This window comes from Mustela nivalis, assembly GCF_964662115.1.
Source record: "Mustela nivalis genome assembly, chromosome: 6".
Lineage (NCBI taxonomy): Eukaryota > Metazoa > Chordata > Mammalia > Carnivora > Mustelidae > Mustela > Mustela nivalis.
In genome coordinates, this window is record NC_139025.1 from 127,622,629 (window position 1) to 127,683,576 (window position 60,948).

Below are 60,948 nucleotides of genomic sequence, written 5' to 3' on the forward strand. Positions count from 1 at the left end.
TCTGCTTCTTCTCTTCTGCTCATCTTCTTTTTCTCCAGGTCAGAAGAATTGCCTGAAATGCCACCCAAGCTGTAAAAAGTGCGTTGATGAACCAGAAAAATGTACTGTGTGTAAAGAAGGATTCAGGTAAGCCCGTCCCTTCAGACCCGAGTGTCAGAAACTGAGTGTGTATGCTTTTTTGTTGTTTGTTTCTGTCACTGGCTTACCAAGTTTGGGCAACTTTTTCCTAAAAGATAAAAGCAGAGGCCCAAAACCCTTGAGGGTAAAGATTCTGAGTCTGTAGGAACCAGAGTTCCACTTGGAGACTGATGTTTAAGAACAGAAAGTTAGGGGGCGTCAGGGTGGCTCTGTCGGTTAAGCATCTGCCTTCCGGTTCAGGTCACCATCCCGGGGTCCTGGGAGGGAGCCCCGCATGGGACTCCCTGCTCAGCAGGAAGCCTGCTTCTCCCTCTGCCTCTGACCCTCTGGCTCCTTGTGCTCACTCTCTCTCTCTCCAAATAAATAAATAGAAATCTTTACAAAATAAATAAAATAAAATAATAAAATAAAAAGTTAGGGGAAAGGTAAAATCTCTACCTTTTATGCAGTACTTGGGGAGCTGGTGAGGGCACCCCTACCATATAAAGTGGGCCGGCTGCTGGAAAGGTGAGGAGCTCCCATCTTTAGATACCAGTAAGGGTATCCACTCCCATGCCTCTCTCCCAGTCTGGGCAAGGGCTTGGGGGGCATTGCAAAGCCCACCCTCCCTCCTCTCCATTCTCTGCCTTTTCTCTTTCTCTCTCTCTTCTCTTTTTTTTCCCAGCTCTGGTATCTGCTTCCTGCTCTGGGAGCTTGCCTCCAGAGGATGCTTTTTTAGATTCCTGGTTTTCCCTCTCCCACCGAGCTCAGCACACATCTGCTGTAAAAACATTTTGCTGAGTTAATGATTTTTATTGGAATCTATTGAAATGTTTGTTTAGCCCATTGAATGCAACCACATTGCATTGAATGCAACCAAATATACATTACCTGTTCCTCCCAGTTACTGTCTAGCTTAGGAAACATTCTGTTGGAAACTGTGCTGTAAAACACTCCCATAGTCCAGGGACTAGAAGAACCAGGGTCTCGTTATGGAAGAAAGGGAAGCATGGAGGGGGGATCGGTGCTTCCCCCCCCCCCCCTGCAGTATGGCCCAGGAATCACGGGAGCTCCCATTAAAATGCAGATTATGACCTCGCAGCTCCCAGGAGAGGAGGGTGTTGCCAGGACTGGGATTCCCCAGTAGAGCTGAATGTTTCTGGAGTAGGAACTGATAAGAGAAATTGTACAAGCCCTTGTTCCAGGTGCTGTCACCAATAATGCCTCATTTAAATCTTCACGGCAACCTAGGATGTGGGTAGTATATTTTTTAAGATTTTACTTATTTGTTTGAGAGAGAGAGAGATAGAGAGAGCATAGCAGTGGGAGGAGCAGAGGGAGAAGCAGGCTCCCCGCTCAGCGGGGGGCATGATGTGGGCTTCACCATCCCAAGACCCTGAGATCAGGACCTGAGCCCAAGGCAGATGCTTAACTGAGCCACCCAGACGCCCCTAGGATATTGATAATACTGCTCCCATTTTACTCACTGGGGAGTTCGCCCAGGAAGTGCTGCCTTCATGAGGTTTCCCTTAGCCTGCCCTTACTCTTCCAGATCAGGGAGAGGAAGATCGGGAGAGAAGAGGGTCCACGGCCTAAGCTCCCAGGACTCTGGGGAGAGGAAAAGGAAGCAGGACCCCCAGAGTCACACATCATATCTGTGGTCCTGTAAACGTGTTAGGCGGACGAGGCAGGATTAACAGTGGAAGGATGAAGTGGTCAAGGAAGGAGGTCCCCAAAGGGAGCGGTGGCGTTGAGCTGGTGGCCACAGCTGGGGGGCCTGGAACTGGGAGCTATGCTAATCATCTCCCTCCTGGGCTGGGCTGGGCTGACACCCAGGCAGGTGTCAGCAGTTGGGGACTGCGGGGGAGGCTCTGTGGATCCAATTCCTTTAGACCTTGCTTCCTGACTTGGGAGCACTGGAGGACTCCCAGGGAAAGAGGAGGTCAGCTGCTCAGGTGAGGAATAGGTTCATGGACAGAAAGTCCCTGCCAAGGAGGAACCACATGGATGGAAGCAGCGGTTCCTGGTGTGACAAGCATTCAGAGGGGCACGCAAACTCGGAAAACATCGTCAGCCATAATCCACAGAAAGCTTCCTTTTATTGCCCAATATCCTTTTAAGCTGTGGCTTCAAATCATCGCTGTCACGTTAAAGCAGTGAGAGCCGCCGAGCTGCTGATTCGCGGCCATCCATCTCTTTAAGGGATAAATGCAGGAAGCTTTCGAGGGGAGACATCAGTTACTAAGCACTTGATTTAACTGCCAGTCTCGGGCGCCCTGGAGTCCCGGAGTGGGCACCCGCCGTGGATGCAGGGAGGCTTCCGGACCCCTTGGCTTCTCCCCACGAAACATAGGATTCTCTGAATCTCGCCAACATGCCAGAGCCCTTGTCCCCTGTGCCTGGTGGCACACAGCTTATAGTGTGCACATCCAACACAGTGGAATCTTGCGAAGTGAGGAAATCCCCATAGCAGACACACTACCGTGTGCCAGACAGCCGTCTCGCGAGCCTTGGTTCATCTAATTTAAGCCAAGCTTGTCCCAGTGCATAGGAGAAGAGACAGGTGAGGGGACAGGCGATGCTGGCTTACCCCGGGTCGTGGTGGCAGAGCTAGGAAGTGGCCAGGGCAGGGTCCCAGAGTGGGCAGTCAAGCTCGAGAGACGATTCCAGAATCCACACACTTGGCTGCATGACGAGGTGAGACAGAGAGGCAGGAACCGTATCAGGTGGGGCCTGTCCAGTCCCAGGAGTGGATTTTATGTCCAGATCCTCACGAGGCACCGAAGGTTTCAAGCAAGGCAGAGGCAGGCGTAGGTCGGGCTCTCAAAACCCATCTGGCCACCACCACCCAAAGGTACACATCATCAGCACTCACACTTTGCCACGGTGGGCTGGGACCGGCCAGACTGAGTCAGCTCGCCACCAGGGGGGACCCACACAAGCTCATTTTCTCCTCTCCAGATTTGGCTTCCAGTTTGGTTCATGAGCCATCACAGACCAAGAGAGAGCCCAGGGACTCAGCCCCAGGGATTTGGGGAAGGAGCCCGGGGCTTCCGGCGGGGGGGGCGGGGCAGGTCTGGGGCATCCCTTCCTGGGGGACCTCCGGCTGGCTTCGGACCACTCTTTCCCTGCTTTCATTAGCTTGGAACCTCAAGCGGCACAAAGATCCATGCTTTAGCAACTTTCCTTTCCTCTCATGAAAGGTGATTGAGAGATTGTAATTTCATTAGAATTTTGGAAGGGGGGGGAGCCTGGGTGGCTCAGATGGTTAAGCAGCTGCCTTTGGCCCAGGTCATGATCTCAGGGTCCTGGACTCCAGCTCCGCATCACATTGGGCTCCCTGCTCAGCCGGAAGCCTGCTTCTCCCTTTCTCTCTGCCTGCCTGCCTCTGCCTACCTGTGATCTCTCTATCTGTCAAATAAAGAAATAAAATCTTAAAAAAATTTCGGGAGGGATATGAAAACACACCTTTTTTTTTTTTTTTTCTTTCAACAGCTTTGCACGGGGCAGCTGCATTCCAGACTGTGAACCGGGCACCTACTTTGATTCTGAGCTAATCAGATGTGGGGAATGCCATCACACCTGCCAGACCTGTGTGGGTGAGTTCACGGCCTGCAGGGGCCTCGATTTTGCTATGCCAGATGGTTGGAGCATGGGTCACTGACTCTGGGTGAACTGTCTTGAAGCTAGGAAAACCCTAAGACTCCCTGGGCTTCACTGGGTATTGCAACATTCAATCACAGGGGCCCTTGCAGAGGATGGGGTTGGGAGAAGAGGGGGAAATTAGTATTTAATGGGTACAGAGTTTCAGTTGGAGGAGTTGAAAGAGTTCTGGAGATGGATGGTGGGGACGGTATTTCATGCCACTGAACCATACCCTTAGAAATGGTTACTATGGGAAATTTGATGTTCTGTTCCTTTCCTTTGCTATTTTAAAAATTCAAAATAAAGAAAACCTGTTAGACCTCAGTTTGAGTGAGCCAGCCTGGATCTCCCGGCATGAGAAGCCCAGCCAGGCTGTGCATGCTCTGGGGACCGGGGAGGGATGCTAAGTCCTCAGGAACTGCTCTTTGCCTGGGGCCCGGGCCTCCCCTCAGAAAGGCAAGGCTATAAATTTAGCTTCAGAGAAGAGGGGGCAGAAAGTGAAGGAAGCCTTCTCAAAACACAGCCTGCCTTCCTGGTACCTAGCTTCTCTTATTTTGAACATTTTATTCAAAGAGGAAAAGGCTTCTATAAACAACTTTATGTGTATTATAATTCCCCACAAAGATGATAGCACAGATGTCTCCCAGGCACTGTTTTTATGCAGAAAAGCCGAGAATGGGTTCGTTTTATGGGGTTTTCTGTTGCAGAGTTATTTGCACTAGATGTTGAAGTGCATTATGAGTTTGTGGGCTCGGATACACTTCAGGTTAAGTCTTCTCCTCCCAACCCAGCCCTGAGCAGGAGCGGCACAGCCCCCACTTCCCATCCCGCACCGCACCCCCCAGCAGCCACGGGAGCTCTGTGTGGGCATCAGCTGTGCTCTCCAGGTGTGGACATGCCACAAGAAGCTGGGCTATGATCAAGGCCAGCACCCCAAAGCCTACAGGGGATGTGTCCTCCGGGGACAACCCCACAGCAGCGGGAGCTCGGCATGTGGAAGTATCCTCCACCCCCCACCTGACCCCCGCAGTTCAGCTTTTTTTCCTACCCATTTGCTCTCTTATTTTTTTGCTTTCATGTTTATTCTTTGTTTTCTTTGTCTCCTCGTTTAGTCCAGGTTGATTAAGGAGCATTGCCGATGTCACTTATTGAAATTTCATAGTCACCCGTAATCCATAAAATTCAGAAATGTGCCTTTACACCGCTTTTGATTTCAATAATTGGATTAACTTTTCTTTCTCCGCGTCCCCAGACTGCCTGTTGGCAAACAGCTTTGTAGAGATGCTCATAGTCTCTCTCATCTCATCAGGATGACTTCTCTGTCCCTTCAGGCATTGAATTCAATGGCGTGCAGGGCTAAGGCTGTCTGGTGGTGGGAGGGGGGTGTCTCTCTACCTGCATGTGCCTGCCTGCCTGGCTTCTTTCTAAGCTCCTAAGATGCATGCATCCAATCCCTGGCAGCTGCTCGGAAGAGGACCTGCTTCTCTACTCTGAGTGGTCTAGAGGTTTCTTTGCTCCCTGTCAAATGTGAGTCTGTGTCTGGAAGTTGCTGTTCTCAGCTGTCAGCTCCCCTCCTCCTGGAGGCCCCTGGCCCACCTAGCCTTCCCCTCCCTGCCCCAACTCAGTGATCGCTGCTGCCCATCCCTGATACAGAGGCCTAAGCATGATCATGGGGAGGGTTGTGGTCAGGGACAAGTGCAGGGTGGGACATGGTGGCATCTGTCTCCACCCGGGGCTGGCAGTGCCCCAGGGCATTTGAACAAGCCTCTTGCATATTCCTGGTGCAAATACTGAGAGTCCTGGTACAGAGGATGTGACTCCTTAGGGTTGCCTGCCAGCTGTGGGTTGCTGTAGAGGACCCAAGGGACAGGGAGGTGCCTGGCTCAGCTTGTTCCCAGTTGGGACATGGCCCATTGGTCAGGACTGCGCAGCTGGTAAAGCATATGCATGACAAGTTGAGCGGTGGTGCCTCAGGTCCGTGTGAGGGTCGGCCGCCACTCATGGGCATCCCTTCCTCAAGCCTAAGTGAGAAGGACATGAAATAGTAGATCCCAGCTCCATGACAGCTGGAGAGAGAGATCGCAGAAGCAAGGAAAGCATGTTATATGTTATACCCTTAATGGCACATTTTACCTGCGTTTGGAACAAGGACCCCACATGTTCACTTTGTAGTAGACCGAACAAATGATATATTGGGTCCCGAGTAAGCAAACCCCATCTTAGGGTGAGGATCTGGGGGTGCTTTTCAAGTGTCTGAAACCTGCAGAGACTTGTGACTGCATAGAATCCTTAAGAGACTTTGGGTTCTAAAGTTCATAGATTGTGGTAATTGTGAAAATGGTCAGTCCTGAAAATTGGTGTTTAATCAGCTTTTTTATCATTGCGGCAAACTATCCTTATCAAGTTTGCCATCTGAACTGTTTTTAAGTGTATGCTTCCATGATATTAAGTACATTCACGTCGTTCCTCTCCACCATCCATCGCCAGAACTACTTCCTCTTCCCCCTCTGAGTGTGCTTCATTCCCTTTGAAGTTTAGTAAATTGAACTTTTATCTAAATACAATTGACCTGTGGGGCACCTGGGTGGCTCAGTTGGTTGGGCGACTGCCTTCGGCTCAGGTCACGATCCCAGAGTCCCGGGATCGAGTCCCGTGTCAGGCTCCCAGCTCCATGGGGAGTCTCCTTCTCCTTCTGACCTTCTCCCCTTTCAGGCTCTCTCTCTCTCTCAAATAAATAAATCTTTAAAAATAAATAAATAAATACAATTGACCCTTGAACAATGTGGGTTTGACCTGCATGGGTCCACGTAGACACTGATTTTTTTTTTCAATACATACAGTAGAGTAAATATATTTTTTCTTCCTTTTTTTTAAAAGGATTTTATTTATTTATTTGACAGAGAGATATCACAACTAGGCAGAGAGGCAGACAGAGAGAGAGAGAGGGGGAAGCAGGCTCCCCGCTGAGCAGAGAGCCCGATGTGGGGCTTGATTCCAGGACCCTGAGATCACGACCTAAGCTGAAGAGCTGAAGGCAGAGGCTTAACCCACTGAGCCACCCAGGCGCCCCTCCTTATGATTTTCTTAGTAACATTTTCCTTGTGTAGCTAAATTTATTCTAAGAATGCGGTATATAATATGTATAATGTACACAATATGTGGTAATTGTTTATGTTATCAGAAAGGCTTCTGGCCAATAGTAGGCACTTAGTAGTTAAGTTTTGGGGGAATCCAAAGTTATATGCAGATTTCTGACATCACGGGGGGTTGGTGCCCCAAACCCTGTTGGTCAAGGACAACTACACAAACACAAACGAGTGTTCTCTCCCACCACAGAAGCTCCTTAGGCATCAAGGAGCCTAATGACTAAGATAAGAGAATGTGGGTAACAGTGTTCAGCGGGGGAGGCCCCAGCAGGGACAGCCATAGGGACCGCGCATCTCCTGAGGCGCTGGGCTTCCAAGGGCCAAATGGCCAATGCCAGATGCTCCCTAAAGATAAGTGATGGCGGGGGTGCGGAGGCAGAGTACAGTCTTCCATCTAGAATGACATAATGTAACTGGACAGAAACCCTACACGTCTGCAGGGCATTGTGGTGAAGGAAGGAGGATATCCCATGTGGACACTGTGGGTGGGTGGGTGGTGTTCATTATGGAACCCCCCCTCCCCCACCAAAGGCTCCTGCTTCTGCATCCCGCTCTCAATGCTGGATGAGCTCAGAATTCCCTTCCAGGCGGAAAGCTGTGGTTCTAAGCGATGAAACCAGCTGCCAGAGCACTGAAACTTGGGGCCAGTGGGACCATGCAGCAGACCCCTGTCTCTATGGGGGTCTTCTCTTGACACAGCCAAGAGGGCCCTTCTAAGTCCAGGAACAGCTCCAGGAAGAGAGCCAGAGGTCACTGCCTTAGCTGCCAGGCCTTGACCAAAGAACACAGTGGAATTAGAGGAGGAAGTTTAACAAGGGACTATGATCACCAGAAGCATCTAAGATTACTTCCTCCCCATGTTCAACCCCCTAAGCTATCAGCCAGGGACCACCTCACTGCCTCTGACACCCCATCAGGGGCTCCTCAGCGACATTTGGCACAGAGTAGACTCCAGAGCTTACTGGTTGTTAAATGAGTGACTGACGGATAGACAGATAGCAATTTCTTCATTCTGGACCAACATCTGCCACAGGCTGATGAGTCTGCTCGGGTTGAGCTGCAGGTTCTCCCTCTGGACTCTTGGTCCATCCTTCTGAGCTTTGGTCTCTTGGGGTTGCCACTCCCTACTCTGTAAGCCCTTAGTTGTTTGCTCTCTGTGGTCAAAAATGGCCTGGTTGTCCACACCGACTGCCTGTCTACACCATCCCACCAAAATCTCTTCCTTCACTTTTCCCACTTCCACACGGTCATCCATCCCAGAGAAATAGGCGAGCCACCAATGTGAGCCACTGATATGGTGTTACATTTTCTAGAAAAACAGGCAGAAGTAAGGCTAATAGCGTATCTTATTTAACCCAGTGTCCCTAAGATATTATCATTTCAACAAATAATGAACATAAAAAATCAGCACTTTTTCATGCCGTTGTTATGCGAAGCATTTGGAATCCAGCATATGGATTCCACGCTTGCAGTAGGTCTCTGTTTGGTACAGACACACTTTAAGTGCTCCAAATTATACAGGGCTGCCACCAGCAAAAAGAAGCAAGACCAAGGGCTCTTGGCAAGGAAACGTTTGGAGTCAGGGCCATCAGATATGGCCCAGACGGTGGGAATTATGCTGAGCTAGCTCATGCCTCCACGTCCCTCCCTGTGAAATGGGGATGTGGGCGAGGATGGCCTGGGGCAGGCAGAAAGTGAGCAGCTGGGAACCCTAGCTGCGGTGGTGGACGTGGGCCATCTGGACCATTCCCCAGGTCCCCAGGGCACCGTGCTAGGCCCGGAACATGGTCATGGGCAGGCCGTCCCTGACATCTGCTTCTGTCCCGTACCCCTACCAGGGCCCAGCAGAGAAGAATGTATTCACTGTGCGGCAAACTTCCACTTCCAAGACTGGAAATGTGTGCCAGCCTGTGGCGAAGGCTTCTACCCAGAGGAGATGCTGGGCTTGCCCCATAAAGTGTGCCGAAGGTACGCAGTCCTTTCAGATGGTCTTCCTGGCTCAGACCAGGATTGCTGGGGAATGAGTGGGGCTCCTGGGTGGCTCAGTTGCTTAAGCACCCCACTCTAGATTTTGACTCAGGTCATGATCTCAAGTTTGTGAGATCAAGCACCCCCATTGGGCTCCACACTCAGCAAAAAGTCTGCTTAAGAGTCTCTCTCTCCCTCTCCCTTTGCCCCTCCCCCTGCCCTTTCTCTTCTCTCAAATAAATAAATAAATGTAGGGGCTCCTGGGTGGCTCAGTCAGTTAGGCATCTGCCTTTGGCTCAGGTCATGATCCCAGAGTCCTGGGAACGAGTTCCACATCAGGCTCCTGCTCAGCAGGGACCTGCTTCTCTCTCTGCCTCTGCCTGCCTCTCCCCCTGCTTGTGTGCTCTCTCTTTCAGTCTCTGACAAAGAAATAAATAAATCTTTAAAAATAAATAAATAAATCTTTAAAAGAATAAACATAAAAAAAAAGATTGCCGGGGAATGGTGGTTCCCTGTGCCAGCAAAGGGAGCTTCCCTGGGGCTGGGGGAGGGTGCCACATCACATCACTGCAGAGGGAGCTGTAGGTACGGCGGGGGTACCGGAACCCATTTAGAGTGGAGGGACCCCTGTAGTTGGTGATTGCTAAGGTCACAAGTTTATTGGTGGCTTTCATTCCTTTGTTCATTTAATGAATTTTGAGTGCCTGGAGCTCTGTTGCTGGGTCAGGGCACGAGGCAGAGTAACAAGGTGCCTGTCTGCCGATACTCATGCCGCCTTGGCAACCCCCACGGGAGCTCCTCCTGTGCTACAGCCCCAGATGCATTCACACTGGTGGTAATTAAGGAAACCATGGGTTGGGCTTCATTTGTGGATTTTTTTTTTTCATTTTACATTAGATAGAGAAAATTTAGGTCTAGACCATGTCCTCATTCTAAAGCCATCCCCTACGCAGTCAGTGAATGTAGATTGTAACTCCCTCTCCTTTTCACGTGTGTCTGTGTAGTGCACCGTTCTTGTTTGATGGCTTCTAGCCCTGTAGTGTTCCTTACCTTTCTCAATGGACATGAGCAGTGGAAGAAGAAGCCATTTCTTGGGTGTCCTCTTGTCTTGCTGAATAGTTATTGCCTTTTCCTCAGGACTTTATAACCTAGATCCCCAGACAGTCAGGGCAGCCTGTCTTGTTCAGGGTGAGAGCAATAATGAGATGTTGCAAGGTGGCCTTGATGATAATGATGGTGGGGGTGGGGGAGGGGCTTTCCTTCTGAAATAAACTCAAAACTAGGGAGCCCTGGAGACACATAGTACAGCTTGTCTGAGGAGACCTTGCCCTGTCTTTCAGCTCACAGCTGGGAACCCACAATGGAATTGGCTCCCCGGGCTGTGTTTGAGAACTGCTCTGGGTTCTAATGTATTTTCTTAAAATAAAAACAAGCAGGGCACCTGGGTAGCTCAGTCAGTTAAGCACCTGCCTTTGGATCAGGTCAGGGTCCTGGGATCCTGGGATTGAGCCCTGAATTGTCTTCTCTGCTAGGCAGGAAGTCTGCTTCTCCTTCTGCCTCTGCATGCTGCTCCCCCTGCTTGTGCTTTCTCTCTCTCTGTCAAATAAGTAAATAAAATATTTTTAAAAAACCAAAAACAAAACAAAAAAAAAGCAAATAAACAAAAGAACCTACAGTCACCCAATGAGAGACTACAAAGTCCTTGTGCTTTTTGGACTCGCAGTAGTAGTTCCCGAGGGGTTATGTATCTAGATAGGGGTCAGCCCGCTCATTTGAGCTGGTTTGAAATAGGAATCTTGCCACCTTCACCCATCCTTGCTGAGTCCTGCGTAGCATCCTCAGCATGGGTGTCTGAAGTAAACCTTTCATTTTAACCAGCCCGCTGGTTCAACGATAATTACACTAAGTATGGCAGCCCAGGGAGAATGTGGAATTAAACAATGATAATCACTTCCATTTGTCAGACGCCCAGGATCCCACAGGATGCTGGGCATCCCCATGACCGTGGCCACCCACATCCCACGGGGCACCCAGAAACTATGGCCTCCCCAGCCCAGGAGGCAAGAATTAGGGAGCCCCCCCACCCTGAGCCCCTCCTTGACATCAGAAGACAGCAGCATCTGGGTGCTCACCTCCACAGGAGGGAAAGCTTTCAGCCCCAGAAGAGAGACCAGTGTTGGGGCTCATACAGCAGATCTTGGATATACACCCCCAGGGGAAGCCCCACACAAGGTGCTGAGGGGGTGAAATGCCGGCCTTTCAGGAATCGTCCGTCTTCAGAGTGCCATGGCTCCAAACACCCCTTCTGCTTGGATTCCTCCTGAAGGAAGAGCAGTCTTGGTCTGCTGGGTGATGCAGGGCATCTCCCCACTCAGGCGCCAGCAACTTTTAGGATTTGGCCTCCTGCAGGCCCCAGGGTGCTGCGAGGTACCGGGCCTACCCCCGGCTGGTGGGCCCTGGCTACTCTGTGGGAAAGCCAGGCCAGGACTCAGGCCTGCTGGCTTGGCAGCCAAGAGGCCAAGAAGACCCACGAAGCGAGGCACAAAGTGGAGAACAGTCCATGATGATCTCAGAGGAGGGGCTGGACACCCCCAAGGCGTAGTAAGAGGACCCAGAAGTGCAAGCAAGGACCTCTCCAAAGACAGCAATTCGCTGGGGTGCCTGCCTGAGGGGTAGCTGGCCTATCATGCCCCCAGGCCTCCCCACTGTCCTCTGCTCCCTCCACCCCTCCTGGGTGACCAGCGGGGCAGAGACCATGCCTGCCTTCTGCTTTGTTCTGTGCTCAGACTGAAGCGCGACAAGACTCGATGTCTGACGCTCACTGGGTACAGCCTAAAGGCGAAAGGAGAGAAGAGGACGTGGCCCCTGCATTGTTGCGGGGAGGAAGGGAAGAGGGCTACAGTGCGCAGGCCCACTTCCGGAGTCTCACAAGACAAAGTTGCCGTGGTGTCTATGGGGGAAGTAGGTACCATAGAAAGTGACAGAATCAGAGGCGCTTGGAAGTTACCCTGCCTAAGAGGACTGCCTGTGGGGCAGAAAGGAGGCCAAGAGGGTCTTTCAGAGAAGCAGGGGCCTCAAGGCCTTTGGTTTTGGTTTTGGTTTTGGTTTTTTAAGACCTTATTTATTTATTTATTTTGACAGAGAGAGAAATCACAAGTAGGCAGAGAGGCAGGCGTGGGGGCAGGGAGCAGGCTCCCCACTGAGCAGAGAGCCAAATGTGGGGCTCAATCCCAGGACCCTGAGATCATGACCTGAGCCAAAGGCAGAGGCTTAACCCACTGAGCCACCCAGGCGCCCCCAAGGCCGTTGGTTGAGGGGGACATTGAGGGGTCCCTGGAGGGACATCATCCTTCCCTGGGAACAGCATGATGCTGGATTCTTCCCCTGAGCTGGGGCAGGGGTGCGTGTGCTAATGTTGCTTGAGGAGCCAGCTGTGGGGCAGGTGCCACAGTGTCCAAGAAAGTGTCCAGGTGAGCCACAGGGAATCCGTGGCCTCTACAGCCAAGCCCAGTCTAGCCCACTCCTTGACCTGGGGGCCTTGTGAGACCCCAAGCAGGGAGCTGCTCAGAACCTGCCCAGGATTCTCTGCCCCCAGGACTGGGAGGTGCTGAATGGTGTTGTGTTAAGCTGCTGGGTTTGTCCGAGTCTGTTACACAGTCCTAGAAGAGGGATGTACCTGCATTCCCACTGGGGGCTGGCAGGTGGTTCTCTACCTTAGCCTGCCCCACTCACTGTTCCGTTGAAGCAGCCCTCAGCCACTGCCTCAGAGTGCTGACCCCAAGCCTTTGAGACCACTGACCTCTCGCTGAGCAGTGAGGAGAGGCCCTAGTTCTGGTCCTAAGGGGCTGGTTGGGGGCCCTTAGGACCAGAACTAAAAGAAGCAGGGATCCCCGGGGGAAGTCATCCCTTGGGCTGTGGTGTCGGGGTGTGTGGCTGAGCCACCCCCAAGGGCGCACGACCGGGGCCAGACCCTAGCGGCTTCCCCAAGTGCATAGAAACAGGGTCCCACGCAGCAGGCCCCGCCCTACACCCCTGGTTGTCCAGCGGAAGGCCGCTTCGGGGAGAGGCCATCAACCGCCCCCAGGTTGTTGATGGCGTCTAGCTGTTGACGGGGCAGGTGGCATGAGTCCTCAGCAAAGAACTGCCCACACTGGGCAGAGGCCAGAGTCCTCGGAGCTGGGCTCCCGCTCCACATGCCCCGCCCACTCCGCCTGAACGCCGCATGCCCCGCCCACCCTGCCTAAGCTCCGCCTCCGGAGCGGTTCCACTTGCGGTGGGAATCCGCTGAGGAGGGCGACTGGAGCCTGGTGAGACCCGGGCACCAGGAGCTGGACTCAGAAAAGGCAGTGGGTGTGGCCCTGGGGCGGGGATGGCGAGCTTTTTCTCCTTCTTTTAGAGGGCCTGGTGGTGGGTAGTTCGGGCTTGACAGGCCCTGTGGTCTCTCCTTCCCAGCTATTCAGTTCTAACCCCGCAGAAGCAGCCACAGTGATCTATAGATGAGCAAATGACTGTTCCAGTACAACTGCTGGATATGGCCTGCGAGCTACTGTGTGCCACCCCGCTCACGGGGTCACGGTACTCTGCAGTAGAAAGAACCCCGGGTCCCATCTCGGGCAAGAACTGCAAGACCCACACCCTGCCCACCCGCCGTGAAGACTGCTCAGCCTCCTGGTCTGCAGCAGTCCCCCAGGCCTGCTCTGGGATTGGGTTTGCCACATCCCCGTGCTGGAGTGCCAACACTATAGCTCAGAGCTGGGCAGCTCCCAGGGGTGCGTGTGCTAATGTTGCTTGAGGAGCCAGCTGTGGGGCAAGTGCCACAGTGTCCAAGAAAGTGTCCAGGTGAGCCACAGGGAATCCGTGAGCCACTGGGGCCTGGGCCCATCAGCCCCGGGCAGGCTTCTGCCCACTGGCCATGACCGTCTTCACCCGTCCTCAGGGCGATAGTGCAATCAGGTGGGTGGAGGAATGTGCAGACGCTTGTCTGGGGTTTCAGGCCGTCACAGTTGCAGGGCAGGCAAGAGGGTAGGGGGGCTCCGGGAGGGGTGCGTGCAGCGCCCGGGTCCCTTCCCGCGCAGCAGAATGAACCTGTTTCCTCCTGCAGGTGTGATGAGAGCTGCCTGAGCTGCGAAGGCTCCAGCAGGAACTGCAGCAGGTGTAAGACAGGCTTCACACTGCTGGGCAGCACGTGCATCACCAACCACACATGCAGCAACGGTGAGCACCCACGGGGCTGCCCTTGGGGGAGCCCAGCTCATGGCTTGTGGCCAAAAGAGAAAGGAAAAGGAGATGCAGGCACAGCAGCCCTTCTGAAGGGTGGGCGGGCCATCCCTTTGGGTGACCATCAGGGACCCCTCTCATTCTCCCATCCCTTTACGCCTCTGTCATTGATCAATGAGGCATCCTGGCCACAGGCTACTGCTGCTCTGTTTGTTGGGTGACTCTTAAAACTGATTTTGTGCTTGTACCGTTCCCACTCTCGTGTGGTGAGCCCCGGTGGCCTGAGTGTGGTGAGTTCTCTTAGGAGAGGCCTGATCTCGGGGCTCCAAGCCAGGGGGCCCAGAGGGTCTCAGCCTCAGAGCCCAGTGTCGAGGCTGCACATCCCACAGGGAAGCCCTGCGTCTGAGCTGTGGGAGATCCCTGGTTCTCGAGGTCCCCTGGAGACCAGGGAGGACCATGAAGACATAAACTCTGGGGGAGCCCGGAGTCCAGTTTGGGGATTCCAGGCAGAGGACTCTGGCCTGGAGACGTGGTGTGGCAGAGAAGATTCCATGCTCAGCTGGTCACCGGGAGAAACAGTGAGGGCCAGCTCTGGGCGCTATGAACTGGCTTACAAGAGAGGAACCTAGCGGTCCCATGGAGCCATCCCTGGCCCCGCCCTGGCTGAGCACAGACCCAGAATGTCCTGCAGATCTCAATGTGGCCTCCTTGCCTTGGTGTTTGGTCATTTCTTTGGTTTGCAGAATTGTAGGCTTTCAAAGGCTAGGAAGCTCCCTCTTTAGGATGATACCCATTCAGGTTATAGTTCCAACCCGAGAAAGTGAGGTGGTCACAGGAGGGTCTTCCAGGTCCTGTCAGTGACCAGGCAACTCCAAAAGTGAGCAGCCAGCTGGAATGGGCTGGCTTCCCTCCCTCTTCCCCTTCTCCTTTCCATTAGCCTTGACAGCTCTCTCCTTCCTATCTCATTTGGTTTGGAGTGCTCCCAGGACACGGGAGAGCTTCCCTGCCTGTCCCTTCCAGGCCTGTCCTCCTACCCCACCCCCATCCCACCCCCAGAGTCTTCCTACTAAATTTCCCACCACTGCACTTAATCTGGAAAGACAGAGGCACAGGAACCCTGAGGCCCAGCTGGTGCAGCCCTATCCACCTTCCTTGCAATCTCGAGCCCCCCATTTGTCTATACCCGCATGAACCCCTGTGAGCTAGGTGCCCCCTCTGCCATATTCAGGCTACACATGTCACGGGAGGACAGCGAGGACCACTCTGGCTGCTGCCTCCACTTCCTCTGTGACCCCCGTCCCCTCCCAGCCCATCATGGAGCCAGGGAAAGGGGATGGTTGGAACCATTTTAACAGGCCCCGAAGTCTGACATGTCCCCCCTTTCTCTTTCCTGGTGGGACCCCAGCCGATGAGACGTTCTGTGAGATGGTGAAGTCCAACCGGCTCTGCGAACGGAAGCTGTTCATTCAGTTCTGCTGCCGCACGTGCCTCTTGGCTGGGTAGGGGCACCCCAGCCGACCGCAGAGGGCGGGGCCTCTCTTGTCCATCCGTCCATCCGCCTTTTCTCCACACTGTCAGCCCAGGCCTGTTGCAGGGGTGCCCCGCGTCCAACAGCTTTATCTCCCTAGGAGCAAGGTCCTTCTGCAGCATCTCTGAGCACCCAGCCCCCATGGGCGGTGGGCCTCCAGGAGGTGTGCCTCTCCAACTCTGCTTGCTGGCTCCGTTCTTCTGGCAAACCCCAAGCGGGAACAGCAGGAATTCTGGAAACCCACAGCTCCAGCTTTGGAGCGGCTTCTGGGACCATAAGTTTACTGAAACTTCAAGACCAAAGCAGAAAGGCAAGATGCTTGGCTTCACCCATCACTCTTCTCCCCGTGCTCCCTGCAGCTTCAGTGAATCTCGCCTGCCAGGCCCTGGGCCCGTCTCCCTGTGCGGGGTGCCCAGCCGAGCACGTGCCTGCTCCCCCACCTGCCACAAAGCTGTCTGGGGACAGTCCGGTCAGACTGTAAATAGAATAGACACGGGCCGTGAAATACATGACCACTGGGGATGGAGCATCTGTTTCTCCATAGTCAGCTACTTCTGGAACTGCCGCGAATGTCCTATTCCAAATCTGGATGGGAAGACCCTTCCTCTCTCCACCCCACTGTCCTATAGGTGAGCCGAGTGCCCCTCGTCACCACGTCCTGTCATGTCTCCAGGAGCCTCGTACTCCGAGTGATCACCTCTCCCTGACGCAGAGCCTCCTGAGGACGGTTCCCGGGAGGCATCCTGGGGGCCAGCCACAAGGAGCCCCAGTGACTCACGCAATTCCTCTTACCAAAATGGAAACCCAGCCCATGAGTTGTTAATCTTATCACTGCCCATTTCGTGGAATTGCTTTTTTGAAATACACTTGGCCTCTGCTTGCCGGGAGACTTGTTCTGAAGGCGGTCGCTCCTGTGTCTGTGTGTACTATGAGCCTAATGACACGGTTGGATTTATTTCTGCCAAACCTGTGTAGGCATTTTATAAGCTACATGTTCTAATTTTTACCGAGTTAATTATTTTGACAAATATTTCATATATTTTCATTGAAATGCATATCTGCTTGATCAATTCCCTTTAATATGGGAGTGACATTTGCCTTAAATTTTTTCAAGCTCGTTCTCCATTTGGTCCTGCTCCCCTCTTGGACTGTAATGCATTTGCCTTGTCCCCTAGGAGCTGGGGGAACCCAGCTGTTGTTTATTGAATCCACAACTTCAAAAGAGAAATCCACAAAGCAAATACAGTGTTAACCTTAAATTAATAAAAGAGTTAACATCCCATGACCACGAAGTCCGTATTTCTTTCCAAGCACAAGAATGAAACGTGGGGGTTGACTGATTTGTGAAACTGCTTTATTTATGGTCTGGGACCTCTTTGATGTCACTAAGGAGAAAGTCTTCCAGCTTGAGCAAATTCCAGGCCCAGGGTGTCCTTTGGTAAATGACCTTCTTCCGGCCACAGAACCCTGGTTGGGTTCTAGGGGCTGAACTTAGCCATGCCCACCGCCTGTCAAGGGGGAGCCCTCCGCAGCCTGGACCATGTGCTTCTTCATCTATAGCTGTCAAGTGGGACTTAATTAGGTCACAGCTTGTCTTTTGCACAGTGACCGAAATCCCTGTACCTGCGGGTTTTGTGCTACATGGGATTTTTACCATGGCCTCCCTTTGAGCTCAGAAGCTTGTACTTACTGGGAATCCCACAAATTTTTGGTGTCTATTTGCAGCCTTTATGGCTACACATAAAGGGAATACACCAACTAGAACTGACTTATGGAAAAACAAAAGTGGGTGAGGGGCCCTGTTTTAGGGATCCAGGGTTGGGGACACCTGGACGGCTCAGTCGGTTAAGCATCTGCCTTCAGCTCAGGTCATGATCCCAATGTCCTGGGATTGAGTCCCACATCAGGCTCCCTGCTCAGCAGGGAGCTTGCTTCTCCCTCTCCCATTCCCCCTGCTTGTGCTCTCTCTCTATTAAATAATAATTTTAAAAAAAATCCAGGGTTGACTCAGAGTTTCAGGAATGGTGCTGCTAGGCCTTGGGACCCCTGGAACGCATTAACTGTGACCTGGACTCTCATTGCACTGTAGCCTATCCTCCTCGCCTCTCCAGATGATAGGACAAATGACAAGACCACCAACATTTCCCAAGCAAAACTGGTACAAATCAAGTTTTCTAGGCAAGCTTTCTGAATCTGCTTCTTGGCCCTGATTCTCCTGCTTCGCTTCAGTGTTCATCCAGGCCCATCTGCTGTGGCCACAGGAACAGCTGATCTAGCAGGACACGGCTGCAGGGAGCTTTCCAGCCAGAGGAGGGGAACACCGGGTAGCTCTCAGAAGGCGGGGGTAGCCACAGAACCCAACAGCTGCCCACGATGAGCATGAATCAACCAGAGTTGTCAGTGCGAGGCAACAAAGTAATGAGCGAGTGTGTTCAGGAGACAGTAACCAGGACTAGGGCAGAACATTGGTAAGGGTTCAACTTCCCCCATGTGACAGGCATTGAATCAAAACCAGCAATTGCTAAGTACTTCTGGTGCAAGGTACTATTTTAGCCCCCTGGAGCTTTTTCCCCCTGCTGAGAGCTAGGGTCGAACATGTTTGGGACCAAATCAGGAATAACTTCCTTTTATTCCCAAGGGACACTAAGTAGGAGAAGCCAACCAGGCAGCCTCAGAGCTCATGTCCCCTCCTAGTAGTGGCTGGGCCAGCCGGTCCTGGGGCTGCTGAGGATAGTGGCAGTCTGAGAAGCTGTTCACAGAGTCCTCAGGACAAAACACCACCTTGTTAAAAAGGACCGACCACAGAAAATGCCTGTTCACACATGGCCCAACTTTAAGGATACTTGGACTCAGTGGGGACGGGACATATTAGTGAATTTTGTTTTATGTGATAAAGTCATAGATCATCTCCCCTAAATCTGTTGTTTCGTGGACTGAGGCTCATAGAGGTAAAGTGACTTGCTTTGGGCCACACACTGGCGAGGTGCCTCCCTTCCTGTCTCTAGGGAGGGAGGCTGGCTTTTTGTAGGAGGGGGGGTTAATTTTACAGCTGGCCAAATCCAGCCATGATGCATTTGTTTTAACCTGGCTGTATTTCCAGGAGATGATAGTTTTCTGACCTTGTCCCCAAATTCTTTGGCACCTCACAGTGGTCCCCATGGGCTCATCTCCACTCCTCCCAGGCCACTGCAGACATGATACTTTGTAACTCTTGAAAGGGTTGGGGCAAGCTGCACTTTTTACAGAAGATATACCTATAATGGAAAGGGGAGGAATTGAACTTTAAAGAATCAGGCAATGTGGTGTAAATGGAGGCAGCCTAGAGTGCACTTGAATTTGGAGAGACTGCCTCCACTGCATTTGAATCACCATCACATGGCTAAAGAGGGCTGTATGCTTCAATGTTTAAGGTATAATGGGGACCCTCAGAGCAGGTGAGGGGTGGAGGTCCAGATCCAAGGATGGAAAGGGAAGGAGGTGGAGAAGTGAAGCAGAAAGGACATGTTAATGAAAACAAACAGGGATAATGGAAACCAAGGCCATTCTCCAGCATCTTAACGTTCTGCCCATTATGCTGGGAGGCATCTGGGTTCTGGCTACTCTGGGAAAGGAGTCTGTGGGGTAGGAGTCCTACCCCAGTCTTTTCTGCTGCTTTCTTTCCTTCAACCCTGGACTTATCCTTCCTGGTTGGTTGCCCAAGGCCAGGCTCTGTGGTTTGTCTGTGCACAGAAGAGGACTCCTAGGTAATACAGCACCAAGTACCTACCAGAACCCAGGGTCTTGGGGCTCAGTTCCCAGCACCCAAAGTTCCCCCTCCCCCCACCCGCACAATGTATCATCCACACTAGAAGTGATCAGATACCTTTTAGGCTCCCTTTTGAGCAAGAGGAACCAAAGTGCTCAGAGCAGAGACCATGCTGTTGCCAAAAACAGTGGTTCTCAACCTATTGGTGATTTCTGTCTCCTAGGGGGTATTTGTCAATGTCTGGAAACATTTGTGGTTGTCATAACGGGAGGTATGTACTGACATCTTGTGAGCAGAAGCCAAGGACACTGTTAAACAGCCTGCAGTGCACAGGACAGCCCCACAATAAAGAATTATCTAGCCCCAGAAATGTCAACAGTGCTGAGGTTGAGAAACCTTACCCAAAAGAAATTTTAAAAAGGTAATCTCACCTTCATAGGGATGTCGTACAATAAATAAAATCACCTATAGTTTATGTCTCTGTTCACGTCCTGAAGCAATGGAAATCCACGCAATTTTCCTTTTTCGAAGTAAAGAAACTCCTTTTAATCCAGAAAAGGAAGGGCCAAGTAAAATTAGCTCTCTGGCCTAAGGACTCCACCTGGCGGTCCTCTCTGGAATTAAGTGTTCTGGATTAATTTGATTTCACTTTTTTATTTTGAGACAATCTCAAAGTAAAATTATAGAAAAGTTGCAAATGGAGTACGGAGAAATGTTTTTCTGAACAATTTGAGAGTAAATTATTGATATGATACCCTATTACCTCCAAAATACTTTAGAGTCTTTTCCTATCAACAAGGACTTTCTACACAGCCATCAGGATCTGGAAGTTCATACTGATGTATTACCATCTAATCCTCTGACTGGATTCAAGTTTTGTGAATTGTCCCCATAAATGCCCTTAGCAAAAGGATCCTCTTTAGGTCACTCTTTGCATTTAGTCATTATGTCTTTTCAATCTCCTTCAATCTACAACAATTCATCAGTTCCCTGACTTTCATGCCCTTGAACCTTTTAAAGACTACAGGCCCGTTATTTGTAGGCTGTCCCTCAGTTTGTATTTATCTGAGGTTTTCTCCCATTTCCATTCAGGTCATGCATCTTGGACAGGAATCTCTCAGAAGTGATGCTGTGTCCTTCTAATCGCATTCTAGTAAGTGAATAATGATTTTGATTTATTCCATTATTGGTGTGGAATAAATCAACACTGATCACTTGATTAGGGTTTCCCCATCCCAACCCCCGCCCCCACCTACTAAAGGATGTCTGCTTTTAGCACTGTCCACGACATCATGCTGAAGATCCCAGCCAGTGAAACAAGGCAAAAAATAAAGAACTAGTATAAGAATTGGAAAGAAAGAGGGGTTCCTTGGTCGGCTCAGGTGGTTAAAGCCTGTCTTCAGCTGTCCTGGGATTGAGTCCCGCATCGGGCTCTCTGCTCAGCGGGAACCTGCTTCCCCATCTCTCTCTTTACTTGCCTCTCTGCCTCCTAGTGATCTCTCTGTCAAATAAATAAAATCTTAAAAAAAAAAAAAAGAATTGGAAAGAAAGAAATCTAATTGTCATTATTCTCAAATGGCACGGTTATGTACGTAGAAAACCCAAAAGAATGGTTATGAACTATTAGAATTAATAAGTGAATTTAGCAAGACTGCTGGATACAATGCTAGTATTAATTATATTTCAACTAGAAATTGTTGAAATTGTATTTCAACTATATCTCAGTGTAGCAGAAACTAATAATCAGGACATGGGATTTTTTTTTTTTTTTTTTTTTTTTTAGCTTTTGATGCTTCTTTAGATTTTTTTTTAAAGACTTTATTTATTTAGGGGCGCCTGGGTGGCTCAGTGGGTTAAGCCGCTGCCTTCGGCTCAGGTCATGATCTCGGGGTCCTGGGATCGAGTCCCGCATCGGGCTCTCTGCTCAGCAGGGAGCCTGCTTCCCTCTCTCTCTCTCTCTACCTGCCTCTCCATCTACTTGTGATTTCTCTCTGTCAAATAAATAAATAAAACCTTAAAAAAAAAAAGACTTTATTTATTTATTTGACAGACAGAGATCACAAGTAGGGAGAGAAGCAAGCAGAGAGAGAGGAAAGGAAGCAGGCTCCCTGCTGAGCAGAGAGCCCAATGCAGGGCTTGATCCCAGGACTCCGGGATCATGACCTGAGCTGAAGGCAGAGACTTAACCCCCTGAGCCACCCAGGCGCCCCTCAAACTGGAAATTACCCAAATGTTCATCGACAGCAGAATGAATAAACTGGAATATTCACATAATGAAATACTATATAACAAGGTTCATTGGTTAACTACATCTACACACAAATACAATGTTAAGCAAGAGACACATAAGGTATAATTTTATTTGCATAAATATAAAAGTAAGCAAAACTAACCTATATAAGAGGTTACCACTGGGGCAAGCATGTGACTGAAAAGACAAGAAGGGAGCTTCTAGATCCGGATGCCAGTTATTTGGGTGTGCCTGGGTTGCGTTCTGTTGTGAGTATATCATAATTCAATAAAAAGTTCAAAAAGAATCAATTCCAGGGGGACTGTAGAGCTACGTGTGAAAGGAAAAACAATTAAGCTGCCAGTAGACGACAACAACAAAGTATCTGGGGGCACAACCCTCTAACCAGAAAGGAAAAGATGAATTGAATTACATAAAAATTAGAAACTTCTAGTCATCAAACAATACCACTGACAGTGGAAAGGCTAATAAGCAGAAAAACTTTTCCTGTCCCAGACCTACATGACTACAGTGAAATCCACACCCCCACAAAAGACAGTCAATGGGTAGGGCTTCCTGAGCTTAATTCTTCCTCTGATGGCTCCTCTAGAATTAGACCATCTAAAAAGCTTGTTGCCATTGTAAAATGAGTGAGGAGGCCCCTCTCGTAGCCCTTTGATTTGAATTGCAGCCCAGATTATAACTTGGTGATTTGGGGAATAGGATGTTATCCTAAACAGAACAAAATGGATTACAATTTGTGTTTTGCAGCATTGGTGACTTCTATGAGTACAGTATTTCTGGTCTCTGTGAATTCTTTTGTATTTAAGCAGTTTAGACCAAAATAATAATAATAATAATAATAATAATAATGCAAAGGCAAGCCACAGTGTGCTCACATCCAGAATATATAAAGCAATCCCGTAAGTCAATAAGAAAAAGGGACACAATCCAGTAGGGAAAAAAAAGAAACAAATGGACCAGAGACTTAAATGAGCACTTTTCAAAAGATATCCAAATATACAACATACAAGAGAATGTCCTCAATCTCATTACTTATTAGAAAAAAGCTAATCAAAACATTAGTGAAATAACACTACACAGTTACCAGAATTCCCACAGTTTAAAAAAAATATTTTTTTCATGGGGCGCCTGGGTGGCTCAGTGGGTTAAGCCTCTGCCTTAAGGCTTAAGTTGAAAGCAGGGAAACCCTTACCCACAGCTGGAGTATGTATATTATTTCAGCCTCTTGATCTGTTAGGCATTACCTATTACCATACCCTATGTCCCAGAAGTTCTACTTCTGGAGAAGCTCAAGCATGTGTACATTGGATCCATGTACAAGGAAATGCATAGCAGCATTATTCAGAATAACCCAAAGGGAAACAACCCTAATGTCCACCAACAGCAGAATGGCTAAATTATGGTGGAAGATATACACTGGAATTCTACACAGCAGCGAAAGCAAACAAACCCTTGCTGCATGCGACCTGGATGGATTCCAGTCGTAATACAAAGCCAAAGAAATCAGGCAGGAAAGCACATTGCATGATTCTATTTGTATCAAAACCAGCAAAAGTTGGGGAGCCTGGGTGGCTCAGTTGGTTAAGGGTCTGCCTTCCACTGGGGTCATGATTCCAGGGTCCTGGGATTCAGCCCCTGTTGGTTGGGCTTCCTATTCTGTGGGAGTTGGCTTCTCCCTCTCTCTCTCTGCCTCTACCCCCCAAACCCACCGCCCCACCTCTGCTTTCTCTCTCTCAAATAAATAATTTTTTTTTTAAGACAACTAATCTATGGTGTTTGATTTCTGGTTGCCTTGGGAAGGGAGGCTTTCAGAAAACTGTTCATTTTCTGGACCGGGAGGCAGCAACGCAGGTGTTCTCACCCTGTAGCTATTCGTCACACGTTGCAAATTCCTGTTTGTGCGCTTTTCTGTATACGACGCTTCCATTAAATATTTAAATGTCTGGAAATCACAGGCCTAACAGAAAATAGCACGGCGCGCGAAGCTGGGTCCAAGGCGGTAGGACGATCGCAGCGAAGCAGCCCTGTGACTGACCTTGCCCTGCTTCTCGCGTAGTAGCCTGCGAGTCCACAGCACCTGGCTGGCAAGGGAACCTGAAGTCCTAGCCTTGCACTGGATCCCACAGATGCCCGCCCCTCCTGGGTGGGGCGAGGACAGACACAGCGTCTCCTCCCACCTCAAGGTTCATCCTGCGTGGAGAAAATTCCACTCGGGTGCCTTCACATTTTGCTTAACTTGCGGACACAAACACCTGGAATCAGGGTCTCTCCTCCACGAACGCCCCAAGGAAGAACCCAAGTTCGGCTACCACCTGAACCTCCGAGGGGAACGAGGTCGGGGGCGTGGCTCTTCGATTGCTTCGGCCTGGACGTCGAGCTGCGCGCGCAAACGCCGCGTGCGATTGGTGTTGCCTGTCGGCGGGGCGCGAGGGACGCCGGGAAGTCTGGCGGGCGGGAGGCGGCGGGAATTGCCGGCGGGCCGTGGTACCGGCAGCGGGAGGCGGCAGGATGGTGAAACTGACGGCAGAGTTGATCGAGCAGGCGGCTCAGTACACCAACGCCGTGCGGGACCGCGAGCTGGACCTCCGGGGTGAGTCTAGGGGACTGGGCGGGCCTCCGCGCGCAGCCGGGTGGGAGCGCCCCGCCGCGTGCGCGGAGGGCCGGCACTCGGCCAGCAGGCCTGCATTGTGGGCGCCAAGCCGGGCGGGAGGCTGAGTCTTGCGGTTGCTGCCCCAAACCCATCCCTAGGCCCTTCTGAGGTTTCATTTACCCCGCTCCTACTCACATGCCCCTCCGACTGATTAATCGCTTTCTGTGCGCACCCGTGGGCCTCAACTAGGCCTTGCTTGGGGCGTTCTGCAGTCTGAACTGTTTGAGAGCTGGAACAGTGTTAATAGTCGTGGTCCTAGTGCTCAGCGGCTCGTTGATTGTCAGGAAATACGTTGGACTGTTATTGTGGGAGTATAGATAGGATGCATGTTCATTACTTCTAATTTGCGAGGGAGGATATGAAGTCTGAGAACAAAAGCGCGTGTTTCCGCAAGATTTCTTTCTTACTAGCTTCAGTTGCCTTGTATGCCCCTTTTATCGAAACATCTTAGGAGCACCTGAGTGTTTCAGTAGGTTAAGCGCCTGCTTTCGGCTTAGGTCGTGATGCCGGGGTCCAGAGGTTGAGCTCCAAATCGGTCTCCCTTCGCCGCGGGTAGTCTGCTGCTTCCTCTCTGCGTGCCGCTCTCCCTTGCTTGCGCCCGCTCTCTCTCAAATAAATAAAATCTTTCAGAGAGGCTTACACTACGAATGCCCCGTGTAAGGTGGTGGAAGCTCTGAACTGTTCAAATTCATGTCATTTGAACCTTAGAAAGGCTTGTTAAGAAATGGGGAGTGCCGCTGTCTAATTAGTATTTAAAGAAAGTGACTCTTGACGAAGGGTGTGCAGAGCAGTTTCTCTGGGGGCAAGACAATACAATTTGGGCCTGAGATTTGGCTCCACAGGGACAACACTGGCTGAGGTGCGGCACTACTTCGGGCTCTGATTTCAGTTTGGATTTCTTGCTGACAAAGCCCAGTACTTTTATTTGGTTCAAATTAAGTTTAGAGAAAAGTTCCATTCAGACGTAACTAACCACTTTTGCTTGTGGCACAGACTGATCTCTAAGTTTCGTATCTCTAAGTTTGAAGTGTCCCAGGTGCATCAAGTGTTGAGGATACTTGTTTTGGTGTAGTACTTACTTTGATGAAACCTTTGCAGCTCTGAATTACGAATTTTTTTTTTTTTTTTATTGCGTACTCTAACCATGGCTTGTGTTCATTTCTTTCTTATGCCAGCGCCTAGCACAGTAGTTAGGCCCATTTTAACAAATCCATGAGTATCGAATTGTTCATAGGATGGTTTATTATTTTGTATAAACCGTTGACCTTGAACTCTGCATTGGAGCTGGGGGAGGTGTGGTAAGGGGAACTGTCATAGTATCAGGAGGATATCCTGGTACTGTTACTATGAATGTGGTCTGTAGGAATGCAAAAGAGGTTAAGAAGTGTTGTCCACAATGTATAAACAAGAATTGGACACTGGCAGTAAGCAGCTTACAGTGTAAATTCTTATGCCATTTAACTATTTCTGGGGCTTCGGTTAGAACAGTGTGAGGCACCTTGTAAGTACTCTTAGGAACGTTAGCTACCTATATTACTATTAATAAGTGTTCTCATTACAATAGCTCTTATCCTTGTTGTCATGACTCTCTTCATGTCCGCTCCCGAGACTGTAGGCTTCATGGCAGCTAGGCCATGTGACTCTTGTTTCTCATTTTATGTACCCATTATTTGCATAATGTCTGGCACAGTGTAGGTGCTTCCTAAACACTTTGTGAATAAATGGAAGCTTTGAGTCAAATTACCATGAAGTAGTACATTACGGCTTTAATGTACCTTTTAACCATATTAATACTTGTGTATTTCTTTTCTTTCCATTTTACAGGGTATAAAATTCCTGTCATTGAAAATCTAGGTGCTACCTTAGACCAGTTTGATGCTATTGACTTTTCTGACAATGAAATCAGGAAACTGGATGGTTTTCCTTTGTTAAGAAGACTGAAAACATTATTAGTAAACAACAATAGAATATGGTAAGTGACTGTTAGTGGAAAGTGATTTTTTTCCACTAGAGTGAATGTCACAGTGTTCCCTGAAGAAGCCATAGAACTTAACTGCCAGTTGAGCCTACATAGATCTTAAAATGAGAGACAAGCTGCACTTTTCCCATATAGGTCCAGAGATTAACCTGGTACTGGTCTCGTCTTCTTTGCATCTGTTTAGAAATACTTATATATTCATGATAATAGATATTTAAATTATAAGCATGCTGTTTTGTACAATTTTGGCTTCTGAAACAATAATTGTAATTATCAGAGGGACCATATTAAAAATCTAATTCAACAATTTATGTATACACATATGTATGTATATTTGAAGATTTACTTATTTATTTTAGAGAGAGTGAGCGCGTGCCTGCACATGAGAGGAGGGGAGGGACAAAGAGAGATGGATAAAACTCCTCAAGCAGACTCCCCACTGAGTATGAAGCCCCACACAGGGCTCTGTCCCAGGACCCTGAGACCATAACCTGAGCCAAACTCAGGAGTCAGATGTGTAACTGACCAAGCCCACCCAGGCATCCCCAACATTTATATATATATATATATATATATATTTTTTTTTTTTTTATTTTATTCATCTATTTGACAGAGAGAGATCACAAGTAGGCAGAGAGGCAGTCAGAGAGAGAGAGGAGAAAGCAGGCTCCCCAAGGAGCGGAAAGCCCGACGTGGGGCTCGATCCCAGGACTCTGGGATCATGACCCGAGTGGAAGGCAGAGGCTTTAACCCACTGAGCCACCCAGGTGCCCCCAACATTTATATTTTTGACTAAGTGTCTCTACCTCACATTCTCTGCCATTTGTTTTTCTTTACAACTGATTTTTAGAATATTACTTACTGAAATTTAGGGTTTTCTTTAACCCTCTTCCATCACCTCTGAGTAAATTTTATCAAAAAAAGTTACTGAAGGTCTATAGACAATGTCTTTAAGAAGTACTAGGTGGTGGCTTGCTTTTTAATTCTTTTTATTTTAAATATACTTACTTATTTTAGAAAGCACATGTGCACTCAGATGCAAGTGTGGGGAGGGCAGAGGAAGAGAGAATCGTAAGCAAACTCCTCCCTGTGCTTGGAACCTGGCTCAGGGCTCTACCCCAGGACACTGAGATCGCAGCTTGACCCAAAATCAGAAGTCAGATGCTCAACTGACTGAGCACCCCAGTGATTTGCTTTTTTAAAATAAGCATATTTATCATGAGTTAACCATTCCCTTATGGTGTAGTTAACCATTCCCTTATAATTAACACCTGAGCTGTGAATGCAGAATCACTTGTATTTCTGCGCTACCTGCACGAAAGTCATGAAGTTAGCTAAGTAATTTGTTCTACGCAGGAGTTTCTTCTCTCAGTTTTCACTAGACAAAATGGTAATGGAAAAAAGCTCAGGCAGCCCTCTGGAAGCATGGGTTCGAAAATCATCCGACTTCTGCCACTAACTAACCCTGTGACCCTCTGCCAGTTAGGTTTCCCTTTCCCAGTTAGGGTGTTGGAAGAAAGATCTCTAAAGTTCTTCCACTTTTGGAGTCTCAGATCTTCTGTACAAGGACTTAGATAAAATTGTTCACTTACCGGGCGCCTGGGTAGCTCAGTGGGTTAAGCCGCTGCCTTCGGCTCAGGTCTTGATCTCAGAGTCCTGGGATCGAGTCCCACATCGGGCTCCCTGCTCAGCAGAGAGCCTGCTTCCTTCTCTCTCTCTCTGCCTGCCTCTCCATCTACTTGTGATTTCTCTCTGTCAAATAAATAAATAAAAAATCTTTAAAAAAAAAAAAATTGTTCACTTACCTACTTTTTCACTTTTACAAAGAGTCTTTTTTTTTCTTTCTTCACTTTAGCCGTATAGGTGAGGGACTTGATCAGGCTCTACCCTGTCTGACAGAACTCATTCTCACCAACAACAGTCTTGTGGAACTGGTAAGTCAGATGGGGCCGGGCGGAATGTATTTGAGGGGAGGAGTTAAAGGTGCTGCATGCCTCTCATGGATAATTTAGAAAATCCAGAGAACTATCTCTTCATCCTTTGTGTTTTTTCGTAATTCAAGATCTGGGCCTCTTGGGGCAGCTAGGTGGCTCAGCGGTTTAAACCTCTGCCTTTGGCTCAGGTCATGATCCCAGGGTCCTGGGATCGAGACCCACATCAGGCTCTCTGCTCAGCAGGGAGCCTGCTTCTCCCTCTCTATCTTCCTGCCTCTCTGCCTTCTTCTGCCTACTTGTGATTTCTTTCTCTGTCAAATAAATAAATAAATAAATCTTAAAAAAAAAAAAAAAAAGATCTGGGCCTCTTTTGGTTAAATAGCCTTTTCCACTCTGTAGCTCATCTTTTGACAGTCTTAGGGTGTCTTGATAGAAAAGTTCCTAATTTAAGCATAATCCAATTTATCAGTCTTTTGTTGTTGTTGCTAGTACTTTTGATGGTCTGTCAGGCTTCCATTACAGAAAGAGTTGTTTTCAGTAAACATAAGTTATTTTCTAGAATTGCGGTGTCCAATATGGTAGCCACTAGGCACAAGCAGCTACTCTGAACTTCAGTGTCCTAAGAACTGTAAAATACGTAACAGGTTTCGAAGACTTAGTACCCCAAAGAATGTAAGCTGTCAGTTTTTGTTGTTGTTGTTTTTTTTTTTTTAAGATTTTATTTATTTATTTGACAGACAAAGATCACAAATAGGCAGAGAGGCGGGCAGAGAGAAGGGGAAGCAGGCTCCCCACTGAGCAGAGAGCTCGATGCAGGGCTCAGTCTCAGGACCCCGAGATCATGACCTGAGCTGAAGACAGAGGCTTAACCCACTGAGCCACCAGGCACCTCAGCTATCAGTTTTTCTATATTGATAATGAAATGATAATATTTTGGATAATTGGTTAAATAATATACTACTAAAATAAGTTATATTTGTTTTTTTCTTTTAATTGGCTACTAGAAAGCATTCAGTTACATATGAAGCATGTTAAATTTTGTTAGTTACATTCTAGGAACTGTTTTACTCTTAACATTGAGACCAGTGATCTACTTGGAATTGGTCTTCCTGTGAGCTAAGCGGCATGTTTTATTTTCTCTGTTTGGGTGTAATTATGGTAACCTATTTCTTCTAATGTTACTGCTCTGTATGTGTAATTTTTAACAAAATTAAAACCTAAATTTTAATTTTGAAACCGAAATTTTTCACTTAAACATTGGATGTCTAAGTGTGTATTATATGACTTGATTTTATGTTTACTATGACCTTGCCTCCCTTCCCTGTTTCCATGAATCTTTCCTGGTGGACTGGGTCCAGAGCTTCCTTCAGGTTTTCAAAGAAAGAAGTACTTGACTCTAGAAGTAAGAAAACAGTGGTCTGAGGCCATGTCTTTTCTAAAATATATGAGGTATTCTACCCAAAATGCACATTCATAGGAAATTAGACTGTTTTTTTTGTTTTGTTTTGTTTTTTTAAGATTTTATTTATTTGAGAGAGAGAGAGCAAGAAGAGAGCACTTACAGTGTGGAGAAGGAGAAGCAGTCTCCCCGATGAGCAGGGAGCTGGACATGGGATTCAAACCCAGGACCCTGGGATCATGGCCTGAGCCACCCAGGTGCCCAGAGCTGTTTGTATTTTTGTGTATGTTGTAATTATATTTAAAATTATTTGTAAAGATGAAGGGTGAGTTTGTGCTATCAGTTACTGAAGTAAGTGTGTTAAAAATCTCAAATAAGGGGCACCTGGGTGGCTCAGTCATTAAGCGGCTCCCTTCAGCTCAGGTCATGATCCTGGGGTCTTGGGATCAAGTCCTGTGTCATGGCCGCCGCTGCCGTCATCGTTGTGGTCATCATCGGGCTTCCTGCTCAGTGAGGAGCCTGCTTCTCCCTTTCCTACTACTCCTGCCTGTGTTCCTTCTCTCACTGTGTCTCTGTCAAATAAATAAGTAAAAATCTTAAGAAAATAAACTCACATGATAGTGGATTAGATAGTCTCCCTGGACTTCTGTCCATTTTAGTTTTATATATTTTGAAATCCCTTTAGTTGATACATACAAATTTTAAATTGTTAATACCTTCCTGGTGAACTAACCTTTTTATTACTGCGTCGTGACCCTCTTTATCTCCTAGTGCTGTTTTATACCTTGTTTATTTTATCTGCTCTAATATGCCAGAACAAGCTTTCTTTTAGTTAGTATTTGTATGATAATTTTTTCCATCCAAAATTTATTCCAGCTCTCCTATACCATACATTTTAGATTAAAACAGCATATGATAAGATTGTTTTGTTAAATATATTGTGAAGTCTTTCTTTTAAACGAAGTATTTGGTCTGTTTACATTTAACTTAATTACTGGTCTATTTGAATTTTTCTTTTCTCTTTTCTGGGGCTTGTTACTGATCGACCCATTCTGCATTTCTTTTGCTCTCGTTTACTGTGTTCATTCTCTCTCTCCCTCTCTCTCTGTCATTCTTCTTTTCCTATTAACAGTGTAGGAATTACTTATTCCTATTCTTAGTATTCTGGGAATTAAAAATACATATTAAAACTTCCAGTTAACCAAGTACCTTTAGTTTCTTAAACAATAGTGGCCTTAAATATTTCATACCTCCCAACATACTATTTATTCTCTTTAAGAAACCAGTCAAGACATCATCATTGTTCTACACAGTTTGTGTGTGTCTATGTGTGAGTGTAACGAAAGTTGCCATTCGTTGTTCCTTTTTTTTTTTTTGCAGCTTTATTTAAGTATGAGTGATAAAAATAGTATAGTATTTAAGGTATATAATGTGATTTTTTTTTTAAAGATTTTATTTATTTATTTGACAGACAGAGATCACAAGTAGGCAGAGAGGCAGGCAGAGAGAGAGAGGGAAGCAGGCTCCCCGCTGAGCAGAGAGCCCAACGTGGGGCTCGATCCCAGGACCCTGAGATCATGACCTGAGCCAAAGGCAGCGGCTCAACCCACTGAGCCACCCAGGCGCCCTACAATGTGATTTTTGATAGACGTATACATCGTGAAGTGATCACTGTTACCAAACTAACATATCTATCACATCACATCCTTACATCTTTGTATGGTGAGAATACTTGAGATCTGTTCTCAGCAGATTTAAGATATGCGGTAGTACATTACTATTAACTGTAGTCACCATGTTGTACGTTAAATCTCCAGAACTTAACTCATAATAACTGGAAGTTTGTACTCTTTGATCAGCAGCTCATTTCCCTCCCCCCTCCCCCATCCCAACCTCTGGTAACCACCATTGAACTCTGTATTGCTGTGAGTTGGTCTTTTTATTTTTTTCTTTAGATTCCACATACAAATGAGATCATGTGATGTTTGTCCTTGTCCCTTTTTAGGTCATCCTGTGTATTTCTTTGAGTGGTGATATGCCACTAGGTGCTTTAGAGCTTCCTCCGATGGTTGGTTGTGAAGCATTTAAAAATGGCTGCTGCTGGGTGCCTGGGTGGCTCAGTGGGTTAAGCCGCTGCCTTCTGCTCAGGTCATATTCTCAGGGTCCTGGGATTGAGTCCCGCATCGGGCTCTCTGCTCAGCAGGGAGCCTGCTTCCCTTCCTCTCTCTCTGCCTGCCTCTCTGCCTATTTGTGATCTCTCTCTCTCTCTCTCTCTCTCTCTGTCAAATAAATAAATAAATAAATCTAAAAAAATAAAAATAAAAAGTAGGGAAAAAGTTTTTAAAAAATAATGGCTGCTGCTTTTCTGAACCTCCTGGCTCTTTCCCTTCTTGCTTTTATCTGTATTCTTTTCTCCTTGTCCCTCATGCCCCTGTCCTGCTCAGTTGCAGTCTGGTCCTAGCAGTTTCTCCTGATTGTAGGGCTTTGTCCTGGATACCCTTGATATCCTTTGGTATATATAACCATTGATATACTGGTGGTTAGTATTAAGAATGAGGGCCCAAGTTGCCTAGCGCCTTCGGGATTTATCCCAGGCTTGCTTCCCTCCTTATTGGCTGGCATGTGTAGATCTGCTGGCGGCTGCCATCGGACTGACTGACCACTGGTCGTGTCGGAGTACCCTGGTTTGTCACATGCCTCCCTGCTTTCCTTCTGCTGCTTCCTGTGCAAATGCTGGCCCCGTGCAAGAGGTCTTGACAGCTCTCGGTGTTTTGTCCCTACCTGCTCCTATTTTAGGGTTCTTGCCAGAATGCCTTTTCATCTCCGTTAGTAATAACTATTGACTGTAGGCTTTTGCTTTTGCTCTCCTTGCTGTACTATATTTTATGGGGTAATGTGGGAAGATTAAAAAACTAACCTGCCCTTGTCCCATAATTGAATCTTTTTTTTTTTTTTAAACTATACTCCTTGTCCTTGAATAATTATCCAAAGCAATATGAGGGAGGTTTGAATAAAGGTGCCTTCCCCCAATGACACGATGCCCATGTCACCAGGTACATACAGGTACTGGGGGAAAAACCCCCTCACCGCAGGTTCCAGTTTGAGTTTCCCTGTATGAATAACTTCCTCTGAAGTTACATAAACTTTGACATGTATTTCTTTTCTAAATCACTGGTTTAAATTCTAGCCCTTTGGAGGTTGCTACAGGAAATAAAATAATTTTTTTTTTGTCTCTTCTGCTTTTGAGACAAACTGTTATGCCTTCAGATCGTAAGTATAAGAAGTTCAAATCTACTTTCCAATTTGGTCAGTAGTAATTTCTTACATATTGGTGCTGTGCTAGTGCTGTGCTAGGCACTAGGGCAGTAAAAAAATAAAAAGATAAGAGGAGCTCTTGCTAGCAAAGTGATCTGCCATTTCAAAGCCTCAAAATAGCCTTTGGTTTTCATGTTCTTACATGTGGCTATTTCTTTTACAGGGTGATCTGGACCCTTTGGCATCTCTCAAATCACTGACTTACCTAAGGTATGGAAATGATTTGATGGTCACAGTGAAGTCCTTTATATTAAACATTACTGGCCTTGATCTTAAAGCAGTTAGTAAGAAGGACCTTTTAAAAACAAGAAGTGAGGCTGTCTGGGTGGCTCAGAGGGTTAAGCCCCTGCCTCCTGCTAAGGTTGTGATCTCAGGGTTCTGGGATTGAGCCCTCCATCGGGCTTTCTGCTCCACAGGGAGCCTGTTTCCCCGCCTCCTCTCTGTTTGCCTGTCTGCCAACTTATGATCTCTCTGTCAAATAAATAAATCTTAAAAAAGAAAAAAAAAGTGAAAATACTTTCTTTAGGTCCAATGCTCTATTAAAATGTCCCTAATGTTAACTTAATTACACTGAAATGTGGAAAAAATGCGAACTTTTCCTTAGTTTATGTACTGATTTGAGTCTATTAAAATGGATCTCTTGAGTGCTGGGCTACGAACAAGATTGGCATTATGCTATTCCTTTTCTCGTAGTATTCTAAGAAATCCTGTAACAAATAAGAAGCATTACAGACTGTATGTAATTTATAAAGTTCCACAAGTCAGAGTACTGGATTTCCAGAAGGTGAAACTAAAAGTAAGTATTGTTCTGTTGTAAATCATTGTAGATTCATGTGTTTTCTTTTATACTTTTTTTATGGATATTTGCAGTTGCCTAATGAGTTTTACTGTTGGTTTGTGATAAAAACGTGGGAAAGAAAATGTTAATCATTCACTTTTCATAGCAGAGTTTATAGCAGGACTTGGGTTAGCACAGTCTCGTGTGGACGCATTCAGGGGCAGCACGGTCTCAGACCCGCTGTGAGCACTGTGGACGGCAGACTCTGTTTAGATACATTCCCTGCTGGAGGGCTTAATATAAGCCATTTTTCAGCTGCTTTAATTGTTAGAGTGATTCTCCCCTTACTGGGAATGTTTTTTAGTTTTTGGGCGCTTTTTTTTTTTTTTTTAACCATCTTAGTTCCTCCAGGGTTTCTCCTTGAAACTAGGATGGGGAACTTCCTTCAGGGAGCCTCAGCAGAGAAGGCAATGCCATTTGTCTCCTTTTAATTTGAAGTTGGCTTTTTGGTATTTTTACCAGCCCAGAGTGTTTCAGGAGAGTTTTCTTCCGTGTTTTCTGAGGAATGCATCTAAATGCATGTGGTATTCCTATTTCCATTAACTCTGTGTGTGGTGTTGCTGTAGGAGCGTCAGGAAGCAGAGAAAATGTTCAAGGGCAAACGGGGTGCACAACTTGCAAAGGATATTGCCAGGAGAAGCAAAACGTAAGATACGGATATCCAACTTCACTCTACTTCACCTTCAGAAACACTATCTGTCTGGCTTTTTGCCTCCTACAGAATTAAACAAAATACCTGTGCCTAATACAGTATTGAATTTGTGTGGTGATAGCTCGTGACCGTCAGTGGTCCACACATCATATGAGATTTCTACCAGGTTAGCAAATCCTTCCGCTTCAGTCTTAATGCAACATTGTATACTTTTGTATGCTTTTTCGCTAGAGGAAGATGAGAACTGGGTGGTGTTTCTGAAGGAGAGAGTTTCTTGTATCAGTTTGTTAACAAAGATAAGATACTACACTGGTTGAATTACTTTCAAAAGCTTTTTTGAAAGTAAAAGAGAAGCAACTTCCATTGGTCAGGATTTAACAGTTGCATTCTTCCCTCCTCCTCCCAAGTTTCAACCCAGGTGCTGGTTTGCCAACTGACAAGAAGAAAGGTGGGCCATCTCCAGGAGATGTAGAAGCAATCAAGGTAATAAGTTATTAGGACTCTTGGACTGGAGAGAGTTGCCATGGGTTTAGGACATGAAATTTGTAATAGACCAAGTTCTAAACATTGTAGAGTAGTCTCTCCTCTGCTTAGATTCCTGCTGGATTTTACGTATGGAAGGAGCTAGCGTAAAGTTACTTGACTTTGACTTGAATTACTTACATGATCAAGTCAAAGCAGAGGCAGCTCTAGTTCTCATTTTCCCAGGATTTTTTTTTTTTCTTTGAGCAGTTACTTAGTATGCTGTCTCAGTATTTATCTTAGTTTTTATTTTCAAAGATTTGCTGCCTGAAAGATCTGTGTGATGATCAGTGGGAAAGCCCAGTTTCATAATACTGCTTCCTAAATTATCCAGTAACATAGTTTCAATTAAGTGCTTTAATTCACTAAAATTTCAGGAATGTGCAGTGATTATTTGCTGTCTTGAAAGTGGGTCCACATCTGTTTACCAGTTTGGGCAGTTTATGATTGGGTTTTGGGTTGATTTCAACATGACAGTAAAATTCTTGCCTCAACACAACTATTTAATATTCCAACTCACAAGAGTTCCCATGTCTGTAGAGTTTTCTGTGTGTTTGATCCTCAGATGCAATTAATGGTCTGTCTCCATTGTTTTCTGTCCTCCAGAACGCTATAGCGAATGCGTCTACCCTGGCTGAAGTGGAGCGGCTGAAGGGCTTGCTGCAGTCCGGGCAGATACCTGGCAGGGAACGCAGATCAGGTCAGGACATAGTGGTCTGTCTGCAGACTTCCCAGTTAATATTATGTTTGAAGTGATTCCAGAATGGTTCAGATGCCATGACCCAAGAACATTAGCATCTAATATTTGCAAAATCCCTTTATATGCTTTTTGAAGATAAGTTACTTGATGTAGCATATTCTGGCATAGGACTCTGAGGATTTTTGATGTAAAAGCGTATGTTATTTCCTAGCCATGCAGTGAAACCAAACACTAGAGGGCACCATTGGACTTTCACCCATGTGTGGGGTGGGGGGTAGGAGGGGTGGGTGTGTGTTAGTTAGATACCTTAGTTGGTTGGAAACACAAGCCTCAGAGCCAATCGGCATGAAGCTCAGATCTTATGCTCACCAGCTCTGATTTTAGGTGAATTTCTTCATCCTCACTTAATCTCAAGTGTGTTTCCTCATCTTTAAATTTGAGATAATACAGAGTACCAACTTCAAAAGGTTTTTGGGAGGATAAGTAAGAGAGTTCGTAGGTAGCACTTAGCGTAAGGTCTGACATGAGCATATATTTTGCTAAGTGTTGGCTGTTCTAATATTTGAATGCCAACTGTATGTTAGGCACTGGAGGTGTTAAGTAAAAACTATTCAAAACAATTCGTATTACAAGTTTTGATATGATACCTAGACTGGCAGCTCAGGGAAAGTTCCCTAGGGCAAATCATGTTTGAACAGAAGCTAAAAATGAGTAAGACTTTGATTAGACCGGCGGTTCTCACTCTGTAGCCCTTGAGCCCGTGTGCATCTGTGGGGTCCAAACTTTGTATAATAACACTAAGGTGTTACTTGCTTTTTCCACCATTATTAACATTTGCACTGATGGTGCAGGAGTAATGGCAGTTAAGACTGCTGGGACCTCGGCACAGGTCAAGGCCATGGCCTAAAGTCCTCATTCTATACTGCTCTGCACTCTCTTAGTAGAATATACCAGTTTCACTTCAGAATGTCATTCACGAAGCAAAGAGATGAATATTATTAAATATCACCTTTTTTAGTGCACATCTTCTGATATCTTGGGTGGCGGGATGGGGTCTGCACGAACCCGTGCCTAAGTTGGATGGTTGTCTCCATGCACTGGAGCAGTTGTTTTCATTGAGAGGCAAGCATCTTCTCGAATATGAAGTGAACTTGTCACTTCAAGAGAGACGAGGTAGATCTGTGGATTTTCAAGTAAGAGAGTATGAAAAGTTCACTGACGAGGTTTTAGACTCCACATTGCAAACTAACCCTTAAGAAACTATCGCTTTTGTCAAGTTCTAGAATAGCACCAAACAGGAAAACCCACAACTGTCTAAATACACAGTTAGACTATTAGAATACACCTTCCTTTCCTGGCTGCATGTCTGTGTGAGGCTGATTTTTCTTCATCTTCTTCAGTGAAAACGATGTGTGGCAGCAGGTGGACTGATGAAGCCAGTACCGGGGTCCAGCTGATAATTCTTCATCAGACATGACAGAGAGAGGCAAAAGTAGAAAATAATGCCAAGCTTCTCACTAAATGTTTTTATTTTGGGAAATAAATATATATTATATATTATATTATATATATATTATAATCTATATTTAAATATATATATTTAAACAAAATAAACATTAACATGTAATGAAGACTTTTTTTTTTTCTTTTAAAGATTTATTTATTCATCAGAGACAGAGGCAGAAGGAGAAGCGTCTCCCTGCTGAGCAAGGGAGCCCTATATGGGACTTGATCCCAGGACTCTGGGATCGTGACCTGACCTAAAGGCAGATGCTCTAATGAAGATATTTTTTAATGAATTACAATTTTTAAAATACTTGATCTTAAATTCTAATACAGTGTTGATGAATCTAATATGGTATTTATAAAGGTACATAAACAAAAGCTCTTTGGGTCTTAAACCAAGTGCGAATTGCTGAAGTAAACAAAGGGAGAGTGACATTCTAGGGGCGGGAGAGGCAAAGCACCTGTGGCAAACGGGAGCCTTGCCCAGTTGAAATGAAAGAGGCCAATGGGAGTGAAGTTCAAGGCACAAGGAGAATGTGGTGAAGTGAAGCCAGCAGAGGAAGCATGCCATAGGCCATACAGCCCTGCAGACAGTGTTGGGTGCGGTCTTAAGTCTGAGAGCATTAGAAGTCTGTTAAAGGTTTTCAAAGCTCAGTGGTGACGGGTGGGGAAGAGGCAGTTCACAGTGACTTATTGTTACTGTGCTATGACAGAATTACTGAGCTGATTTGTTTCCCCCCAGAATGTTTTATTTGGGTCTTAAAATCTCGGGATTTTCAGTATGATCTGGAGGTTCCCTGGGAGGAGGAAGGGAGATATAGGGTACTCCGTAGATTTCAGTGGGCCTAGACTTCTGAATACACTAAAACTTGACTGACATTCTTGTCTTGGTAGTTTTGTATCTACCAATCTGAAGTTGGGGCTAACTGTAGAAGCAGTAACCTTAAACAAGAGTCATTTTCCCAAACACTGATAGAGTTAAAACATTTCCTTTTTCCGAATACATTGACCCAAATATCTGCTGTAAATTGATGAAGAGACGAAGGACTTTGGGTTGTGGCCATACTTTGTCTGACTTAGAGATGGCAGAGTCACTGAGTATTCCCGTTAATGGGCATGTAGTAGTATCCAGCTGTTTTTTGAGGGTTCCCATTTTCTTTGCCTATGGTCGTGGTTAAGAACAAAACACAAAGTATAAGCTTTTTATTGTCACAAAAAATGAATTATCCGCTCAACCAAAATGGGTTATTAGAATGTCAGACAATGAGTTTGACTTTTATAAAATACCTTTGTGACCCTTTCCCTAGGAATTGACGATCCCGTCCCATACCTCCAAAGACAGGTAGTCTCTGGACGCTAAGCTCCTTGAGGGCAGGTGCTGTGATTGAGGTTTTTGTACCTAATCCCGGAACTAGCACGGAGTAGCATCACAGAATGTCCACTCGCACTGGGAGCGAGCACATGTTCTGAAATCAATACAACCCATGGTTTTGTGTTCTCTTCAGGCCCCACTGATGATGGAGAAGAGGAGATGGAAGAAGACACAGTCACAAATGGGTCCTGAGCAATGTGGCCTGAGTATCTGCAGGATGTATACTACACCTCCTTGGGACAAGTCCTGCTTGTTGAACTTGGAATAATAGCTTTGTTTGGGTCAGCAAAGTGGAGTTCATAAGCATTGTTGAAATGCTTAAGACTGCTGCTGGTAATTTTGTAATATTAATTTTGAAATCTAAATGCCAGTTTTCTACAAATAGTAAAAACACAGCAACGTTCACTGTGCTGCCAAGTTGCCTGTCTTGGTGGGGAGGTGCAGTGCAGTGAGGTATATGGACGTGTGGATGTTGGAAATGCCGGAGGGCGGTGTTTCTGAGTACGCTTCCCAGGCCTCTATAAAATGTTTAGATTTTTAAATTCTTAATAAAACTCAGGATTATCTGTGTGCTGCTAGTTGTTATTAATAAGACTGATCTCTTGTGCATTTCTTCCCCACCCAAAGGATAACAACAGCTTCATTAAATGCAGCTGGGCTTTAATTACTGATCTGAAAAATTATAGGGGAATGCAACTTCTGCTTGTTGGAATCCAGGCAGAGAGGCAGCACATTCCAGTGTTTGGGACATGGTTGGGGGACAGGGGGAGTCTTGGCCCAGTGAACAGGCTACGGCAATTTATTCACAGCTTCTAGATGCTTTGTTCCATTTTCACACCCTGATGTGGCCAGTTTAGGTTAATCGTAAAAACAAGGTGGTGGAGGTGAGTGCCTTCACCATCTGTCTTTCCATCTGTGCAGTATTTCCATCTGCGGGTGTTCGATTGGGTGAGAAATGTGAAAAACACTCTTGTTAGTAGACCCCTGAACAGTCATGGGTGATTGCTGCCGGCCGGATTCACTTTTGTAAAGTGCTCACAAGATGCATAAGCCATGAAGGAACTCAGGCTTCATGGAGCTGACAGCCTAGCTGGGAAGACAGAACTGAGGGCAACAGTGGGGCTAAACCTGCGTGCAGTAGAAAAGAAGAGGGCAGAGCATTCAGAAAGGAAATGGAGCTTGGGCATCAGGAGAACTTGGCCTGCAGATTTCCTCAGTATGGCCCTAAACCAGTGCTTACCAGCTCCAATGTGCTATGAACGTCAGGGCACCGTGTTCAAAAGCAAGATCATGGGAACTGGGGCTGCAGTTCCAGTAGGTTCTCAGGTGCTATCTCTTAGAGGATGACACTCCCCAGACGATTTCCAGCCTCCCCTCTCACTACTTCCTTAACATCTACCTGATGCCATTCAACTCCTTCTAGAACAGTCCTATATGACCCATTTATTGTTGGCCAGAACCAGAGTGCATTGCTCTGCTCTTCTTGTACCCTCACCTTGACAGACCGGAAGGCTGATGTTTTTTAATGATCTCCTGGGGCACTCAGGTACCCAGGAACTAACCCAAATAGACGTAGATGGATTTATCCACCAGAAGTTAATTTAATTTAATTTGAAAGCAAGATAATCCTGCAATTGATGCTCTGCTGTTCCCCTCACCAAGGTGCCCTCTGGGAGTAGAGTGTTACTAAGTATACATGCGATCAGACCAGAAGACCTCCAGGGTGGGAAGGTGGTCTTAAGAGATCTTCCTGAGCTGGCTTAGAATTAGCTTCTACAATGTCTTTCATGACAGAAGCCACGAAGCTGCCTTTTCTGCTTCCACAGAGCCTGTCCGTGCACATTGACCTGACAGGGCTGCTTCTGACAGGACAGCTAAAATGAGTCCAGTTTTTTCCTCCATGCTTAAGATTCAGGAAAGCTGTTGCCATCCTAGTCAGGAGGCTCCCTGCTCCCACCATTTATGAGCTACCTATCAAGGGGATTCTGAATGGGCCTCTGGTCACTACCCTCCGTAATAACGAACTGGTTGCGGATCATTTCCCTCCAGTCACGTTCCTTACCTCTAGCTCACTTCCGGTTCCGGCTTTCAGTGTGAGCAGTCCTTAAATAATAAGAGACTCTGGTGCCGTTGCCTGAGTGGATCTATACTAAACAGGATTGTTTTGGCACCAGTTTAGTGGCCTGTGGTTAATGATTTGCAGGGTGCTAAGACAAAAGGAGGTCTTGTTACAGTACTTACATGGTTGTCCCAAGTGAGGATTTTGCAGAAATTGACAAGATGAATGTGAGGGCTCCTTTGCTTAGAGCTCCACTAATCTCAGGACCAGAAAAATGGTATAGTCATGGCAACACACAAAATAATTATTTCTGTGCAACTACATTGAGATGCTGATTTGAATATTACTAATTTTGTAGTATTGGTGAAGGATAGTTAGAAGAAAGGCACTCTGGGACATGGTGTCCTCCCTCAAGAGGAAACCACCCTTAGAAGGATTTTACACCACCCTGGAAGGGGCCCTCCAACCTTTCCCACCTGATAGATGACAAGAATCTGATTGGATAACAGGTGCAGGGAGGGTAAATCAGATTAAAACAGCACTCCAACAAAGCCCATAAAAACCCCTAGACTTAGAAACCTGGATGGCACCCGTCTGGGAGCCCTTTCCTCTTTGGGAGCTTTGTACTGTCACTTTACTGTCTTTGTGGTCCAGCACTCTTCATCTGGTCTACGTCTTCATTCTTCGGAGTGGCGTAACCAAGAACCAGGGCACTGAAGAAGAAGGAAATCCTGTAACAGCATTTGTAATTAGGTTTTGAGGTTCTAAGAACTATACATTTAGGAAATGTATGTAGTTATATATATACATACATAGTTTTACATGTGTAGATATTTAACATAATTTAAGTGCCACAGTAGGGGGCTCCTGGGTGGCTCAGTAGGTTAAACGTCTGCTTTCAGCTCAGGTCATGATTCCAGGGTCTTGGGATCAAGCAGAATGTCCCCCACCAGTTTTCCTACACAGGTCGCGCTCTCTCTGTCTCTCTCAAAATCTTTAAATACTACAGTAGGAATCAATTAAGAATGTCATTGAAAGGGTCATGCAAGTTTGAGAAACATTATTGTTTGATTGCCATCTCTGTAATCCCCCTTAGCTACCAACACCTTTAATCCTGTCTTGTTCCCTATACTTTTGTGAAGAGGTGAGGTTAGGCAGTTTATCGGTTAGCTATTGGCGCAATAATGCTGCCTAACAAACCACTCCAAAACTCAGGTTTTTAAGTGACAACCACCATTTATTCTCTTAGCTGGCTTTGCTTTTCCTTGCAGGTCTGTGGGTTAACTAGAGGATGGCTCAGCTTTGCATATCTCATTGTCCTTGGGCAAGTAAGCTAACTGGGCCATGGCACAAGGAGGAAACAATAGAGACTTCTTAAGACCTGCTCTGAAAACTGACTCACTGCTGAGTCTGCCTACTTGTCATTAACCTCGGCAAGCCACCTGGTCAAGTCCAAAGTCAAAGGGTGGGCAAATAATACTCCTTCCACCCTGAGGCTATTGCAAGGATATGTTGCAAGAAACAATGATGAATTGCCAGTCATTTAGTCTACCATGGTCTGTGACTAGTTGGGATATCTTTGTCCTGTTTTTGCAAATAACCCCTGAGCAGTTATACTGAACAAAGTGTATGTTAAAATAACTCTAAGGTTCTAGATAAGCTAGGGAGATGCTACACCTAAAGTGACAAAGGTAATGCATAAGCCAGGGTAGGAAGAATAACTTCTATTAATGGGAATTTAAGAACAGCATTGTGCTAGGAACTGAGGCAGAACCCCTTTATCCTTGCAACCTCATAATTCAAAATCTATTAGATTTTAGTTGAATATACTATTCATAATACTGTGAATACATATGTAAACAGAGACTTGTTTATAATAGTATGCAAAGGTACTTTATTCTTCGTGTTTAAAAATGTGCATTATTTTCATTACTGTTGTGCTGGTTTCTATTTTATATCACAATGTCCTGAGTAAGAGGAATTATTCAGTATTTTTGTTTAAATGACAGAGATTAAATGTTAAATTTATTCCATTTTCATGCCTGCAGACGCTGCAGGGCAGGGTCGGTAAACAAGGCAAAAAAGGCAAACTCTTCTCCCCCATTTAACCATATACAATATTTCGGCATTTTTATGATATGCAAGTTGACTTTGGTTTGAAAGCTGGCAACAGTAAGGTAGGATCTCTACAAGGTAGGATCTTCCTCCATAGCTACTCCAAATATTGTAATTCCTGAGCTACACTGTGAGCTATGAAATGATGTTCACTACAACATTCTTGAAGCTTCCACATCTTAATGTGACACCTCTGTCAAAATAGGGAAGTATCTGTTAAAAACCTTCGCCAAGGCACCTGGGTGGCTCAGTGGGTTAAGCCTCAGCCTTTGGATCTTGTGATCTCTCAATCTCTGCCAAAACAAAAAACAAAAAACAAAACCTTCTTAGCCAACCCACACCAGCAGCAATTTTAATCACTAAGTTACTGTAAGAAAAAAATCAACTTACCAAACATTAATAGAAAATTGTGCCCAATCCCTTTGCAAGATATTAATGCTCTGAGAGACAGGAGAGGTCCTCATCAACTGCTTCCATGAACAGTGACTCCTATTGTATTGGGTACCTTATGTCCAGAGCATAACCAAACAAGCTGGGCAACTCCCATCTCCTGACTAGTTTATCACTATTTATACCCAAGGTATATTTATTTCTTTTTTTTTTCTTAAGATTTTACTTATTTATTTGACAGACAGAGATCACAAGTAGGCAAAGAGAGAGAGGAGGAAGCAGGCTTCCCGCAGAGCAGAGAGCCAGATGCGGGGCTCGATCCCAGGACCTGAGCAGAAGGCAGAGGCTTTAACCCACTGAGCCCCCAGGCACCCCCACAAGTTATGTTTAAAACTGATCCCAAATCAAGTATTGCAGTCATAATTCTAAGAAATAGTTCAGTTCTAGCATATTAGGTTCCTGCAAGATACCAGATGGAGGGAGAAACCACTTCAAAACGAAGAGTGATGGTTCATCACCGTTTACAAGTGAGAGGAAAATATCAAGGAGAGAATAAAATGTCGCCCTCCTAAACTCATCAAATCAATGGCTGTCTTCACAGCCTTAACTGACAAAATCCAGAGTCCTCCATTTCCCCATTTCAAGAGCCCGTTTTCAAGGCGAAGAAGAGCTTTGACGTCGCCCCCTCTTTGCTGTCTTTTCACGACTATATTCCGGATTCTCCACCCTCCTTTCGAGACACAGATAGGCGTGTTCACCTCAAAAGCTTCTCCAAAAACACTCAAGCCCAAATTTCAGATAGGGTGGTCAAAGTAGGCCTGGGAGCGGTAGTGACGGGAGAGGAGTGGAAAGCGGTGGAGGAAGGCTTTGCAGGCCAGGAAAAAGGGCGAGGAAACTATTCTGAACACCTCCTCCCGCCCTGCGGCACCTAGTAGTGTTGGACTGGATCCGTGCTGGAGCTACTGCTTTAATTAAACTTTCCCGGGAGGTTTTGGCTCTGGAGGGGAGAAGAACCGTGAGGGTCCACGGGACTTCCTTAGCCCGAAATGGAACCGGGGCAGCTGAAGGAGGAGGCTGCCAGGGTTCACCTGCACGCCTTGGGGGTGGATCTCGGCGGCAACCCTCATCAGCCGGGTTTCTGCCGGTCTAGTTGTGTTGCCCAGTGGGCCCGGGGCAAGGACGTGGGCGCAAATTCTGCTTCCAGGCGGCCCCTAACCCCATGACCTCGGTGTGCAATCAGTACAAACGTAAACATGCCAGCCGGTGTCGGCCCGGAGACCCGTCACGCGGCTTCACTCGGGCGAGAAACGACGCAACCCTGCCACACCGCGCGGGTGCAGGCCCGAGGCCTTCTGCCACCGCCCCGCCTACTCTTCCGGCCCCGCCTGGTTGGCCACGCCCTCACTGTGATTGGCTGAGCCTCAGGGCGGGGTGGCGCCCCCATTGGCCGGAACTCTGGGACGCTAGGCTCGAGAGCGCGCCACGTGTATGTAGGGGCGGGCCGGAAGGCGCAGGCTCCAGCTGACGCAGCTCGGCCGCGCTGCTGAGTGGCGGCCATGGAGCGGGACGGGCAGCAGCTGTCCGCGCGGCCGGCCCTGGAGACGGAGGGGTTGCGCTACCTGCACGTCACCGGTGAGTCGCCGCCGGCCACGGGCTCGTACCGCCGGCTCCCCCGGGCGCCGCCATGTTCGGTGGGTCGTCCTCTGCTGCGCGCCGAGCCGGGCCTGGGGAGGCCGGGGGAAGCCTGGCCGGCAGCCGGGAGACACCGCACGCAGGTCCGGGAGGAGGGCCTGGAGCGCGCGCGGAGGCCGTCCCGGAGCCACAGTGCTCTGGGCGGGGCCGTCGGACTCCTTTTTACGCGAATCCTTTACTTAATGCGACAAGCCCTTCCGGGTTGCGGTGACTGGAGCCGCTCGGCCCTGGGCATTTTTCTATAAGTTCCTGAGGTCTGAAAGGCCTCTGCCCTCCCGAGCCGGATAAACTTCCTTTTCCCCATCAAAACCCGCTCTGCAGTGCCCTCCAGCCTCCGGACTTGCCCCTCAACTCCCCACTTGGTTGAGGAGTCCCTTCTCGGTGACCCCTGAATTGTGCTCGCTTCTATTCCGACTGCCTGCTTAGGAGGCCATTTCCTCCGCTAGACCCGGAGGGTTTTGAGGGCAGGAGCTACACTTAACGTCGTCTTCGTTGAATTTTATGGAAAAAAGTCTAGTAGTGTGGTAATGACCTTCCGTTTCTTGAAAACTGTTTACTTCTTTTCAGTGGGCTCCCTGCTAGCCACCTATGGCTGGTACATCGTCTTCAGCTGCATCCTTCTCTACGTGGTGTTTCAGAAGCTTTCCACCCGGCTGAGGGCCTTGAGACAGAGGCAGCTGGACCGAGCCGCGGCCGCAGTGGGTTAGTGTTTAGAAGTTAGTCTGTTAGGAAGAGCAAGAAGTTCACGATTCTAATCTGTGTGAAAGGAAAGCCATTTTATGCTTCTGGAATTGATTTTGGGGAATGTGCGGTAGCTTTTCTTTCCTATTTTTTTTTTTTTTCTAATTTCAGGGATTTTAATGAGATGGAAAACCTGCTTGATGGTGGGTAGAGCACTCACTGCGTATCCTGTTAAATGGTTTTTCTTTTATAGCGTGGATTGAAATGAAAACGTCACAGCTTCTCCAGACTTGGGGGTCTGCCTGTTGAATCTCTAGAACCATTGGGAGTGCAGGAAACGCAGCCGTGGTTCTTTATATCCACCACATTTTGATTTTCACAACTTCCTCATCAGATCCGATTTCAGATTAACCGTTGGTTGTTTCGAATACATATTCCCTTGGAAAACAGTAGCCTTTTTCGCTAGGCAGAAGCTAGTTTCTGAGGACATATCTAAAAGAAACGTCAAGCACTTTTGAGAATGGCAGCTCACTGAAATACAAATCATTCTTCTGACTCAGCACGGTTAGAGTTTGGGGAGAAAAGCAAATGTCGTAATACAAAAGGAGTCACTAGCAGGAAGACTTAGGAGTGTCCTTCTCTCAAACATATCTCTCCTCTCCTCCCATGAAATTCTGTGGTCCTGCCATTCTCTCAGTCTTTTTGATTGTTGGCTGTACTTCTGACAACAAACTACATATTGCAGGTGTACACCTTGCATAAATGCGGGATTTCAAGAGGGTTGCAGGGATGTTAGGAAACAGCGTCGGTCGCCTGGTGAAGCCATCTCTACGAGTGTCGTGCTCGCCGGGTGAGACCCGCTCTTACAACTGAAAAGCAGGTTTATAAGATGACAATACGCTGGGCATTTTTAGAGAAGCTTATTTGTTTCTGTGAGGCACTGCAGAAAGTAGGCGTGCAGTCAAAAGTGTTATGTTGTGCTCTTGTACAATTTTGTAGGGAACATGGTTAAAAAAAAATCCACACTCGATTTTCTTCTAAGAATGACCTGAAAGTTAGAAATGTTACCAAAATTTACATTTCTGTGAAGTGGAAGTATGATTTTGTTTTGTTTTTAAAGATAAAGTTCTAGTCATATCTCCCACCACGCAAGCACAGACCCACACATCCGTTGCTACCTGGACCACAACACTTTGGCCCATTTTATGTGGATTCAATTAAGTGCTCTTTTTTCCACCACTGTGTAGGTACTGATGGTTGCTTATACTTTTGGAGAGTGCTGATGTGAACACATAGTTCTACTTATTTTTCTTTAAAAATGGCCACACCGCTGTGTGTGTGCCCTGAGGTGGTTCTGGACAGGGTTGTTTGAATACATGAACAGGTAGAGAGCTTGACAGTGTATTTATATAAAACAAAGCAGAGAAAACATTGATAAAACTGGGGAGCTCATTTCCATTAATACTAACTGGAAGGATTCTTCTTTTCTGTAGAAACAAGCGTAAAATGCCTAAAGATCTTTACCTCTTTGTGCTATGGATCTGGGCTAAATAAGCGATGGCTAGTGGTCAGAAAATTCTATCTTCCCTTGTTACCTTTTCCAATTCTGGTCAGGTTGGAGACTGCATGATAGAAGCCCAGGTTGTGGAATGGAATCTCGGGGTGCCCCTCAGACCACTTACATTTCAGTCATGGGCCATGCCAGACTCTCTGAGTGGGAATTGCTGAGGGAGCCTGGAAGACATGTTTCTCATAGGGATATCTGGAGCCCTGGACCTTTAACGGGGGGCTAACATCCAAGGCAGTAGGACAGTCTTCTGCCCCCATAAGCAGCAAAATTTATGCACAGCAGGAGAATTTTCATGTAAAGTACATGTTTTTACACTGCTTGACATCAGTACTTCTGTATGCTTCTAATAATACGGACCTCAAGAGTTTCTTTTTTTCTCAAAATTTTTCCTGACATTTTAGAACCTGATGTTGTTGTTAAACGACAGGAGGCTTTAGCAGCTGCTCGTTTGAAAATGCAAGAAGAATTAAATGCACAAGTTGAAAAGCATAAGGAAAAACTAAGACAGGTACGAGCTGGTTTTAATTCAGTACGTGCTATTAAGAAATATTTTGCTGCTTCGTGGGTGAGAGAGAGAGAGAGAGTGCGCGTGCGCGCGCGCGTGTGTGTGTGTGTGTGTATATGCACACTTGCCTGCATGTCCTCCCCACCCCTGCCCCTTAGGGGAGGTACTGGAAACAACTAATTATGGCAAAATCAATTCCACTTAGCTCAGTATTGGTCAGCATCCTTTCTTTGTGCAATACCTTAACCGTTTATGGAGTAAATACTCTTTAAAAAAGGTGTTCCTTTATTTACCTTTTTACTTTTCAGTGGTCTCTTCACAGTATTCTCACCCAAAATTGTGTGTCCCTTTGCCATGCCACTGGACACACAAAGTACACATTCCACTTCTTACTCCATTGTCTGTCTCAGGCCTCATCTCTCACACGATCTAACTTGGTGGGGCTATTCAGTGGACTGAGGGAGAGCCGGGGGGAGGTCAGCAGTGGGCCCAACCCAGGAGTGAGATGGGGAGCAGGAAGGTGGAGTTTTGAAAGATGTTTTTAAAGGCATGTGGTTCGGTTGGGGATCAGTAGGAGGGGATTCTTCCTACTGATCCCCTGCAAACAGTGGAAGCATGAGGTCAGGTATTGGGGGTTAGCTGTCTTGGAAGAGCCAAGGACAGCGTTGGAAGTGATCTGAGCAGTCCGGTGGGTTGTGCCACCTTTCACAGAAGCAAGGCCACCCACCAGATTTGTCCCAGTCTGTGTAACTAAAACAACCAGGTTGTAGATCCTGCTTTCTAAGAAGTTTCAATCCAGATGTTTGTGGCTTTTCTTCATCTCAGAAGAAAGTGTCTGCATGCTCTAAGGCAACAGAGAAATTGGCCTTCCTGTTGTTTTGCCTGTGTCTCTGGTGTTTCCAGGGTCCTGTGCCTTTCTGCCACCGCTAATGGCTCTTGTGGTTTCTGCATAGTCATCTAGTACATGGCTGGTCTTCCCAGCGTGGCCGGAACCCAGGAGGAAAGGGCAGAACAAGACCACACCTCCTCCACAGGTTCTTCCTCCTTTGTCACCCAGTCTTGGCAGCCTTCTTCACTGTTCAGTTGCGTCCTTTCAACTTAAACGCAATCACTAACCTAAAGTGAACTAGCACATTACTGTTACTTACTTAATTTTTAAATCATACAAAGTAAAAAAAAAAGTCATTGTTTTAAAAATCTGTACCATGGAAATTAAGTCTCTGATCTCCTTGTTGCTCTACCTGCTGCTGCCCAAGCATTCCATGTTTGATTTTTAGGTTTTTTTCTAGAAATATTTATCTATAATATAAACACCTGTGGAAATTTTTCATTGAAATGGCAGCATGGTATACATAGATGTCATTTTTGAGCCATTCTAGTTTAGTTTTTCTCTTTGTTGATCTCCAGCCATTATTACTGTTTTGTTCCGAGAGCTGTAGACTAGGTTGAGTTCCTGCTTCGTGTCAGAACTGATGACTTCAGCATCTGAGTTTTTTGTGTGTGTTAGTAAAATAGCTTGATCAGTTATGCAGTTTGCTGATGTAGCTGAAAATAATCTTTTTAAAAGATTATTAAGACTTTTTAAAATTAGGAAAGGGACAAAAGCCTGTGTTTGGTTTTAAGATTGTTATAGCACATGGGGTTCTGTCTCCTGTACTTACAGGCAGAGTAGTAATAACAAACTGAATGAGTCCGTCTGACCCACAGCTGAATCAGCTCTCCTGCCTGCTGTCTCAGGACCCATCTGCTGTGTTCCATGCTGGGGTTCTGCATATCAGCTAGGAGTGTAGACTAGCCTTCAGGCCAAGAGATGATTTCTTCCTTGGCCTCTTGTCCCTGCAAACAGTGGAAGCATGAGGTCAGGTATTGGGGGTTAGCAGCAGCAGCCCCTGAAAGCCGTGGAGAAATTTTCTGGAAATGTGCTTCCTAAGGCATCACATATCCCCATGACGTCACAGTTAACTGGAACAGAGTGAACAGGAGTTCGGGTCTGGCTTCCCTGGGAAGTGAGGAGTATAGGGCACAGAGGTTTGTGCACAGGCAGGTTGCGGTCCTGTGCCTGGCTATTGGGCAGGCATGCTGCTTTACAAGGAGGAGGAAGCAGAGGCGAAGGTCCAGGGCACTGGGTTTCCCTCCCGCCTGAGGAGTCTGCTTCCTGTGTGCTGACAAGCCTTCTCAAGTGCTCATTGTACACAGTTTTCTGCTGAAACTAATTTTCCTTTGTTTACAGTAGTACTTGACTTTTCAGAGTGCTTTCCTATCTGTTCACACTGGAGCCTCACAGTCTGCAAAAGCAGAGGGAGTGAGCGGCTTTCCTTAGGTACCTCCACCAGGCGGCACCAGAGTAGGCCTGCCAGCCACCCTCACCCATTCCAAGTGCGAGTTCTTCCGTGTTATAAAAATGTCCTACTGTGGGCAAGTTTCAGAACTGAAACAGTATTCTTTTTCCATGACACTTCTTGCTTTCTTTAATAGTTTATAAAAACACGAGTGCCTGGGTGGCTTAGTCGTTAATGTGTGCCCTCCGCCTCTGCCTTCGGCTTGGGTCATGATCCTAGGGTCCTGGGATCAAGCCCCAGGTCTGGCTCCCTGCTTAGTGGTGAGTCTGCTTCTCCCTCTCCCCACTCCTGACTCACGTTCTCTCCATCTCTCTCTCTCTCAAATAAATAAAATCTTAAAAAAAAGTTTCTGTGAGTTAAACTCCTACCATTAGATGACAGCAGTGTTATTAACTAAAGAAAACGCAGGTTAAGGTTTGGTTTAAAGGACTTTAAAATGAAAAAGTCACCAAAATCAGGGTTTTCTATGGGGAAAGATAGCAGCTTATGAATTCATACTGTTAGCTGTGCAATTCTTTCTCAGCTTGAAGAACAAAAAAGGAGACAGAAGATTGAAATGTGGGACAGCATGCAAGAAGGGAAAAGTTACAAAGGAAATGCAAGAAAGCCTCCAGAAGAAGATGGTCCTGGGCCTTCTACTTCGTCAGTCCTGCCAAAACGGAAAGCTGACAGGAAGCCGCTGCGGGGAAGTGGTGAGTACCAGACACTAAAAGATTCTGAGCAATTACAGGGTAGGTTTACCTCGTAAGAACAAGATTCTGTTTCTTCCTTTTATTATCTATAAATTGAAGCTAATTCCTAAGCTTGGGATTATGAAGATAAATAAAAGAAACCCATGCAAAGCATTCCTTAATGACTGGCGGTCACCAGCTTGGTGAGCTCAGTGCCCTTGTTGCCCAGTGTCCCAGGACAAGGATGTGAGTGTAGGTCCTGCTTCCAGGAGGCCTGTACCCTCCTGGGCCTCAGTGTCCAATCAGCAAAGAAAAAGAAAAAACAGTAAACACTGAATAAGAAATTGAAAAGGGAGGTCAGTCACGGCTCCTGGGTTGTATGCCTCTCACCCTTGTCCCACATGGCCCTGGCAGGGGAGAGGTAAGCAGAGGGGCGAGGGATAACTTGCCCCCCGCCCCCCACAGAGGAGCATCACAGGGCTAGAACACTGTGGTATTCGTCCTCCCAGCCATGGCCAGCTTGTTTCTTGCAAATAACTTTCTCAAGGAGACACGGACAGATGCTCATTCAGAGCTTTCTTCTGTGCGCAACTCCCACCCCCCGCGCTCTAGGTGATGCGGTCGCTCCCTGTCTCCATCCCATTCTTGAGGTCTTTCACATCCTTTTTGGAAGATGTGACTCACACACAAATGAAAATAAGTCATGTTTGTGATCTGCTAGCAGTTCCGCATGGAGCCTGAGGGAGGAGGGGCAAAGGCGCTGGAACACTTTGTGGAGGAACCAGTTGTAGGCTGAATGCTTCTATTCCCCGTGGGAGGAGGGGCTGTCTGTAGAGGTGCTGCAGAGGCTGGCATCATGGGATCCTGGGGAGACTGGTACGTGGGCTCTGAGGCAGCGTGGACACAAGTTGGGCCACGCTTAAAGGCTGAGCCCTATCCCCTTTATGTCAGACACCCAGAGCTGGCTTGCTGGAGGAGTGATGTGTCTGAGAAGAAAATGCTGTTTTAAAACTTTCTCTCGGGATGCCTGGGTGGTACAGTTGGTTAGGCGTCCCATCTTTGGTTTTGGCTCAGTCATGATCTCAGGGTTGTGGGATCAAGTCATGATTCCAGGGTCTGGGGATTGAGTCCCACATCCGGCTCTCTGCTCAGGAGGGAGCCTGCTTCCTCCTCTCTCTCTGCCTGTCTCTCTGCCTACTTGTGATCTCTGTCAAGTAACTAAATAAAATCTTAAAAAAAAAAAATCAGCCAGAAGATATTTTTTGGAGCAAACAGTGATATTTAGGAGAGGAGTGGGTGTTGTCGGAAATGTAATGGGTGACTTGCTTCTGTGTCTGGTCTCTGTCATTGTTTCCAGCAATCCTGAGCTAGGTGCTGTCTGGCTAGCTTGGTTTTATCAATAAGGGAACAGAGGCATGGGGAGTTATTGCCCAAAGATCCCACAGCAAAACCTCAGTTAAGGTCTCACTGGCCAAAAGCCTGAGCACTCAGCCTGGTCACCTAATGTCCATTCACATTAGGTTAATAATGTTAATAATATTCCCATTAACTTTGGGAAGCTAATGAGTGGGCGGGCTTAGGAGTGAGGGCGAGGGCCCATGCATGACTTAGGTCTGACCGATAGAAGGGCAAAGTTCCATTCTGTTTTGATTTTTTTTTACATTTATTTTATGTAGCTTGCACAGTCCTTATTTGAATGTACACCTTTTATGAAGCATTGCAACAGAAGCCTTCATATGCCTAGATCCAGTGATGTTGAGAGGTTTTGGGAACAAATTTATTGGATATTTTGGGGAGTTTTTATGTTTCTGAAGAGTTAAGACCAGGAAGCTAGATGGCTTCTTTTATTCCCACCAGAAAGTCAGTTCAAGCTGCAATGACAGAATAAAGTATTTTTTTCACATGGTAGCTGAAAGTTTTATGAAAAGGTCTGTGAGAAGAGCATCCATATCTTCGTAGTGCTTTGTGTGTCAGGCTCATGATTTTATGTTTTATACAGAATGTTCCCAGTACTGTTTTGCTTCCTTTTTCTCATCCCAGGTTACAACCCTTTGTCTGGTGAAGGAGGAGGAACGTGCTCTTGGAGACCCGGACGCAGAGGCCCGTCATCTGGTGGATGAGGCTAAGAATCTTGCTAGTGTCGCTTTTGACATTAGCAAGATGAATCGGTAACCCTGAATTCAATTGCCTTACGCACACTTTTCACAGTGACTAGCCAAGGGAAGTGGGGTTTATTTCTGCTCTTAACTACACTGCGTCTTTAACAGTTGAAGCCAGCATAGGATATAGATGTCACCACTAGCAGTAGTGACAGTCGGTCACACTTCAGTTAAGCCAGTGACTGCAGTCATTGATTTCATGGGTAATTGCTAGTTGGTAGATAAAGCCCTCTAGGTGATTAACAGTCTTGATAAAAGAGACCTAGTGATGGTTCTTCATGTTAGAAGTCCTTGCTGGTCGGACAGTCTCTGTGACAGGTTGCGTTGAATGATGTCTTCCTTGTAAATGGTGAGCCCACCAGCGAGGATTACTGATGCAGACAGTTGATGGGGTTGTTTCTGTATATTTATTTTTATGTACAGAACTTTGTAAAAAAGAAACTGTATATATTAAAAAAATGCAAAAAACATTTTTAGCATCTTTATTAAATTCAAGGAAATTTCTTTATGAACTTAAATTTGTCTGCCAAACATTAAACAGCTTTTTATCATTCCACCATAACCTCCTATTGCTACTTCTTTTCCCTACTCACTGTTTCTTTCCTGTGGTGAGCGAGGTGAGTGACAGTCAGCTACAATGATCCCCAGAGTTGGCAGGTCCCTTAGGGTTTGTCCATAGAGTTGGGTGCTCGGAGCTGAGTTGCTAAATTAATAGGATAAACAAACATCTTGTCTAGAAGTGTCTCGAGGGCCAACCAGATTGCTAAGGCCCCTTTTGGTTATTCCCCTCACACCATGACTCATTTTGTTACATTCTTGTCTAGAGGCTCTGTCTGGAGTACACTATACAGGGCCAAGGAGTATATATTTCAGGCTGGGCAGGATAATAGTGTTGGGTTTGTGTACTTTTTTAGAAAAAAAAAATTATTTAAATTTAAATCCAGTTAATTAACATAAAATGTATTATTAGTTCCAGAGGTAGAGGTAAGTTATTCATCTATCTTATATAATGCCCAGTGCTCATGGTATCATGTGCCCTCCTTAATGTCCCTCACCCAGGGTTTGCACACTTTTCTTAAGGAATGTTGAAAACAAAACCAAAGATTCTTAGTTCATGGCCTATATGCTGTAGTTTACTGATCCTGCTGTCAAGTCAAGATCATAAGAAGGAACAAAATTAACCTACATAGTAGTGGTAATTAGCCAGAAAAGTATTCTAGAGTGGTCTCATATGTCTAAATTAGTCAACATTTGTTGAGTATCTGGTATGTGTGAAGGATTCTGAGATCTTCTTGATATATACAAAGGAACAAATATAGTCTGGTCCTGCGGAACTCACAGTCTCTTGCGGAGGGTTGGGGAGAACAGAAACAGGACAGGACACTGGAAGAACAGTGCATTTACAAATAGGTTGGAATAGTCCGGACTAAGAATTCGAGTCTGAAGACATTTGAGTTTAATTTTGGGTGGGGACAGCGGGGGCTCCAGATGAGAAGGTCAGTAAAGACAAGGGTGAGGCTTGTAAGGTTTAGAACAGCCCAGTTCCCAGTTTTTAACTAGATTGGCTTTTAACCAGCGTAGAAGGTTTACAGCATGGGAAGTTTCAGACTTGGATTAAAGTATTTCATCCAGATTCATTGTTTACATTGAGAGATTCCCTTGTAGGCTCCCAAAGGAACTTCTTAATAATTCTTCCCTTCATGTATTTTCTATTTCATTTTAGAAATAGAAGGGCATGTTTTGATATACTCTGAGATGTGACTCATCTCCCTCAAACCTCATTTTTTCCATAAATCTAGAAATTAGTCATAAGCACATGGGAAGAATTGATGGTTGAACTCTGAGCCTTGATCACCATGGTTGACTTCCCTCTTGTGTTCCTAATGACCAAGGGCTGTGGATAACCAGCATGGGCAGCTATCTGGCTAATGAAACAGTTATATGGGATAGTATTAATAATAATGAATATTTGGTTGTTAATAAATATTATTAATGGGTGAAAATCGTGTGCTGCAAGCCTAGGGCAGAAAGCATTCCAAAAGGGTAGACAGAGGAAGCCAGGGATAGTGAGTCTTGCTCTCTTGAAAGGATGAGGAAGTGGGACTAGAACCCGAGGCCTGTGGGGAAGAACGGAGTGGGCCATGGAGGAGCCATGTCGAACTGGGTAGGACGCTGCCCATGCCTCAGTGAGGGGCTACAGCTGGGATGGCAGCTTGGAACTGGTGTGCTAGACGCGGGAGGCACAAGTGTTCAGTGATGACTGTGTGACCCAGTCCTTCCTGATCATGGTGCAACGTTAGTAGATTCTTGGGCAAAATACATGTGAATCATAAGTTGAAACTCTGGTAGCTGGAGTTCTGTCCTTGGCCAACATACCTGGGGAGAAAGTCATTTGGGTCTTATCCCCTCCTCATGGACTCTACTCCTGCCTCTCCTGCCTCTCCTTCCTCTTCCTTCCCCTCTGCCATCGCTGCTACCTCTTCACCCAATATTCACATGCTTTGCCTTCAGACCAGAACAAGGCCATATTGAATAAACCAAGCCCCGGCTCCCTCTGGTGCCCTTCTCTGCAGTGCAAGCTTTGAGTTGTCGCCTCCTGTCCTCTGCCTCTTGCCCTAACCTCTGCTTCACACCAGGCTCTCACGGGGTCATCGGATTTCAAACTGGTGGGACTGTTGGTCACAGTTTACCAGGCCTGGTAGCACTTAGCCCCTGCCTGCCACCCTCCTTTGTCTGCCGTAGCACCCCCACACTGGGGTTTACTCCCCAGCTGCCTACACCTCTCCCTTTGGCAGTTCCCTCCCTGCCAAAGTGTTCTGTATTCCCTCTCCTGTTCCTCTTCTTCACCAACGCTCTTCTTAGGGTCCCCTGTGGTATTAAGTCTGATGGATCATTCTTGATACTCCCCTTCAGCAAGCATTATCTGCGATAATTGAGCACTCCTTGAAAAATACTGTTGTCTTGACTTCTAGAACTCCACACGTGACTGGTTTTCTCCTACCTTTCTGGCCACTCCTTGGTGCTTTGTTTTCGCACTTACTGACCACTGAATGCTGGAGTTAGAGGAGGTTAGAAGAGGCAAGAAGGTAACCAATGTCAGTGGCATTGCAGAAACCGCAGCTGTACAAACACCTTACTCACTGGTTGGCTGGTGCTCAGCTGGTTAGCAGGTGACTGGGCCTGTGTTTCTCCATCTCCAGCAGCCCAGCTGGGCTTGTTCATGGGCTGATTCAGTTCTAAGAATAGTGTGTTAACCTTTCCTAGTCTGTTTGCATCACATTTGCTACCATCCCATCAGCCAAGGCAATTCCTAAGTTCAGGCCCAATGCAAAGGGGAGAGGAAGACTGCTTCTCAAAGGAGGTAGCCAAAACCACACACAAGATGCAGAGAAGGGAAAGAATCTGGCTATTTGCAGTGGAAATACTGTAAATCTTCTTGGATCTTGTAATATCCATCTTTCAGCGTGTGAAATCCCCAGTCTGGGTCAAGGCTGCCCTCACTTGATCCTTGAGGACCATCCCCAAGATTTACAACCAAGAGAAATGCCTCGCAAAGGGGAAGAATCCAGCTCTGATAAATCTGCCACTCCCCAATCCCAGAAGGAGCCTGCAAAATGGCCTGGTAATCTGCAGGGGCCAGCAGGACACATGGCTCCCTCAGACAGGTTGAGGAGTCAGCAAAGGAGCTAACTGCAAAGGTGTAGTGGGCTTTAGGGAAACCAGTGAGGGAGGGTACAAGACTGGGGGCAGCTAGCAACACTGGGGAACCATTGATGCCCTCTCCCCACCACACAGGCCTGAAGAGGCACAAAAAGAACAGCTACCCGGACCCTTAGAGAGGGCCTGTGTGGAGAAAGCCACCTGACAGGCCTGCAGTAGATCGAGCCAAGTGTCACTTCCCAGTGAGAAGAAACCAGAATAAGTCCTCTGACCCCATTTTCCCACCCACCAGTCTCTGCCAGGGTCTTTCACCAGCTGAACTGAGCTGAAACCTGGAATCCCTGCAGAAAACATGGCAGCTAAACTGGTCAGCTGATCCCCTGGCGGTCGCTACAGGTTGAACTACATCCCCCAAAGGATACTTTGGAAATCCTAACCCCCAGGGCCTGTGTATGTGACCTCATTTGGAAATAAGGTCTTTGCAGATGTGATCAAGTTAAAAGGAGGTCTGGGGCATCTGGGTGGTTCAGTCAGTTAAGCGTCTGCCTTGGGCTCAGGTCATGATCCCGGAGTCCTGGGATGGAGCCCTACATCAGGGTCCCTGCTTGACAGGGAGTTGGCCTCTCCCTCTCCTGCCTCTCTCCCAACTCATGCTTTCTCTTGTGCACGTGTGCTCTCTCTCTCTCTCTCTCCCTCTCCCCAAATCTTAAAAAAAAAAAAAAAAAAAGTGAAAATGAGTTTATTCAAGGCCCTACTGAATGCGGGTGGGCCCGAATCCAGTGTGATTGCCTACCAGCTGCTGGGGCGGCCCCAACAAAGCCCCATAGACTGGGTAGCTTCAGAGAACTTTCTTCTCAGGATTCTGGAGGCTTGAAGTCAAGGGTGTCTAGAAGCTTGCTTTCCTCCTGTCTTGCCTCTTCACGGGGTCTTCTCTTTGTGGGTGGGCACAAAGGATTTTGTCTGTGTCCCAATCTCCTCTTTTATTTATTTATTTAATTCACTAAATAAATAAATAAATAAATAGACTGAGATCTCAAGCAGGGGGAGAGGCAGGCAGAGAGAGAGAAGAGGAAGCAGGCTCCCCGCCAAGCAGAGAGAGAGCCCAAAGCAAGACTCGATCCTGAAACCCTGGGACTACAACCCAAGCCGAAGGCAGAGGCTTTAACCCACTGAGCCCCCTAGGTGCCCCCCCCAATCTCCTCTCTTAAAAAGACCAGTCATGGGGTGCCTGGGTGGCTCAGTGGGTTAAAGCCTCTGCCTTTGGCTCAGGTCATGGTCTCAGGGTCCTGGGATCGAACCCTACATCAGGCTCTCTGCTCAGCAGGGAACCTGCTTCCTCCTCTCTCTCTGCCTGCTTCTCTGACTACTTGTCATCTCTGTCTATCAAATAAATAAGTAAAATCTTTAAAAAAAAAAAAATAGAACAGTCAGGGGTTGGATTAGGGCCTACCTTAAGCCCTCATTTTAATGTAATGATGTGTCTTTAAAGACCTTATATCCAAATGCAGTCATATTCTGAGGTACTGGAGGTTAAAGCTCCAACAGGCGACTTCTCATAACACTGATGTCCTTGTAAGAGGAGACACACAGAAGACCACTATGTGAAGACAGAGATTGGAGTGAAACAGCCCTAAGCCAAGGAACGCCTGGGGCTCCCAGGACTGAGACAGACAAGGAAGGATCCTCCCCTCAGGGCACTGGAGAGAGGCTGGCCATGCCCATACTTCAGTTTGGACTCTGCCCTTTAGAACTATAAGAGAATAAAACCCAGTTCGCGGGGATTTGTTAGGGCAGCCAGTGGAAGCAGCTAATAGAGTTGCCTTAAAGATGGCCTCCAGAGGTGGCCCTGAGGACAGCCCTTCATCAACACGTTAAAAACAGTGCTCACAAGGAGGCATCCGTGTTGATCAGTATCTAGGATAGAAATCATGAGAGTGCTGTGTAATTTGTTTACCCCTCCATACCCGCTGTCCACCCCATTCTTGCCACAAGAATCTGACCTGTATGAGCTCCTGAGAGCCATCAGCAGCAGTCCATTCATGCCGCTACCTGGGGGTGCTGACTCTAGGCCACCGCAGACTGAGATAAGGAGTCTAGCCAATTTGAACACCATTCCCTGGGGCTCCAGCCAACACATTAAACCCCGGATTCCATTTTGAGATGTTTGGCTCCAGTGATCCTTTTATAATTCATTGTCCTTCTGACACCTTTGGAGTCCGTTACTAGGATTCTCCCCAGACTCCGGCCAGCACAGATAGACGATGTCATGCCACACGTTACAGTGTATATATAGCTCTGCCCTCCCATTGCAGGCCTGGTAACTTCCATCTGGGCTATGTTGGGATCAAACTCTTCCTGTGGCCTGGAGACTCCGAGGAGGGGGAGGGATGAGGGCTGAGGCTATAATGGATATCGGCAGGAGAGGCAGCTGCCGCTTGCGCAGGCATGTTCATGGAAAGATATTCCTGTGGGGTGGGGGAGGCTGGCTGGGGCTGAGGCAAAGGGATTTAGAGGTCAAAGTATTCAGCTTCCTCTGTGTCACCACAGAGCTCAGGGTCCCACTCTTTCCCATCAGTGCCCTTAGCATGAGAGACCAGACAGGGCTGAGCATTTAATTGGCAACTCTGTAACCCTTGCAGTCAGGCTCTGGACAGCCATTTCTCTCCTGCACCCAGACAATGCAGGAATTCCATCAGGGCTTTCTGATTTCCCATTTGGGTTTGGCATTGACCAAAAGTAACTACCTTCTGTTTGTCCTTCTCCCTGTCCTCACTGTACACTTGGGAGCCATCAGAAGAGGTCAGGTGCACTCACTGTCTTCCCAGTCCCTTTTTTTTTTTTTTTTTTTTTTACCACCAGGACTGTTTCTCAGCCCTTGGATCTCCTATTGCTTTGCTCTCCTCTCCTGTGACGTCACCAGTGACACCTTGAATGCCTGAGATGCCACTACATGCCTTGGCTTACCAGTGCCCTGTTGCTCACTCCTTAAACATATGAACAATGCAGCATTGTCCCCAGTCCCATTTTGAGGGTCTGCTTCCCACACTCACTCCCAGGACAATCATTGTAGGTAGCAGACAGGGTCTAGGCTAGAAAGAGATGGCCTGCACGAACTGGGCAATCAAGAAGAGCCCAACAGAGGGACTGCATACAAAAGCATGGGCAGGGTTTGGGATGAAGAAGGGAGGGTTTAGTGGCCCAGAGGTCACTGGCAACACTCCATCGTCACCACCACACCTGAGGCAGCAAGGAGAGTACAGAGCTGGAGCCTTCCACAGAAGTAGGGGGACCAGACAGTGGCCTCTGCCATGTGCTGCAAATGCTCTCTGACTCTCAGGTGGTTTACAGTAAAGCATATGTGAACAGTGAGGTTAGTAAAGGAGCCATATAAAATGAAGACAAAGAAAGGAGGAAAAGGACCATATATAGTTCCTGCTATTGAGCTTTTAATTTTGTTCTGAGCTTCTCAGTAACCAAGGCCAACAAGGAACCATAAGTTGTTTGCTTCTTGTTACTAGAAAAAAGATGCCAGGCATTTTGGGGGAAGAGAGTTGATCCTGGCACTAAAGCGTAAGATAAATTTCAAACGTCGGACTGCAACAGAAGAGAAATCAATGCTAGAAGACATCATAAATGTGCCTAAGAACAGGTTTATGGTAAATTCAAATGTGGTTTTCAAAAACAAACCAGGAATGCTGTCTTTCTTAAAAAGACAAACAGGGGCGCCTGGGTGGCTCGGTGGATTGGGCCGCTGCCTTCGGCTCAGGTCATGATCTCGGGGTCCTGGGATCGAGTCCCACGTCGGGCTCTCTGCTCAGCAGGGAGCCTGCTTCCCTCTCTCTCTCTCTCTGCCTGACTCTCTGTCTACTGTGATCTCTCTCTGTCAAATAAATAAATAAAATCTTAAAAAAAAAAAAAGACAAACAGGAAAGATAAGGGTATTGCATTCGTGAATAATTCAGTGGAGGCAATATTCATAATGGGTCAAGCCCAGGAGGGCCAGTAGGCTTCATCAGTTACTGGTAGTTAGTTACTCTCTGGAGTTTGGTGTGTTGAGAATCACCTGGCTCCTAGGGCTGTGATGGATTAGATGCTACCACAGGCAGGGAAGCAGGGAATGGAGGTATGAGTAGAGGAAATCTGCCAACCTTGGTCTAAGTCGATATGGGCCACGGGTCATATTTGGTCTTAGAATCTACAACACCCAGCAGAGTGATGGATAGCTTGTCCTTTCCTATCAGAGATTTTCAGTCTTTCACTGCCTTCATCTCAGCATTGGTTGCTTGCAGCACCCATGAGCATGCCCAGGGATCACCCAGAGTCCCCAACAGGGCAGCTGTAACTATATGCCTTTTGTACTCACCCCAGAAACCAGAAGTGAGTGGAAGTGCTGTCACAGTAGGGATAATGTCATACCTATTTTAATTTCCAGTTTTACAAGTTACCCTGTAGATTCTGGGTTTTAGGTCATGTTTAGAAAGGCTTTTTCTACTCTAAGATTCCCTCATTCTCCCAGTACTTCTTTTAAACCTTTGATCAAAGGTTGTTATTTGGAATTTACTTTGATATAAAAAGGAAGAATGTGATCTTTTTTCCCCCCAAATTGCTATACAATTCCATC

The 60,948-nt window shown here is 46.8% G+C and overlaps 3 protein-coding genes across 5 annotated transcripts in view; all 3 read left to right on the plus strand.

Annotated features, from left to right (window-relative positions):
- PCSK6 (proprotein convertase subtilisin/kexin type 6) overlaps positions 1-16,906 on the plus strand; it is a 178,549-nt gene extending 161,643 nt beyond the window's left edge. For all 3 annotated transcript variants that reach the window (XM_082736643.1, XM_082736644.1, XM_082736645.1), the window contains 5 exons: positions 39-126; positions 3,613-3,716; positions 8,747-8,876; positions 13,978-14,090; positions 15,499-16,906. In XM_082736643.1, coding sequence (XP_082592769.1) covers positions 39-126; positions 3,613-3,716; positions 8,747-8,876; positions 13,978-14,090; positions 15,499-15,596 — 533 coding nt within the window. In that variant the 3' untranslated portion in view covers positions 15,597-16,906. The remainder of the gene's footprint in view (positions 1-38; positions 127-3,612; positions 3,717-8,746; positions 8,877-13,977; positions 14,091-15,498) is intronic.
- Positions 16,907-23,837: 6,931 nt separating this feature from the next.
- Positions 23,838-39,056, plus strand: SNRPA1 (small nuclear ribonucleoprotein polypeptide A'). Its single transcript, XM_082736660.1, has 9 exons — positions 23,838-24,210; positions 26,095-26,242; positions 28,104-28,182; positions 33,060-33,106; positions 33,590-33,692; positions 34,301-34,380; positions 34,794-34,869; positions 35,515-35,608; positions 38,620-39,056. Exons 1-9 carry the CDS (start codon positions 24,129-24,131, stop codon positions 38,676-38,678), a joined length of 768 nt encoding a protein of 255 aa, XP_082592786.1. The 5' UTR covers positions 23,838-24,128; the 3' UTR covers positions 38,679-39,056.
- A 5,457-nt stretch (positions 39,057-44,513) lies between these two features.
- SELENOS (selenoprotein S) lies at positions 44,514-53,223 on the plus strand. The gene is made up of 5 exons (XM_082736661.1): positions 44,514-44,682; positions 45,310-45,444; positions 47,395-47,501; positions 50,361-50,529; positions 52,549-53,223. The coding sequence occupies exons 1-5, from the start codon at positions 44,607-44,609 to the stop codon at positions 52,626-52,628; spliced, it is 567 nt and encodes a 188-aa protein (XP_082592787.1). The 5' UTR covers positions 44,514-44,606; the 3' UTR covers positions 52,629-53,223.
- Positions 53,224-60,948: the final 7,725 nt, after the last annotated feature.

Bases quoted from the DNA above. Each gene is read 5' to 3' on its own strand.
- SNRPA1 (XM_082736660.1), top strand. From the start codon at position 24,129: ATGGTGAAACTGACGGCAGAGTTGATCGAGCAGGCGGCTCAGTACACC. The intron at 24,211-26,094 runs GTGAGTCTAGGG...TCCATTTTACAG, and splicing joins CCGCGAGCTGGACCTCCGGG to GGTATAAAATTCCTGTCATT. The intron at 35,609-38,619 runs GTCAGGACATAG...TGTTCTCTTCAG, and splicing joins TGGCAGGGAACGCAGATCAG to GCCCCACTGATGATGGAGAA.
- SELENOS (XM_082736661.1), top strand. From the start codon at position 44,607: ATGGAGCGGGACGGGCAGCAGCTGTCCGCGCGGCCGGCCCTGGAGACG. The intron at 45,445-47,394 runs GTTAGTGTTTAG...CTGACATTTTAG, and splicing joins CCGAGCCGCGGCCGCAGTGG to AACCTGATGTTGTTGTTAAA. The intron at 50,530-52,548 runs GTGAGTACCAGA...TTCTCATCCCAG, and splicing joins GAAGCCGCTGCGGGGAAGTG to GTTACAACCCTTTGTCTGGT.